A 71,127-nucleotide genomic window follows, 5' to 3' on the forward strand; every position below is an offset into this window, starting at 1 on the left:
GAAAGTGGAACTAGCTAGGTGAGAATAAGACTGGAATGAGGAGCCAGAGTGTGGAAGTAACAGGACTGCGACAGGAATGGGGCAGAAGGGGTCAAGCTTGGGGTAAATGCGTGGAAGAGCCTATGCCCACTAGACATACACCTGTCCAGAACCTGGAATGGAACCTGAGAGTCTTGAGTCTCACCATCGCTCTGCTATTAGCAAAGATCTTTAATGTGCCTTTAATATTGTCTCCTTGAGAAACTGAACTCCTTCATCCTCAGATTCTCTTCCCATGGGACCTTACCTCCCAGTTCTTTGGGTTTGTTAAAGTCTGCTTTCTTGAAGTCCATTGTCCTTATTCTGATGCTTTTACGCCTTCCTTTCCTTAGACTTATGAAATCTATCATTTCATAATCACTTTCATCCAAATTGCCTTCCACCTTCAGATTCGCTACCAATTCCTCCCTGCTGGTCAGAATCTAAAATGGCTGCCCCTTGGTTACTTCCTTCATGATCTGAAACAAAAAGTTGTCCCTGACACATTCCAAGGACTTACTGGACTTTTTGTTTTGACATATTATTTTTCCAACAGATGTCAGGGTATTTGTTCTAGAAATGCTTCATCCACCTCCTCTCCCTGATTTGGTGGTCTAGAGTAGACCCCTACCATCATATCACTCCTATTTTCCCCCCTTTTATATTTACCCAGAGACTTTCAACTGGTCTAACTTTCACCTCCTTCTGGCCCTCAGAACAAGTGTCAATATTCTTGATGTAGAGTGCAACACCTCTCTTTTTTATCCTTCCTGAGCAAGCTATACCCCTCTATCCCAGTATTCCAGTCATGACACTTATCCCACCAAGTTCTGTGATGCCAACTGAGTCATAATTTAGTTTATGGACTAGTACTTCCAGTTCTTCCTGTTTATTTTCCATACTCCTTGCATCTACGTATAGACATCTAAAATGGTGAACAGATTCCCCCACTGATTTCTGTCTTGTTCCTCCTATGTCCAGTTTATGAACACATCCCCTTCACATCCATCTGTTCAGAAATCTGGTATGCTGCTAGGATTAAGATAGGCCTCTTTGTGTGTTGTTTTTGTTTGTTTGTTTTTTGTTTTACTCTTTGTTTCTTATCCTCTTCTACTGTTGGTCCACAAAGAGGATGACAACCTACTACTGCTATCACTTACTCCATTAGCTCAAGTGACAGAGGTCTGTGTAGTGGCTCTAAAGGTTCTAACTCTGATGTGACCTATGTGGGTGTCCATATTATGTCCCATGATGGAATTTGTTTTTTCAGTTTGCTTTTTTTAAAACCTAGGATATTACACAGAAAACCTACAATAAAAGAATATTATTGTGGTTGCAAAGTCAGACACTCATAATTTCAGTTCACTTTGCAATTTTAATTCAACCCACTGGTATGAATACATTATATTACAGTCTTCAGTGACATGATCACAGGCTGTTGTTTCCACAGTATTCCTGCCTCATTGAGTGCACAGGATGAACCTGCCATGGGGATTGACCAGTCAGGGTAATGTAGTGAAGAAGGCCTTGTCTTGACTGCAGAGTTAACTCAAATTACAATTTGAGTGTTGCCCATAACCCAAGTTTTGGCCACACACAAAACCCCTTAACTTGACTAAGATGCTGCTTTCAATTCAAGCTGGCGGGCATGTCAAAGGGTACAGGCTAGTGAGTGAACACAACTCATCAGCTGCTAACATGACCACTCCGTGCAGCTCCAGTGTTATTTCACAGTGTGGTCACCCTCACTCAAACTAGTTTAACTCAAGAAGGGTCACTCGAGCGCAGATAACTCAAGTTAACTCTGCAGTGAAGATGGACCCAGAGACTGTTGTCTGTACAACCCTTGTCTCATTGTTGCAGAAGTTGGAAGGTCGCTTCTCGGCTCTTTGAGCTAAGATCAAGTATCCGTAGTCTCTTGGTCTATCCAAGGCTGTGATCAAGTGTCTTGATGTTTTTGGTCTTTTGGCCTTGAGAGGAAAGCCTTGTCTGTGTTTCTGGGACCTTGAAAAAATTCTCTAAATGAGGAAAATCATAGGCGCTGACTCCGTGGGGGCTCTGGGGCTGGAGCATCCACGGGAAAAAAACAGCGGGTGCTTAGCACCCACCGGCAGCCAGCTTCTCCCTCCCCCCCAGTGCCTCCCACCCACCGGCAGCCCTGCCGATCAACTCCTACCCCTCCCTCCCAGTGCCTCCCGCCTGCCACCGTCAGCTGTTCCGCAGCATGCCGGAGGCGCTGGGGGGGGGGCGAGTGGAGACGGGGTGTGCTCAGGGGAGGGGCGGAACTGGGCGGGAAGAAGCGGGTCAGGGTGGGAAGAGGCAGGGTGGGGTGGGGCTTTGGGGCAAGGGATGGAGTAGGGGTGTGGCCTGGGCAGAGCAAGGGCGGGAAGAGACAGGGCAGGGACTTGGGGAAGAGGTGGAGTGGGGGCGGGGCCTGGGGCAAGGAGGAAGCTGGCACCTGTGAGGCAAATGATTAGAGGCAGAGAAAGGAAGGGCTCATGGTTGAGGAAGTTGAATGCTGCCCAGGGGACTGGATTGAATACTCAAAAATTAGGAAATGCCAGATTTATAGTTGCCTAGCAACATTAAATCTGCCCCCTTTTGCATCCATCCTATGCACTGAATGAGGCAAGGGTCCTGTCACTAAAGACTGTGTCATAATACATATGCACAAGGAGGCAGAATTAAAGTTACAGAGGCAACCTTTAACCACTCCCCCATCCTGGGTCATCAGCAGAGTTTGAGTCCTCAATGCTCATCATAGCCTTACACCACTTGAGCTCCAGGACTGACTATGCTGTCTGGTAGCTGGAGAAGGTTGTTATCCCAGTCGAAGCAATGGGCCACTGGCACCTGTGCTGAGTCCAAGCTCTCATCTTCACTAGGAGGAAAAGGTGTGTGCTGAACTCATTAGCTACCTTGAGAGAAAATCCTAGTGAACACAAGGCAGTTTGTAACTTTCACATACATTTCCAGATCAAAGTAAAGACTAGGCTTCCCCCAGTTAAGAATAGCACCTCCTCATGCACACTCTGGGATTAGCGGCTCCAAGACACAGTTGTTAGCAGTGTTGAGAAATTGCTTCTACGTAGGGATAAAAGGATAAATGGACACAAATCAGATATTAGGAATGGCAATATACAAAAACCTGTAGGAGAACTTCAACCTCCCTGGACACACAATAGCAGATGTAAAGGTAGCCATCCTGCAGCAAATAAACTTCAGGACCAGACTCCAAAGAGAAACTGGTGAGCTTCAGTTCATTTGTAAATTTGACACCATCAGATCAGGATTAAACAAAGACTGTGAATGGCTATCCAACTACAGAAACAGTTTCTCCTCCCTTAGTGTTCACACCTCAACTGCTAGCAGAGCACCTCACCCTCCCTGATTGAACTAACCTCGTTATCTCCACACTGATTTATACCTGCCTCTGGAGATTTCCATTACTTGCATCTGAAGAAGTGAGGTTCTTACCCACGAAAGCTTATGCTCCCAGTACTTCTGTTAGTCTCAAAGGTGCCACAGGACCCTCTGTTGCTTTTTCCAATGATACAGTCATTCACTGCCTCCTGTGATGTTTGTGCCCATGCCACAAGCCCTGAGGTCTCCTCCGGCCCTGGGACACTTGGGCAGCAATTGCCATAGTCTTTATTGTAGAATTACCAAAGTCCAACAAATTTACAACAGTTTTGATGGTAATGCACCACTTTACGGAATGGCCTCTTCATCCCTTGCATGGGCCTCCCCTCCACTGAACAGACAGCCCAGGTGTGGATCCGTCATGTAGTCCACCTCCATGACCTTCCAGAACACATCACCTCTGATCAGGCTCTCAGTTCATGGCCTGGTTCTGGCACGAAACTCTGTGCTTGCTGGGGGTCTGCACATGTCTTTCCTTTGCTTACCATCCCTGGTCCAATGGCCAAACGGCAAGGGACAACCAAATATTCCAGCAGTATTTGCAATTCTACATCAATCATCACCAGGATGCTTGGTCTTCATTTCTCACATACATGGCGTTTGCATACAACAATGCAGACCATGTGTCTACAAGTCAAAGCCCCTTTTTACCCTCTTTGGGTAGCACCCCCAATTCAACCCGCAATTACCCACATCCTCTCCCCACCCAGCTGCCTCAGACCTAGCACAGCAGATTCATTATGCCCAGGAAGAAGTGAAGGAGCACCTGGAAGAAGCAAGAGCAGCCTATAAACAGCATGTGGATCAGCGTCGAGCAAGGCCCCCTACACCGTTGGACAAAGAGTATGGCTCTGCATGGAACATCTCTGCACAGACAGACCTGCTTGCAAGCTGGACTTTCCATTCTTTGGCCCTTTTTAGATCCTGTGGCAGGTTAATCCAGTCACTTTTGAACTATAACTACCCCACTCTTTGAAGATTCACCCAGTGTTTCATGTATCCATTTTGAAACCCTACACAGAAAACCCTTTTCCTCACAGAACCAGCCACCTCCTCCACCAGTACAGGTACAGGGCCACGAGGAATACGTGGGTCACGAAATCCTGGACTCTACATGTAAATGTGGCAGGCTCTGGTATCTTATTGACTGGGAGGGGTGTGATGCTGAGGAGCGCCTCTGGGAACCTGTACGCGCCCCTGCACTTGTACAAGCATTCCAGAGGAATCATCTCAAAAAGCCTCGTCCCACATCACTCTGAGGGTGCCCCTTGGAGAGGAAATGATGTTAGGAACCACAGGTTATGAACTCTCACCCACAGGGCTCTTGGGAGCTAGCGAGTTCCCACCTGCCACCCAGTGACTTGCTACAAGCTACTAGAGTAGAAGCTGAACTTTGACAGAGGACAGCAGTCCTGGGATCTAGGGTGACCAGATGTCCCGATTTTATAGGGACAGTCCCGATTTTTGGGTCTCTCTCTTATATAGGCTCCTATTACCCCCCACTCCCTGTCCCGATTTTTCACACTTGCTGTCTGGTCACCCTACTGGGATCTGATTGGAGGAATGCTGGGGGTGGGGGGTCTTAACTGGTTCCCAGCTTTTATTTAAATCAAACACAGGAACAGGAAGTTGTCCTTGCAACTGGGTCCCCCTGCTTAGAGCTGCGTTCCCTATTATACCTGCTCCTACTGCCTGACTCCAATCTCCTGGTAACCTGACACTGCCTGCTTCTTGACACCTGACTCTCGGTTTTGCCCTCTGGCCTGTCTCGGACTCTGACTTCCTGGCATCTGACCCAGCCTGACTCCTGCTCTGACCACTAGGGCAGACCACCCATGTCCAGGGCGTGACAATAGGGGAATGAATCTGCTCCAGCCCTTTTCCTGGTTCACCTTACTGCCAGTGCAAGCTGGCTCCAGCCCCTCCCAACCCTGCCTAACCTTTCCCTGCCCACCTGTGCCGATTGGGGAGCAGCAGCATGGGGTGTCAGTTCTCCCTCTCTGCAGAGTTTGGGGACGTGGACAGCCAGCCAGGCTGCTCACCAAGCCCTTTACATGTAGGCGTGTTACTTTAAAGTACTCTAATAGTCCCCGCAAAACGTGTTGGTTCCAAGTGTTATTTGGTCAACACAAGTAAGGGACGAGCATCTCTAGTATCTTGTGTCTAGAAGTAAAACCAAGCATTGCTTTTCTTTGAGAGGAGCAGTAGAAATGGGGCATCCATCTTTAACCCTTTCCCATCCACACTGTGATGGGGATCAGTGAGAACATATATTCCTAGCCCTTTAAAAGCCCTGCTGTCCTGCATTAAGGGAAGAGTTTTTCTTTTACAGGCACTCAGTGTTACTAAATGGAATTAACCTGTAGGGCAGGAGGAATTTCAAAGGGTCAGGACTACCATACCCATACATTACCCAGACCCGTTTACCTTTAGTATGATAAGGAGCGGCCATGGTTTAAGATGACTGCGTATTTCCTAATGGACTTGGTGAATTCCAAACTAGACAGGATTTCTGATTCCTAGATTCCTGGTCAAGTCTCCAAGGTCTACAGAATAGACAACAAGGAGTTGTGGTATCTGGATCCTCCTCACAGACTCCAGTCACACCAATGGGCAAGCGTGCACCCGCAGGAGGAAGTGCGGAGGAGACACGCTGTGACGGGAGGCCCCAGGAAGAATTCTGCCTGTGTGGGCCCAGGTGGTAGCTCTGCCACCTTGCTCCCTGCTCTGTGTCCGCCAGCTGTTGTGAAGGGGGTGGAGTTTAAAGTTTCAGATTGCCCCTTCCCCACCTTCCTTCAGACAGTTAGCGCTCAAGGGCCATTGCAATGGGGGTTCTGGCTGCCTTTATGCTGAGGCACAAGTGAAGAGAGGAGGTGGGAGCTCTTCGAGCCCTCTCCACCTCACCAGCCAAAATCTGGCAGTTGTAGAGAAGACACCCAGAGAATGCAGAGCCTGGCTTTATAGAGGGACAGAGCTGAGGGAAGAAAAGAGGCCAGGACTGTCCTTTCCCAGACTTTCAGATGCTGGGGTTCGTCTAATGTTTGCATTTTACAAATACAGGTGTCTTGTGCATTTGTTTCTTTCAATGTCACTGACGCACCCTCACTCTCTTCCTCAATACCCCACCTCCTGTTTGCCCTTCTGATAACCCCTGTGCAGCGACCTTCTGCTTCAGCGCAGAGACTCACAAGGATGCCGACTGTTCTCGCAAAGTTCTTGGAGTCAATTTAGAGCCTATCGGTGTCTGACTGGCTCAGACTGTCCCTTCCAGTGTGCATTACTTCATACCTGTGCAGTGAGGTGAGAGCTGAGAGCTGGAAAACTTACCAGGGTGTCCTTGAGGAAGACGGGGGAGTGGGGGGTCAAAGGTGCAGTTAATTCTGGAACTGTGACAGCGCCAAGATGCCTAACCCCGGCTTCATGGATCTCAGTATGTTCCTGTGATTTTCTAGGCGCCTAACAGTTAGGTGTTGCAACGCTCAGCGTCACAGCGCCCACGTCCCTTGGTGAACCCAGGCCTGACGGGATTAAAACATTCCTTCACTCTGAGATGTGCCCAAGTCCCTCCTGAATCAGAACCTCACAGTGGTGAGCCCAGCTCATGCTCTTAAAGGAAGTTGTGTGTGATGCCTGTAGGAATATTTCATAACTTGACAAAATGGTGCCATAAATGTGTCGTGGGTTTTGTGTGTGTGTGGGTAGAGTCGCACTAACACTGTGTGGCATGTGTTAATTTTGGGGGGGTACTGCACTGATTATATGTGGGGGTGGGGATAGCATTAATTGTAAGGGTGAATTGTACGGCTGTCTGTATGAATTGTATGGGGGGACTTCATGAATTAAATTTGGGGACAGCCTGAGCCAGAGACCAGCCCTCTCCTAAACCCTTCTCCAGGCAGCCTTGCAAAGGGACCTCCCTCACTGACAGCTGGGCCCCACCCCTGTACCGAGCAGCTTGTGAAGGGACCCCCCCTAACTGCCAACTGGGCCCTAAGGAGGCAGAATGTGGAACATCTGGGGTTTGCTGTACTTTGTGCCCTGAGCAATACATTATCTTGGGTTTTTCAAGGACGTTTCCTCACTGGATGAGTTAAACAAAGCAGCCTTGCAAGCTATTCCAGGTTGCCATATCCCTGACACACACAGAGCCCTGAAGCATCTCACCACACAGTGCCATGTAGCTGAGAGGAAGGTGCACCAAACTAGAGGGCCTAACTTCTCATCCCAGCTTCTCCAATGCCTGTTAATATTTCTGTGTCCTTCACGGCCCTTATTATGAGCCAAAGTCTCACACTACCAAGTGGGGAATAACTGTCATCCGCCCATTTCACAGCTAAGGTCATTGAGAGCTCACTGCAGGCAGCGCTAGGACTGGAGCTCTGGTCTCTGAGGTAACAGCCATTTTACCAGAGAGCTGTCCGAAGGATTGTGCCAAATTAGGTGTCCATGTAATGCACAGTGACAATGCGGCTTTGTGTTACCCTCCTGCAGCCAGACCACATTCAGAGGTGAATGGACTCTGACCAGGTTCCTTAGCTCCCGTGCTGGAGGCTCAGGCTTTTTCATCCAGAGGTCCCTGGTTCTGTCACCTCAGATGACCCAGCCAGGGACACTGTTGTACTTGGCTGTGCTGGCTCTAACCACAGAGCTGGGAAGAGAAACCCAGACTCCTGATGCTCAGTGTCCCATTGCATAAGTACTTGTGTAACCCACTGGCACTGTGTGTGGTGCCTCCCTGAATGGGCTGCTCCACCAGCAGGATCCTCACGCGCCCCCCAGCCCAAAATTATCCCTGGAGCAGAGGTCTGTGCAGCAGAGCTGAAGATTGTTGGTTGATGGCCCATGGTGTCGGTGGTGGTGGGGATGACAAGAATACATCTATGGGTAAAGTTAGTGTAAGGACCCTGGAGGGAGTGTACCTTGCAAACCATTGTATTTAGAAATGAATGTGGCTGGTGTGTTGATGTTTAGGTTACTGCTGCATTTTAGTATTTGGCTAATGGGCGCTGTCCCTTGAAGAGCCCAGGGGGGCAGATGAAGAGCGTGTTTGAGACAGAGCGCAGTGGGTGGGAGATGCTGCCTGTGGCCGGGGAGGGAGAACTGGGCCCGTGACAGCACCACAAAGGGCAGAGTGTGATTCCATAAACATAACATTGCAGAAAGCAGCCTCACTCTCACAGGTGTAACATTAGTGCTCCAGGGCACTGCTCATCAGCTACAGAGCCTCTCACCTGTAGGTCACACCTGTGAATCCTGCCCAGTTCAGCAAGGGTTAAAAGCTGTTCCCATCTAACGGATGTTTGGAGTGGCACAGCACCCTCTAGTGCTGCGGGGTCAGCACTGTCAGAGATGAGAGCACCTCCTACTGATAAACCACACTGCTCCCTACAGAAGAGCACCTCCTAGTACCACTGACTGCAAGGAGACAGGGCCCCCTACTGAGCCCCTCACCTCGCTCCCTGCAGCACCTACACTTCCCATCTTTATACTTTCCCAAGGAGCTCAGGAGAGCAGCGAGGAACACGGCCCAGGTCAGAGCCGCAGGCCACGCACAGTACAAAATTATCCTCAGAAATATTCTGAATGAGGCCTAAAGCATTTTCTGAGATGCAGCTGTACCACTTTCAGTGGCTTTATTTTACCCTGATAAGGCTGGATAAAATCCATATCCTTCCAATCCTTCCCTTCCACACTGTACAGCCGCTCTTAGAAAAGCCTCAGACAAGAGCAACAGTAATAAATGCAGATCCCACTGTCTGGCTTGTGCCCAGCATTGCCACCCATCTCAGTGCTAATCCCAGCTTGGAGTACGACATATATCCAGACAGAAAGGAGTGATACTGAGCAAAGAATAACCCCTCTGATTCCCCACTGTCCCATGGCGCGTGCTCATTCCCAGCTGTGCAGTGAGAGTAGAAATTCTACTCTGGGTGTGAGTGAACAATTCTGGTTGGCTAACATTTCATACCCACGCTGCACTCACTTTCCTGTGTGCGAACGGCAAGATGTGAGGCAATGGCAAACCAGCCCCAGGGCTAGCATCAGCTAGGTCAGGGGCAGAGGGAGTCCCCACGGAGGAGCTGTAGCATCAGGCTGTGGCACAGGGAGGACGTGTTCATCCACAGAGATACCCTGCACCCAGACCACTGCTCAGGCTAGATGCTGGCATACGTGTCCAATCACGAGTGATCATGTCTCCCTCTAGTGGCTGGTCCTAGCAACTGTACAGCCTACTGCCTGAATCAAGAGTTAAAGAAATTCTCCTTTTGCTTAAGTGATAGAGACTTGTGGGTTTGGGCTCTGAATGTCTTGTTCAGTCCTATTAGTGTGATAGAGGAGGTGTTACACTGGCTCCCTAGTGTTGACCATTAGAATCCAGTCCTGCTATCTCCGAACTTCAACAGAAGCAGGATCCCCTGGCTAGCAAAGGCACTGGCCCTCAACGTGGATTATGGCCATTCTGAGTTACATCCTTTGTTGCTGCGTCTGTGTAAGAAGTATGGGGCTTTTCCATAAGCATTCCAAAATGCATTTTTCCCACTTTCCCATAACTCAAAAATGGATGAAGGGATTTTCCAGAAGGTCACCATGTGGCCATGCCTGAGCTTGAGAAATATCAGCCCAAAAGGCAAAAGGTTTTACTTTTCCCCCAGAAAATTATGAACCTGGAAAACAGAGGATTAAACTCAGAATGGAAACTGTTTTGCCATTTTAAGTAAAACAGTCACTACTGCCCACTGCTAGCTTATAGCAATTGCCAGGGGGACAAAACTTAGTTAAGAGAGAGTTACAATTGTAAATAGTTATTAATAACTTGAGAAAACACCTTTAAATTTCCCTCGCTCCCCACCTCCATGTGTGTTCTCCATTTCTCAAACATCACAGCTAGTTGTCATGGTGAGCCCCAGATACCTTGCCATTTCACCTGCAGATATTCACATCTGAATCCACACTCGCTGTGATTTACTCATAAGGTGGCTAAGCCAACAGAGGGTACCTAGATATATGGGGCTTAAGGTGACTAGGGTGGGATAATAATGGGTTGAAATGGTTGTAAAATTTCCAGTGGCCAGCATGAGGGAAGTGTATTAGGAAGGTGGGATGGGAGGGTGAACTAGAACCTGGTTTCTGGTGGAGTAGTGGGTCAGTGGTGCCTGCCTTTAGTCCAGTACAGTCCTGTTGGGTATGACATGATGCTTTTTCTCCACATGTACATACACTGCCTATGTGTTCAGTGCATGACATTAAAGCAACCTAGTATTTTGTATCACTATTAATTTATACCTTTTAAATGAAGGCTTGGTTGTTATATATTTTCTCCTTTTCTTATCATACGTATAGGACAGAGTTAAGGTTGTTTGTATGTTGCATTTCTGTTTAAATATGTTTATCTCATATGAGTTGTATGATTTGGCTAAAGAGTGTGTGCTCTATAAATTGCTGTGGGTTGCTTGCTTTGTGTGTGCTCAATGGGGCTTAACTGTTAATTTCCTAGATATTTAATGTTTGTTGTGCTGGTTGTTTATCTTGACAACCTTAACTGTTACCCAGTGCAGCATTTTTGTGCATGAATATATATTGGAGCAGAGTGCAATTTAGTCACAGGAAGAATATTCAAAAGATTAACAACCATCCAATCTTAATATCAAAACTTTGTTTCATACAGCAGACACAATATGAATCAGTGTGGCACAGTCACCCTGACATGACAGTGTAAGGACATCCACCATTCAGATTCTGAAATAGCAGGATAGGAAGTTCCATGTGTGTTTGTGTTAATGAGCAAATGCAGATAACAGGTGTACAACAGGGTGCAACAGACGTTCTTAAAGAATCTGATGAGGTGTTGAACAGACTGGGATGGATTAAGGATATTAAACATCGCACTGATATATATCCTAGTGTGCTACCAAAAATGTGTGCACTATGTAAAGTCTCATTAGCCCTGAGAGATAAAATATGACCAGAACTTGATCAGATGATAAAATTAGCTGTTATTTAGCTAATTAAGACAGCTGTCGACTGAGTCAACAATATGGACACAATAATAAAACTAAGAAAGTTAAAGATTTGCTGACATCCAAAAGATCTGAATAAGACAAGCACTAGCCCGAGAACAGTTGAGGAGGTTGCATCTGGCCTTCAAAATTCAAGAGCATTTTCAAATTTGGATGTTTTCTGTTCCCATGGAAAATTTTGACAAATATGAAAAAGATTTTGGTTTTGTTACAAATTTTCTCCAAACATTTTCAAGTTTTCATCAAAAAACTGGAACCCCCAAAACAAAAACAATAAAAATAAAAATAAAACTGTTTTTGATAACCAAAAACTGAATCAAAAATGGACATTTCCCACAAAAAATATCCATATTGACTTTTTTTAATAAAAAATTGAGGGAAAATTTTTGAGCAGCTCTAGTTTTGGCTGGTCTGATTCAATACAGGAAGAGCAACACTCTGGACCTACATCCCCTCCTTAACTAGCAACTTCCCTTTGTCATTGTCTCTGCACCTGACATGCACCAAGGCATCACATCCTGGATCTTTCAGAACAGGGATGGGACAGATGTAACAGTTGGTGACCACGAGTGGAACCCCTACTGCCTCCCTTCCCAAGGTACTTCTATGGTTCCCAGCTAGAGGAAGGATGCTACATCTTCCCTCAGTAATTTCTAGTGCGAGGTATGAGGCACGGCTTGGAACTGCCTGTACAGCCTCATCTGAATGTTCCTGGGTCCATTGCTCTCAGGTGATTCCACTATGTGCTGGGAAAGATAAGCTGCCGGATGGGACTAAAACAGAGTACAGATAGGAAGGTTGTATCTGGGGCTCTCCACCAGACCCCAGACTTGCTGCTCGTCTCCACATGCACCAGGAGATACATGTACTACTGAGCTAGAGGATACTGAAGAAATCCTCTTTGGGAAGAAACGAGGCTTTTCCTTGAGAGACTCAGGTGGTCTGTGGTGTGGCCTCTGGGCTGGTTTCTGCCAGGAGGGTCCCGGCACTCGAAGGAGGACGTTACCCTTCTGTGGGAGTGTACAGATGCAGAGAGCTGAGAATGGCCCTAGAATCATACCCATTACCAAGGGGAGGCAATAGAAAGTGTCACTGCCCTACACCTGCCCTGCAGCCCCCAGCACTCAGCAGCCCTGGGAGTAAAAGTGCAGCTCTGTCCGTCTGTCCTGCTGCAGTTGCGCAGCCCCCCCTGCTGTATGAACAGAGGGGGAAATAGGAGCTCTGGAGTGAGCAGAATAGGTGCTTCCCTGGCCTTGCCTGATCCCTGGGGAGAGTGCATAGCACCGGATGGCTCCCTCCCCAACACAGGCACCCACGACAGCATGGGAGAGGGGCACAGTGGTGCTGCCAGTACTAATGACCCCACCAGAGGTTCTTTGTAAGTTAATTGGGGGGCTGAGAATCAATTGTCTGGGAGGGGAATGGGGTGGGAGAGGCGGGGGGAGGAACTGAGAATCAGTTTTAACAAGGGTTTCCTCAAAACTGTCCTGCCACTATTGGTGATACGACCGCCGTTCCCTGGGTAATACGCTCTCCGCACGCAACCCCCCCTCCCCATTCCAAACTCCTCCAGCCCCTCAAAAGTGCTTCAGCCAGGCACACTGAGAGCTTTCCCTGCCGCCCACCCAGACCCCGGCTTGCAAATCTAGACAGAGCAAGAAGTCGATGCCCTTGGCAGGTCTGAAAAATGTAGCGGGACTGTTGGCCCCTTACTGAAACAGAGTGGGGTTTGGTTGGCCCTCCCCCAGTACCAAAAGAAAGGGGAAGGGCCAACGAGAAATCAGAACCCTGAGACTGACAGGGTCTCCCCCATCCCCAGAGCCAATGGGAAGAGGCTAATGCCACAGGTCAGCCTGATGACAGGGCAGGCAGGCCAATGAGGGAGCCAGGAGGCTGGGGGGGGCCCGTCCTCCATGTGAGCTGGATCTGCCTGGGCCAGAGCGGGGCCGAGCTAAGGAGAGAGCAGGGCCCGAGCTGAGCTGGGGGCAGAGCTGCACTGGCCAGGGCCGGAGGGGCCAGACAAGAGCCCAGGGAGCCGGAGGCAGAGCAGCAGCAGCAGCCGGGCTGAGGCAGAGCGGGGCTGGGGCTGGGGCTGGGGCTGGGGCTGGGGCTGGGGCTGGGGCTGGGGCTGGAGCTGGAGCTGGAGCCGGAGCTGGGGCTGGAGCTGGGGCTGGAGCCGGAGCTGGGGCTGGGGCTAGAGCCGTCCGGAGCCGGGTGCGGTGAGCAGCTGGGGAGAGTGAGGGGGACCCTGGGCAGTGGGCCCAGCACAGGGAGACGCCCCCAGCCAAGAGGCTCTGCAGGCCAGACTTGGAGGGGGATCGTAACCCCGACGGGGCGGGGGCGACGCTGGGAAGAAGGGACCTGCCACCTAGAGCCTGAGAGCGCATGGCCACCGCCAGAGAAAGTGTCCGACCCGCAGCGTCTCTGCAGCACGGCCAGGGCCTGAGAAGGAGGCCTGCGACGTGCGAGGAACAGACTGAACTTCCCTGACATGCCAGAGATGCTGGTTGTGACGTCCCCGTGCCACAGAGCGAGATTGTGTCTTTTCCTTTGACTTTTCCCATTTTTCCTTATTTTTTTAAATTTTTGGTGTTTAATAAATTTCATTTGCTTTGAACTGTATGCCATTATCGGGGGTCAGGGAAGTGTCCAGAGTGGAGACAGCATCCCGGAGCGGGGACAACCTAGCCCCTGTGCTAAGTGCCCACGACAAGGTTGGGGGTCGAGTCCCTCAGAAATCCTGGGCCCAGCCTTGTCGGGGTTACGAGGACTCTGCCACCCAGGAGAGTGGTAGGGGAGTCCTCAAGGTCAGGCAGCCTCTGGGCAAAGGGAGTGGGAGCGAGGCCTAAGTTCCTTTTGCTGTCCAATTCCACCAGGGTCGTGTATAAGCCAGGAAAGTTCCCCACAATAGCGGGACCATTCCTCCCCTACATATAGCAAGGAGTTGATCCCTTGGTAGATATGAAAAGTAAGGAGTATCCTCAGCAAATTTACATCACTGACTCTAAGGGCAGAGATTCAGCTTTCTGATAAATTACAAGTAAATCTGTTAAATGCGTTAGACGTTAGGGGTGATGCAAATTGCTCCTTTCTGAAATGGAAACTTGCAAGGTGGCATGCTCGGCTTCTAACAAAATCTCCCATGGAAGATAGTTTGGTTTTTCATCTTTGATTAAAATTCAGAAAGCATTGTCCACCTTACCGGTTTTATTTATTTTTAATGCATCTGATGTCAAAGCAGCTGGTGGTTTTAAGCACAGCCTGGAGTCATATTGGACAGGCACATTCTGGTACAAACCTTTCTCTCCCTCATCTCTTCACCCCATAATACAGCCCCCATCTGACCTGTTCAGTCATCAGGGTAAACATTTAGGCCGGGATTTTCACAAGTGACTAGTGATTTTGCGTGTCCAACTTGAGACACCATGATTTTCGGAGGATGGGTGCTCAGCGCTGCCTGGAAATCAGGACCCTCTGTGGTTTATCAAGTTGGGCACTGAAAATTACTAGTCATTTCTGAAAATCTTGGCCTCAGAATTTACATGTGTAAAACGTAGGCGCTTACAGTTCATGGTCAGCAGGCTGGGCTAGATTTGGGAACAAGAAATGTCTCTGGGCAAGAGAATCAAAACTGACCAGAGTTCAGCCCTGCTAAAAATCCACTTGTTCCAACCTCCTAACATTAACTAATACAACTTTCCCACTCTCCTTCCTTTCCACTTGTCCAGCTGCTGCTCCTGCTTAGCTCTCGCTAGTCCAGGGAGAAAGTTAATTCTGTGGCTTGGCCTGTCCATTGATTCAAATCTTTACTATATGTGGGCCTTTGCAATCTGGTTTGTTTTGGCTTGTCACACTAGCACTCTTTTTTGGATTCAGGTGAGACCTGGTTTTTGAATATTTGAGATCAGGAAGCAGAAGGCCCTGTAACCTGGGAGCCACCTGAATAAAGTGGGGGTCTTTTGGGGGGGTGGGGGGGGAAAGCAGGTAAGTGAATTAATGTCTTTGTTAGCTTAAAACCCTTCTACTTTGTCATGTCTGCCAGGCGGCTCAAATACATGTGTGTTTGATGGGTCAGCAGCCTGTGATTCCTGTGAAGTGCCTGTCTTGTCATGTGTGTCTGGGCTTTGGTGCATGCCTGTCAGATGATTCAGGTGCTTCTGGTGTTAGTGCATTTCTGTTAAACAACCCAAGAGCACCATGTTTTCATGTATGCCTGGTTGGAATCAGGTCCTTGACCCTTGGCCACCTGGCCCTGGTGGAAGTTAGAGTATAGGTAGGCTACTCTGACATAGCAGTGGAGGGTCAGGTATAGTGCACCTCCTCTCTCCCACCCACAATACCCCATTCATGCCCCCTCCCTGCCCACGCAATGGGAGCTTGGGGCAGCTTATGTAGGCATGGGGAATTTGCTACGATCTCTGGCACAAAGTGGCCTTCGCAGACAGAAGACCGGTTGTATTTTTCCATGTACATTTGGTGGCTTTATCTCCCAGAGGCTTCAGAAAGCTTCATTAGACAGATGCATAGATCTCTCCTTTGACAATGATTTCTTTCTGCAGCAGGTTTCTCAAGCTTTCCTATTAAGTGTATTTATTTAGCCAGGTACTAAACCCTAAGCAGGTCACAGGGTCCCTTCAGTTTTGCTTGAATCTATTATTTCATTTTCCTAAAAACCCTGGTTTGTACAAATATTTTAATAAAAGTCTAGATTTCTGTATGGCTTCTCTCCCAGAGAATAATTCCCCCAAATCCTCCAAGACACTAGAGAAAAATGCAATTGCTTCACTATGCTATAAAAATATACGTTGTTCTCCTGCTGTGTCACTAGATCTCCTATTTGTCTTTGCCTCTGAATCTTTCAGTTGTCTTTTGACCACCATGTTCATGTACAAATGGTCTCCACACTTGATTTGCATCATCGCTTGTCTATTTTCCTGTTCTGTTGTTTTAAGTGGTAATTTCTAAAAATTAAATACAGAGTTTAAACACTCAAAATCTGGTATGATAAAAAAGATTCATGTTCTAATTTGAAAATGAAGTTAGAGGTAAAAAAATCTCTACTGTGACATTCATTGTTCGTGTGTTTATGAAGAAGCAACAGATTGCATATGAGATCAGATCGGTTAACATGCTTTAAGATCTCCATTTTGCTGATTTCTGATAGGTAGGTAAATGGTAGGAACTGTCTGATGCATCACATGAATGTTTTCAGCCAGTTGTGAGCCAGAACTACTTTTCTTGACTGTACCAGTATTGGTTGTATTTTTTGTTTGGCACAATTATGTGACCAGAGTCCTTTCTACAAGGAAAGAGCATGTCTCCCTGCCACCTTCCAAAGGTCAGACCTGCACACTTCTTCTCAGTCGGAGCTAGATGTCCCACTCACAGCATTGCAAGGCCTTTGCCCAAAAGGCTGAAGAGAAGACAGCTAGCACTTTGCTCCGAGGAGCCAGTTATCTAGTCTTCCTCAATGTCACTCTGAGAGGCTCTGTAAATCCAAAGGAATGACTCAGACACTTAGGAGAGCTGTGTATATCGCCTGAAGAATAGCAACGCTTAGCTCTCAGACAACAGTTTTTGCCTCCATAGATCTCAGAGCGCTTTGCAAAGGAAGGTCAGGATCATCCTCCCCTTTTAAAGATGGGAAACAGACACACAAAAGAAGGGATTTGTGCAACATCCCAGAGCTACTCAGGATTAGAACTCAAGACTCATTGGCCAATGCCTCATCCACAGGCCCAGGCTGCCAGTCCTGGGAAGAAGCCAGGCACCTGGCCTCAGTGCCCTGGAGAAGACTTTCAGCATGAGTTATCAGTGGTTCTTGCTGGCTTAGTTTACAATATTTTCTTTACAGCTGTTAGTCAATCCCACAGTTTTCTTAAGACTTTCACCTTTCCCCCCTCCAGTCCTGGGGGTTGGCATCCTCAGACAAATAGATCACAGAGTTTCTTCTGTAAAACACCCCTCAAAGGGGGCTACATTTATTGTGCTTCTAGTGACTCAAAATGTCCTGAGTCAATGAGCCCTTCCTCCTCAGACAGGGCTCCATCCTGTGCTCGTTGCCATCAGTGGCAGAACTCGCATTGACTGCAGGTGTAGGATCAGGCCTAAAGGGTCTGAACCTGCAAGGTGCTGAGTGCAGTCAATGGCAGTCAAAGGTGCTGATCACAGCTCAGGGGTCACTCAGTTTCCTGCAGGATTGGGCCCATGGCTAGAAAGTACATGCCGAAAACAGACAAAAGATTAAATTGTTTAAACAGAAAACAAGGGCGGACTATGTGATAAATGTAAAGTGAGAGGAGTTGGTCCTCATATAGCTGTTTCATTACAATTTATGACCGGTTGTTCAACATCTGAGTACATATTAGCTCAAAAGACTTACTACATGTTTATTTAGTTCAGACAGTACTTTGGTGAGTCGTATAAGCCCATTGTGATACCCCATCTTGGAGGCTGGAACCATGATTCAGTCCCAGAATCATAGAAGTCGCATCTTCATACAGTACCATTCAGAATACACAATTCATTTTCATTTCTATGAAATGGAATAAGTTTGTCCAATATCCAATTTGGCCATTTTCTCCTCCTTTGTACAATGTGACAAAGTTCACCAAAGAGCTCCGATTGCTGAGAAGGGATCTTTAGTTCCTCCACACTTAATGCTTGCAAATCTGTGGTATACACTGAAATTCTGTCATGCTAAGCCACCTGCTATCGGGTCAGAGGCAATGTCTGGAAAAAGAAGAGATCTCAAAGCATCAGCAACATTACTTTTTCCTTTGATGTGCTTCCTAGTAAACTCATATGGTTGAATTTTCCATCTTAGGTGTTGGATTTTAGCTGATAGGTGGTAGCATGATAGATTAGCTACGATTTAATATTTGAATTAAGGGTTTATGATGAGTCATGTAAACAAATGTACATCCCCAAACACACACATGAAAGTGTCCTATGACCTACACAAAGCCAGGGGGCTTCCTGTTCAGTCTGAAAAATAGCCTCTTCACATTTATAGTAAATGACTGGAGTAGGCCACAGCTTTCCTGGAATCATCATTTTGCACTTGGAACACACCTACGTCAATTGGGCTAACGTCACTTACAGCAAATATTGATTTCATTTGGTTTATAATGTACCGGACACAGTTTATTTGTTAAAGCATTTTGAATCTTTGCGAAGCTGTTGCTGTATGTGAATTCCACTGTCATTCAGCACCTTTGCTGACTGGTCATCAGAGTGGCTCTAAAATGTTTGGATAGTTTGAAATAAATTTCATAAGAAAACCACAGGTTTCTATAAAGGAGTGCAATTGTCCTGGCCTCAAGGCTTTAAGAACAGCTTCCCCTTTCTCTGGGACAGACTTAATACCATCTGCTGTGATGAAACTTTCTAATGTTTGTGTTTCATTCAGTTTAAAACAACATTTATTTCCACTTTCAATCTTCTTTCTTGAAATTGGTCAAAAAGATCTCAACCTTCCCTCCAGCTGTTACTCTCTGTCACAAAGATGACCCCATCATCCATATAACAAACAACTCCAGGTAAACTACATAGCATTGAATCCATAGCCATCTGATAAGCCTTAGGGGCACTGGGAAGTCCACAAGAAATGTTAGAGAACCTGTAAGAGCCACAGCAAGTAATAAACGTTGTCAGATTCCAGGAATCAAGCGATGTCAGAAACTTGTTCTTAGCATCAAGTTTATTGAAAACTTTTGAGCATTGTGAAGTGTGGAGAATATTATCACTTGTATCTAGAAGGTGATGTTCTCTAACTACAGCTTTATCTACTTCTCTTAGTCACCTTTTTATATTCATTTTGTCCTCTCGTGCTCTTCAATAATTCTGTCACCTAACATGTTATCCACTTGCTGGTTCACAGCTTCTGTCCTGGAGTGTGGAACACATCAGTCATTGAGCTACTAGTGCAACTTTGTCATCTCCTGTGTCATTGTCCTTGAATTTCTACAAAGCCTTTGAATAATGAATCCCATACCTGGACAGGCTTATCAAACTGCTCTCTGGGATTTACTGTTTCATTCTCCCGCTCCCTGCTGGAGAATTTATACATCAAATCTGGTTTTTCTGACCCAAAAGGCCTTTGATGTTCCCTTCAGTGATATACACGTCATCTCTCACACTGATGCACTGATTCAGCAAAGTTTTATGTCAATGGAGCGACTGGTGTGGGTATGGTTATTATTAATGATGTTTATTACATGAATACCTAGGTCAGGAGCATGGTCTAGTGGCCTGAGCAGTAAACTACCACTCTAAAGACCTATGTTCTCGTCCCGGCTCTAGAAAAATCATGTCACAGCCCAGTACCTCAATTTCCCCATTGGTAAAATGGGAGTAACAATAGTGACCTCCTTTGTGAAGTGCTTTAAGATGTGTGGTCACGAAGCGCTATGAAATGCCTCTGTACAATCATTTATTATACAGGCCAGCCCGGAATGGGCTTTGTGCTGCACAGTCCGTGTTTCAAAGCATTTACAGTCTAAATAATATTAATACAATTAAGCACAAGCTGAAATGTTTGCTGCATCAGAGCCTATATGGTTTCCAACTGATCTGCACTTTGAAATATTCCATACAGTGAACTGGTATTGTCCAAATACAGATAAAACATTGTTTCTTACTGGATAATAATGTACCAACGTACAACCTGGGTTCTTTAAAGAGACAAAGCTATGAAAGATTCACTCCCCAGATCAATGACCATTTCCAGCTTTTGTCTGTTAACGGTTATAGTTTCTCATACTGCCGAGTTTGTAAAATAAACAAACTCTTCTGCCTCTGAGTCAGTGTGGTTATCTCCTCAGACAGCTCCCGCTCTCCTATTTCCTTCAGGGACGGCTTTCGTTCAGAACTTCTGTGCCCAACCTTTTCGCTATTCACTTCCTTTCGGCAATCTATAGCCTAGTGCCCCAGCAGCCCTACTTTCTTCTAGCACAGACAGTTGGCATTACTAGCCCCACCTATATCTTGTGACTATGCAGACAGTCCCCAACACCAGCAAATGCTGTGATCATTTATAGTAGTAAAACCCATATGCTGTGCAGATGCTGAAACATCTTTTTGATGGAAACAATTGGTAGCTATACAGTGAGACTGCACAAATGCTCATGGCTGCAGGCACAGCGCAGAGGAAGCTAGATTCGGCCCCTGCTAAGCCACAGAGTCACAGATGGGAAATTCAACCAGGGATTTCACTATTAGAATGGCTACCCTTCCCCATTCCCTTCCCAGTCCTTCAACATGTGAAACAGGAGGAGCTCCTACCATCTACCTCCAGTTGGACAAAGGCCTAGGAGCCGGCGGAGGAGTGTGGATTGCAGTAGCAAGGCTGGTCACACAAGTCAGCAGGGCCCAGTTCAGGGGAGTTTGGAGGGCTAGGAGGGGGGGTTAACAAAACTTTATTTACAACAACAAAAGATGCCTTTGCATATCATAGCATCAGCCCATTTACCCATCCAAATCACTCCATACGTGTTACAACAGACCCGGAGTTCTCTGTGGGATCTTTCTGCACTGGCCCTACAACTCTGACTCCCTAGCTTAAATGGACTCAGAAACCAGGAGTTTTACAGAGGGATTCCCTGCCCAGAGCCCTTTACTGAGAAGGGAAGCCCTGCCTCAGACTCTCTGGATGATTGACAGTTTGTCTAGCCAACCTGCTCTCTTTCCCTCACTCCTAGTTCTACAAGGCCTTCGCCCCATCACAAAGTGCCACTGAATATAGCAGGTGGAAGTTACAGACTCAGCAGGTCAGTCTGCTTCACTCTAAAGCATAAGCAGCAGCAGCACCACTGAAGCGTTTGGCCATTTGATCTTAAAACCAGCAGGGGAACAACGGCTCTGATAGCATTACTGCTCCTCACCCCTCACCAATTGGGGAAGATGAGGAGGGTGAAGATTTTGGTACTGACTTTCACCCACAACCTGGGAGAGTGAAGGGTGAAGATCCCAGATTTCCTCTCCTGCTGCTCAGGGGAGAAAGATGCTGCATTGTAGGTTCCAGGTCTGTTTCACCTTGCTGTACCTGGGAGCAGCAGCCCTACCCAGGAACGGGGGAGAAACCAGGACCAACCCTGCCCCACTCAAGCCAGCAGGCCTCCCAGGCTAAGGGAAAGGGAGTTGGGGCAGAATGAAATACTGCGGGAGGAAGACGAAGGGAAGGGGGAGGCAGGAAGTGGTTGTAAGGAAGAATGGGATGCGGAGAGAGCATCCCATTGCTTGTTTCAGGCAAGCCACTGGCAGCCTCCCTGGAGGAGACCCGCTGCACCTTCTATTCTGCTTAGAGGTTGGTTGTATTTAAGCTGGAAGGCAGAGCAGTGACACAGGGGGACCTGCCGTCTTTCTCAAACTTCTTCACCAAACCACTGCTCATTGCCAAACTGCAGTATCAGCGATGATGCAGGGAGTCTCAGGACTCAACACAACGCCTCTGTCTAACTATCACGTCAGCACTGTGATGGATATAGGGTGACCAGATGTCCTGATTTTTTGGTCTTTTTCTTATATAGGCTCCTATTACCCCCCACCCCCGTCCCGATTTTTCACATTTGCTGTCCGGTCACCCTAGATGGATAAAACCAGATTCAGAGTTGTACTCCGAGACTCCCTAAACTCCGGAGGTTTACACTCCAAGTCTCTCCCCTCTACTTCCTCTGGCCTCTGCACTTCCTGACAAATGCAGGCAGTGGCCACAAGATGGCACTGTGCAACATGCTCAGGGAACCCACTGGTCTTCCCATGCAACACCCCTGGGTGTGAGGGGCGATCAGCCATTATCTCCCAGGGCCCAGGTGGCATCCATGAGGCACAGTGGGCAGCTAAGGCGGAAGGAAAACAGCTGGGACTGCTAGGCCAGCTCCCAGTGGTCTGTACCCAGCCCTGCACCTCCTGTAGAGCCATTGGGTTTTCCCTTACGATAGGGACTGTGTGGGTTTGGTTTGGTGGACCCCATGAATCCCACAGCCATTCGTGTAGCTCCAGCCTCTTCCTTCCCTTTAGCCTTTAAAATAGGTCTCACCTTCACAATGATGCTACTCAACGCTGAAAAGCAGTCACAAGCTGTAGTAACCCTATATTTCTCGAATGAAGAGACGGATTAAGCTGCTCTGATTGCACCAGGCAGGGAACTATATCGCTCGGGCACATAGCTACAAAATGTCCTACCTCCCATTGACTCACAATTATTAGCAGAGCAAACCAGATAAGCTGCTAGTTCAGATCCAGGAATATAAAGACAGAAAGTGGCTGGGCAGAATCAGGTACAGCCATTCAGGATCTTGAATATAAATCACAGAGTCATAGAAGATTAGGGTTGGAAGAGACCTCAGGAGAATTTTGAACCTCTTTGAAAATCAACCAATTTTGAACTCAAATACTTGATTTGACAGGGAATTAATTCAAAGGCTTTAAAATAGGAGTAATATGCTCTGACAAACATGTGCCTAGAAGGATGCGAGTTGCTGTATTTTGAATAAGTGCATCCTACTGCTATACTGCAAGCAGGCGCTCCTGAAAATAGAGTTGGAAAGACAAAAGAGGGTGTTTTCCCCTCCAATAGCTCCACACCAGCTTGGCAAGGTTTTCTCAGTGGTAAAAGGAGGTTTCAGTAATGGACCTAAGTAATGTGTTCTCTTTGAATGCTCTTGTCGTGCCAGATGATATTGGCTGCTCTGGGTCTTGGATTTCATGTCAAGCAGACACCTTGCTTTGTGGTGATCTAACATCCCTACCACCACCTCCAATAACAGGCCACTTATATCTGTGCTGTAAGTAAGTGATGTGGGAGGACATTATGAATGGGCAGGGGGCTTCTGCAGATGAGACCCAGTCAAACCAGGTTGTTGGGGGTTCCTGGCTGGATTTTGAACCATTCACTTCCCCAGACAAGTTCAGACTCAGATTTAATTCTTGATACCTGGTTGACAGTCATCTTCCTAATCTCCCTGGGAGCAGCACTCCCTGTACAAATGAGACAACTCAAAACCTAACAGAGCATTCTAACACAAGGAATTTAACTGGTTGTTGGACACCGTGATAATTCTACAGAAACACCCGGGTCATTGGTGGTACTGTGCAAACAGCCAGCTTGTATAGTTCTTCCCTGCTGATAAAAACACCAGAGAGTTAGCTAATTTTTCCCAACTTCATTTGGTTGTGAACTTCTAAGCCTATTAAAATACTGAAGATGAAAACCAGACATTTGATTGGCGGCTGTAACTAGATGTGAATTGCCCACAAATGTCCCAGGGGCTGCCATTAATTTGTCCCCTCTACTTTAATGAGAATGAAAACTTTCTATACTCAAATATTCTAAGCACAAGTTCCACCTTCCTGTTCTCATAATCTCACACTATTCTCCCCCTCCTTTCTTCCAGGATCTGCCTTTAACATTAGTTGAGAGGCAGTCTTGTTGTCATGCTATACTTAAGATTTAGTCCCTGGACGCAACATAAACCCCTGTTATTGGAAGCTTAGAATCTAGCTATAAAACTGTCAAAAAGAGGAGAGTCTTATCCTTGAACAACTGTCAGCTGTATTGCTAACAATCTTTAGCTACTGGCACTTGGCAATTTGCAAACCATACAAACGTAAAAAGCACAAGTTGGGAGTTCTAGACGTAGTTTTGGAAATTTCTGAAAACAGTGGGGTTAAACTGCTTTAAGGCCTCTTCATAACAGTCCTTGGAAACAAAAAGGGAATTATTAGACTAAAAACCAAGCATTACAATTTTTCACAGATACATAAGAATTATTTTTACATCCTGAAATATGGCTATTCTATGTCTCCCTTCCCTTAAGAATTCTCTGCACTTATTCTCCCTACATTCAAGGTCTGTCTAAAGCCCATTCAAGTCAGTGGAAAGTCTCCCATTGATTTTCATAGCCCCCCAAAGCCCAGAATATTCCCACATTTTCTTCACTTTCAGGGGTAAACAGAGATCCTAAACCCCCTAACACCAGAAATCATCGGCGCAGCAGAACAAAGCAGTCATGATCTGGGGGTTGAATTGGAGAAGAAGGTAATGGTGCTTTCCAGGGTCCACCCACAACATATGCTCCGCCCACTTGACACGAAAAGTGGTAGCATGTGCGAGTGTTCAAAGCTGATCATAGGGGATCTCTGGATTCCTTGATTTTAGCTCTCCCGCATTCAAGTGTGAATATACCTTGGCTGAGCTTCTGGACAGGCAGGGGGCAAGAGGGTCAGAAAGAGAAAAATAAAGGGCCATATCTCCCAAGCTCACCCACTCAGGGTGCCAAAGGGAACTGTCACCATAGAACATGTAGCTCTGGAAGAAATGGGGTCTAGTGGTTAAGAAACTGGATTGAGGGATCGTCTACACAGGGAAATTTACTGGCATTATTCTGGGTAAACTCTCCCTGTGGTCACACTTATTCCAGAATAAGAGTGTGCATACAGGGAAGGTTTCAGAGTAGCAGCCGTGTTAGTCTGTATCCGCAAAAAGAAGAACAGGAGGACTTGTGGCACCTTAGAGACTAACAAATTTATTAGAGCATAAGCTTTCGTGGACTACAGCCCACTTCTGCATCCGAAGAAGTGGGCTGTAGTCCACGAAAGCTTATGCTCTAATAAATTTGTTAGTCTCTAAGGTGCCACAAGTCCTCCTGTTCTTCTTTTTGCATACAGGGAGTTATACTGGTATAACTATAGCAGTATAATTATGCTGGTAAATTTCCCTCACAATCCTGGGAGTGAGAAGACCTGGGTTGTAATTTTGTCTCTGCCACTGACCTGCTGGGTGACCCTAGGCAAATCCCTTCATCTCTGTGCCCCAGTTTGCTCCCATCCTCTGTCTGTCTTGTCTATTTAGCTTGTTGTCTCCTTGGGGCAGGGTCTGTCCCTGACTAGGTGCCTGCAGCGCCCAGCACAAAACGGTACTGATTGCACTTAGTGCCAATAGGTGCTACTGGAATCTAAATAATACTGCACAAGATCCTCATGGTGTGATTGTCCATTTTCTCACCTGCTTTGAGCAGTGACAGTGTTACAAGGGTGGCATGTGAAGGCTCCTCACTGGTGTCTCAGTCAATCTCCCTATTGAAATGACGGGGGCTACTCAGAGCTGCTGTTTCAGGCTCTCTGCAAACTCAGGCAGACATCTCCCCTTCAGCCGCACTCAGCTCACATTTTCAACATTTGCAGCTAGCCAGTGACTTTGAATGCAGCAGAGATGCGAGAGCAAGAAGCCAGCTTAGGAGAGGTCCCGGAACAAGGTACGGGGGGGGGGGCTCACTGGCCCAGTTCGAGCCCCACCAAGAACCATGGGGCGCTAACCCTCCTCCCAGCCTTCCCGCTGGCAGGGCTCTGCTCTCTCACGCCCCGCACGATGAGGACTGGGGCTCTGGCCTGAACCCCAAAAGGGTGAGCTGGCCCAGCGGCAGGCTGTGGAGAGCCCCACCGAGGAGCAGGCGCAGCCGATGCGCCGGCCCAGGGCGTCCGGTCCGGCTGGCTGTGCCGCCCGCAGCGCTTCTCCGGAGCCGTCCCTGTCCCGCCCTGGGGGTGTCCCCGGCCTGCGGACCCGCCCAGGTAGCCGCATCCTGGGGCCGCCCCCGCTCCTCCCCCCGCCCCCGGCCCGCCCCCCGCTCGCTCTCCCCGCGGCTCCATCCCGGGATCGGCCGGCCGAGCTGACAGTCTGGCTCAGCGGTAGCCGCGGGCGCATCAGCCGGGCAGCGCCCCCGCTCTGCGCCGCACCTGCCCTGCCAGCTCCGGGGCGCCCAGGATCGGCTGCCCGGCGGGGCGCCCGGCAGCCCGGAGCAGGGGGTCCCCCAGCCGCCGCCGCCGGGGCTCCTGGCTCGGGCAGGGCAGCTGCCCCGCCGGCTCCCTGCCCGGCTGCCCTCCAGGATGAGCCCGCAGTACTCCCTGCGCTCCCTGCTGCTGGTCATCCTCGCCGCCTTCTCAGCCAACGCCAGCAACTGGCTGTAAGTGCGGGGCCGGGGAGCGGGCTGGGGGCGGACCCGCCGCGGAGCAGGTGCCTCCGGCTCCCTGCCCGGCGCCCCCGCGCTGGGCTCCGCGGGGGCACTTCGCTGGCGGGCGCCGAGCCGGCCGCTGCCGGGCAGGGGGGTGTCACCGCGGGCGGCACTTGCTCCGAGCCCTGCGGAGCCGAGTCCGCCTGGGAGCTCGCTGCCTTCAAGGTGCGGTGCCGCAAGGGGAACATGCGCCAGCCTGGCCCCACGCTTGGGGGGCGGGGGGTCCCTCTCGCCCTTTTGTTCCCTCCGCCAAGCCAGCCGCCCCTCGCCTTCCCCACGGAGGAAATCCGAGGGGGCAACCGAGTAACCCGCCGGGGAGCGGGGCTGGCCGGGCTCAAGAAGTGACCCCCAGTGGCGGTGCGCGGTGCTTCTTTCTCTCGCTCCGTGCTCGGCAGCGGGGCTCTACCTGACCAGCAGCGGCAGGCGCTGACATCGGCCGCCCGCTGCACTCAGCTTTGCTCCAGGAAACGTCCCGGGGCCGAGCTGAGCCCCCTTGCTTGCTGATCTGTCCCTGTCCCAGTCCCAGCATGACCCGTGTCTCCTGCCGCCGCCTCAGGCAGCCCTGCTCGCAGCCCTCCTGAGCTGGGACCCCCCTTTCCTCGGAGTGTACTGGGGTCCTAACCAGTTAAAGAGCAGTACTGGTTAGTCTGGGTTTCCATGGAGATCAGGGGGTGCTGGACGGTTTCTCCATGTGGGGAGGAAAGAGCAAATGCCCCCTGTGAAATTGCCCTACCTGTCCACCCTGCTGTTGCTCTGAGGTCATGACCCGCTTCCCGAGAGACTCCTTTTGGGTCATGGTGTCGCTAACTGGGGTGAACTCCGGCACTCAGGCGCCCAGCAGAGGTGAGGCAGAACTCTTCCCCTGACGAATTATTATTTATTATTTAGGCTAGTTATAGTATAACTTTGTGGAAGCAGAAGCTACATCTGCATTTGTTCTTAAGTTACTAATCTGTGTAGCACCAAGGCCCTGAGGTCAGAGCTCAGGTCAAAATGCAGCCTGGGTTTTGCTGCGGTTATGATAAGCGAGTGAATGATCGGGGACGGGATTTGGTGAAGTGGGGAGAGAGAAAATGGCAAAGTTACAAACCTACAGCCCAGTTTAGCAGAAGTCTTTTCTCTTCCCCACCCCTCAGGGCCTGTCTGTGCTGATGGACACTGGATCTCTCCTGGCCCTAGTTAGAAGAGTAGGGGTTTGCTTCCCCTCCGCCTAGCGTTCTCCATCTGGCTGGCACACTGTGTCCCAGAGCTCTGGAGATCAGTGGTGCTGTGGGGCTCTCTGGGATGAGGAGCTCTAGAAATGCAAATTCTGAGGGTGATGTGGCGGAGCCCAGTTAGATTAGGAAGACCTGGAACAAACACTGAGATAACTTGTAAGGTAAACACTGAGGGAAACTGCTGCATGTTCTAGAAAATTTCTCCAGAGCTTTGCCAAGGCTGAGGGAAGTGCTCCCTGACACCGGCTATTGGGGGGGCTCTGCTGGGGGGAGGGGCAGAATCTTTCTCCATAACTTTGAATTAAGTATCAGTTTGACTAATTCATATCTTCTGGTGGGTGAGGAGGCTGCTGCTGCTCCCAGTTTTTATCAGCCCCCGAGGCTGTGATTGAATTCTAGTTAGAGCCCAGTTCAAGGGTTTAACTAATCTAGTCTCTGCTCAGAGTGACTGTTGCACTATCCATGGCTTGGGTCACAGCAGTAGCACAAGCCACCATGGCTACATTTATCACTTATAGAATATGAAGGGCCGGTTTGCCTCTTCCTCTGCACCTCAATCTCCCATGGGCATGAACAGGAGTGATGAATGTTTCATGAAAGGAGATTAATCTCCAGAGACATTACATTTCAGCTATCACAATGAATAAGGTAGGACCTTGTCATTTCTGCCTCAACTCAATGCTGTGTGTCTAGCTTATGCCCCCCTGCAGACATTTCCATTGTCCCGTCAGCCACAGCAAGTCCATGCTCCCTATTCCACTCTGTATCCACAGGTGCCAATGCTTTATCCCTTGTTTAAGCCAGTGGTGGCTGAGTGGTTTTAGAGGATGCTACTCGGCCCAAGGAGACCAAGGGGCTGACCAATCTGTGCCTGGAGTGGCCACTGTCATCCTTCAAATAGCCAGCTGGAGAGAAGGGTGCTATAAGGAGCCTGTTTGGGTCACATAAATTGCCCCATGCTCTGTTACTGGGCTCCCCTTTTTTTCCCTTGTCAGGTGGAAAGAGTTTTGTGGCGTGGGTCTCTTGCAAACGCTGGGTGGGTTAAAGCAGACAACAAGGCGGCTTCTAAGCTGCCTCACATTTGGTGAAGACGTGTCATGGATCTATGGTGGTGGTTTCGGCAGTGGGCAGGACTGAAAGGGGAAGTACTGGCTGAGGATAATGGCCCTACCAGGAACTCTGCAGAGGAGTTGGCACAGATGCTTGCCAGGCTGACTTTTGGGAAAAGGGGAAAATTCTGTAGGTGAAATCATCTTAATATTTGGGGATTTTTACAGGGACTCTGAGCTCTCCAGCACGTCCAGGCTTCTCCCTGCGCTCTGTTTTGATGCAGTACCAACAGAGCCGGGTTTCCCACATCCACCCAGCCATTTGGCCCATCACACAAGGTTACCAAAAATTGAAGGGGCCAGGGAATGTGTAGCTGTTCATCTGCCAGTGGGTGGGGTTTGTGTGTAACAGGAAGGTTGTCATTGTGTAGTAAAAGTAGATGTGTGTAAGAGGACGGCAGCGTGGAGATGCAGTGGTGGGCGTGGAGGCTGCTTTCCCCAGGACTGTCCTCTGGACAAAGAGGGTTTGACTCACAGGAGTAGCGGGCAGGAGAAGCTGTGTTGTAACCAATGAAAATGGCCTTCAGCGAAACCACCCTGGGGAGTAAGATTTTTTTTTTTTTTTTAAATAAGGGTTGGCTGTACTGAGAGGGATTTCCACTGGTTGGGTGGGATTATGCATTAACTTGTGTATTTGTATTACAGCAAGGCTGAAAAATGCCTTATTATGATATGTAGTCCTGGTACCTAGGCCTCTGCAGCATTGCAGCCCACTTGGTTCTTGTTCTAGAAAACCGAGCATAGGCGGCTTTAGCTGCCAGCGACTGGGGGCTTGTGTGCAACAGTTTGTACTTTCTAGGTTCTAGTGGATCTCTCTAAGAAGATGGACATGTGGGGATGAAGCTCTGTGGGAGTGGAGGGCTCATTCCAAGCACTTACTTCCAGGCACCAATTCCTGCCAGCAGTGTGGAAGGAAAGCAGAGATTCATTTCACTGCTTTTGGAAGAAAAGAATGGAGTCTGGCATAACACATGTAGCTAGTCCAATAAAAAGACAATCTACAACTTATTCTTTGCCTATTGGACTCAGGCAAGTCCCGCTCCTGACATGAAAAAGAAAGGGCTGCCCTCAGGCAGTAAACACAGAAAGAAAGACCCGGGAGCGATCAGATAGTCTGAAAAGGAGTATACCCTGCATGTTTCCCACATACCATGTGTATTCTGTGTAGAGTGTTGTGTCTTGCTTTAGGCCTGTGTATACTGCATGTATGTGTGTGTACAGCACACGTGGCCCATGGCCATTGCATTCAGCCTGGGCAGGCAGCGTGTGGCTCTTTTTGATATGTTACCTTATGCCCAGATATGTAGTATTTGTGTGCATGTTTCTTTAGGCTTGTGTGTAGGTGTGTATGTTCAGTGGCACAGCTCTGTAGAGAGTTTGCTTTTCCAGAAACCTGCTGGATTAGTGATTAAGCTCAGTGAGCATTTCACAAGACAAGAGTTTTTCTAAAGCTTCTTTTAACCTGTTGGAACTCGCATTCCCCAAACGCTTCAGAGACAGACAGCTTGTAACAGTTGAATTGGACATTTTCACAAACTCCTTGCTTTGCATGGAAGAGCTCTAACGAAGTAGCTGGGGAAAGGCTGTTTAGATTGGTTCGTATGCCAGTGTTTATGCGTTTTATAATCTGTAAAGGAGAAGCATCTTGGGATCTTCTGGAATGACTGACCTGCAGTCCCTCAGAGGGATCACTCTGCTACAGAGATTTTCAGAGTTGGAAGGGAGTTTGCAAAATCTGATCACTAAACAAACCAAGATACTTTATATCTGGCTAGAAAGTAAACCTCAGGCATATTTTGTCAGTCTCTGGATGTTGGGAGTTGCTGCATGTCCAGGAAATCTCTGCCCTTAAGCCATTTCCAGATTTGGAACTAGAAACTTTCTCCTGTTTGATGACACCTGTAGCCTTGCTTTTCCTCCTACATTTCCAGGCTCAGTGGAAGCCTCATACCAAACACTATACTGAAGTGAAAGGTCAGTGCCCAGTAGATCTGAGCCCCAGAGTGAGGGTATGTGCTAGGGGAAGGGAACATCTCCTTTGGTGTCTGCATGCCTCTCACAGTTGGCCAAACATTATCTCCAGCAGTGCTTAATTTGTGCCAGGGCTTGCCAGGGATGAGCCCTGGTATCTCTAGGCTTGGCAGTTCATAGCCCAGGCACCTCTAGGCTTGGCAGTTCATAGCCCAGGCACCTCTAGGCCCAGCACCTCTGGACTTGCTGCATCAGTTATGAAAGTAAAAAAAGTTTGCTTGAGCCCATGTAATTTCATTACAAATTAAGCCCTGATCTCCAGAGGAGCAGAGAAGCTTGCTGCACGCATAGGAGTTTCACTCCTGGATAGTCCATGGCTTGTGTTACTTTCCGACGCATTACATTGCAGGTGTTACTGTGACTGGCTTATAGGACTGAATTAAATTCTTGATTCGTTGCTATTTTTGCGCTAAAATATTCCAAACCCTGCACCCAGTGCATGCACTCAAAAACATGGCTTGTATGTGCCAGGCCGTTTTCTAGGTGGTGCAAATGGGATGCATGTGGCATTTTTCCAAAGGGGCACTGACCCAAGCACTTAGCAGTGTACTAGCTGAGTACCTCACCGAAGTGGGAGAGGACGGTCAGAGTTCTGACTCTAGGTGCGCAAATGAAATCATCACCGAACAACTTTGTTGGCAAGTTCCAATCTAACTGGGTAACTGTAGCCAGTAAACTAACAGACACTACAAAGCTTGGTTTCTCCTGACTCTGTATTTGACACTACTGGCTTTTAAGATGTGACTGGTTGTTTGGATTATTAGGATGACTTTCTCGAAGCTCTAGAAAAAAGATCCCTTGTGTGTGGAGAACCCTGGGCACCCGCTCATCCAGAAACCATTAGCGACTGCCTTCATTTTCATGCTGTTATCCGGCTAAAACTGTGTTGGTCTCTGGGAGCTTTGCAGGAGGCTCTCCATGTGCTGTAAATATTCTGAGATGTGGTTATGCTGCTGTATAGCAGGGTGTGCTGCCAACAGCTCTTTAACCCCTGTAAATAGGGGGTAGAGATGTGGCAGTAACATTTCCCTCTGGGCTGAGATTTGGCTTAAAGGGCCAGGAGCACAGTTGTTGGGTTTTTTGTTTGTTTTGAGGGGGGAGGAAGTGGGGAGGTGTTTAAATTTTAAGGAAGTGGATTTGACTGTTCTATGAATACCTACAAATCTGTGACTTACAAAGCGAGGCCGGCTGGAAAGTTGGTCTCTGTGGTCTCATTCTGTTTGCGTTAGAGGGCCAGAGAGGAAGGAATAATGCTTTGCATTTCTACAGCCCCTTTCATCCGGAGATCTCCCTTTGCTTTGCAGACACAGGGCCTGATTCTCCTCTGCCTGGCACCTCGTCTCATGGACACCTTTGAAAGTTGGTGTTGTGAGTGCACAATTCTAATTTGGTAGCGCTTACTCTGCTGGTGCTGGTGCAAATGGCTATCCATGGTGCAGGGCGATGGGGAACTGGGCCCTGGGTTGATCATTCTCCCTCACTTGACTGTCTGGTTGGCTCTGCTCTTACAACTACCTTGATGTGGATGACAGAGTTCTCTTCAGCTAGAGGTTTCCCAGCTTCCACCAGAGCAGCAAGAGGTCCTGATTCTCAGGTCTGGCTAAAATCCACCCATTGTGGTTTTTACCTTTACATCATCCTTGTAGCTCTAGGTTTTCAGCCCAGCTGTGGCCTGGTCCAGCCCAAAACTGCTGTCTGGCTGCCGAGAGCCCCAAGGTGCTGATCTGGTGCCGGTGGGAATGGCTGGAACATAGAGGCACTCTTGCCATGTCCCCTTTCCCCTGGTCACTCTCCCTGTTCCAGACCTTACATAGTGGACACTCCCAGGTAGCCAGCCTATGGCAGCACAAAACAGACAGACCAACACTGCAAGCTAGAACCACAGTCTCTTTACACACTGACCATCTTGTTGTGAGCGTGGTCCTGGAGGCAGAGTGAATGGCTGACTAGGAGTATTCCAGGAGAGGAGAGATTTGAGGACCCAGATTTGGGAACAGATTCTGTGAGCGGGGTGGGGAGCTCCTTTGTGTTGCCCCAGGGTTCCTTTGGAGACCCGCCATCAATGTTTTGTCACTTCATATTTTGCTCTCTAATCCTGAGGGAGGCATCGGGTTGTCCATGCAGCAAGCTCTCCCCAGAGTCTCACGCAGCAGGGGACACCCTTCCATGGAGGGCAAAAGGAAGAAGAGCTAAAAGCTGCAAATTATTCTGTAGGACATTTGTATTTCAAAATAGAATAAAAAATCTTGCAACAGTTTACGACAAGCCCAGCCAGCTTTAGTTTTCCCCAAAAAAACAGCGAGTGGCTTAAAGGTTTGTATCTTGGTGGCAGAAAAAACCGTTTGAAATCTCCCAGACCTTGAGATTAGCTGGGATGGGCAGGGCCCTGATCTCGGGCTCCTTTTAGAAGCTAGTAATGCCATCAATGACCAGGTCCTAGCTGGCAGGGAATCTCCAGGACTAAGTTTGTCAGGACATAGAAGGTAACTTGATCAGCAATATTCAAATAGCTAGTGATGGGGAACATCCTTATTTGGGGCACTTGAGCAGGTGGTAAATTGATCACTTGGTTCATGGCAGGCAGGAACCACCCTGAATCGGGTGTGAAGGAGGGCATCTGAGAAGTGAAACTGAAATTAAAAGGGCTGCCTCCCAGGCTGAGAAGGGGAAGGTTCCTGCGAGCTCCAAGGCCAAAACAATGGCAAGGAAAATGGACTTCTGTCTGCCTCGTTCCTGGTACTGCCTGTCATGCTAGTTTCTGAACCTATATGGACCCTGCAGTTATCTGAGCCTGCGATGACTGTTACAGTTGCTGCTATTTGTGTCACTCAGCTATAAGATTGTCACGTGGGGGCTGGAACAATTTTTATAGTGACGGTGCTGGGAGCCATTGAACCAAACTGTAAACCCTGTATATGAAGGAAACCACTTCAAGCCCAGGGGGTGCTGCAGCGCCCCTTCCCACCCCACCCCCACTTCTAATTCCAGCATCTCTGGTTCATTGTCCTCCCCTTCACTCACTTGTCTTGGATGGCGTACCTGGAAGCAGTCTATTGACTTTCTTAAAAGTGATAAAAGTGCCAAACAAACTCAGGAATCTGTTTCCGACGTGTTTTCGTACGTCTGTACCAAGGCAGGTTCACTAATTTTCCTGGTATTTTGTGGATATTTTTAAGCCTTGGATCCTGGAGTCATGTGAATACAGGAGAATCTCAGCTTTCGCTTAAAAAGTTTCTAGCCCTCTTAGTTGCAGACGGAAGCTTGAAAACATGACCCAAGTGTTCCCTAAAGGCTCAAGCCAGAAGGCAAATAAACCCCCAAATGTGCTAGTTTTGATAAAAATCCGATGACCTGGGGGGCCCTGACTCAGGATTTTTAGACACTCGGGCTGGCAATATTTAAGGCTGTAAGAAAACTGTGGGCAGCGGTTTTGTGGTGGCAACTGCAACTTTTAGCAGACACAGCAACTTCTTAGAGTTGCTGCAGATTTCAGCACTGCCAGCACTTGGATGCTGCAGCCAGCGGAGGAGCCGTTTCTCTTCACGTATGGAGTGAAGAGTTAATCTTGCGAGTTTGTGCATTTCTATTCAGTTAAACCAGTTCATGAACTCCTGTAAGTTGTATGCAAGTTAGCGCTGCCCCTGGGGTCCTGTCAGCCGGCCAGTGTGCACATTGGGGTAATGGCGTTGTAAAGTTGGACTCTGCTGCAATATGTTTCCTGATCTGAAGGTTGAGCAACAAGATCGAGTCCGTGCCAATGGCACTTTTCTCCTTTAGAATAATAGCAATTGGACCGTATTCAGCACTGCATGACAGGCTTGTGACAGTGTCAGCAGCACAGAGAGAGTCAGCAGTGACAGCGTTTCTCAGACTCTGTGACTGTTGTGGCAAAGAAACCTTGGCACAGAGCAGTAATGTGTGGCAGAGCACGTCAGGGTGTGCCAGCGTGCAGCAATGGGTTTGCAAGGTGTGCAACATGCGGCAGTGCCATAGTACAGAGCAGTGTTTCCCAGCCTGGTGCCTCCCCCAGTGGGTCTGGCGAAGGCTCTAGGTGGGTCATGGGCCTGCTGGTGGGAGAGTGAGCTTGCGCTGAACTCACCCTGCAACAGTGGCTCCTATCCCACGGGGCTGGGCCTGGCTCCCTGCTCCACGCGTTGTGACAGGTTTGGTCTGGCTGATCCCCCATTGTGATGGGGAGTGGGACGGTCAGCGAGGCCAGATTTGAGGAGCGGCGCTGCAACTGGCATGCGGGGGCAAGTGGTGAGTGCGAAGCCTAGTGCGGCAGAAGCTGTAATCATGTGGAAGTGTCACACTGAGAGACTGACTTAGTCACTTTAACTAGAGGTGGAAATTGGGAGCTGCCAAGCCAAGAGAAGAACAAATGTGGGGCCGATGTGACAGGAAGATTGAGAGAGAGACGCATCCTAGTCCAATGCCTGAAACAGAATCAATTCAGGGACGACGCTTTCATTAAAAAACAGTTACGGAAAACAGTGTCTGACTAATGGGAGATGGCAAAGGGCCTGTCTCGGTAGGATGCTGCATAGTGAGATGTTGCCACAGAGCCATGAATGACAAATGGCCCTGGGTGAAAGCTCCCAGACTTACCTGCCCAGCCTTAGGGCGGATGCTTGATGTATAGTATCCACCTCTGACAGATCCCTGGGTTTTGTACTCCGTTCTCTGGCAGCACACACAGCTGATTGTGCTAATCTAGGATTGCTGAATTGTGTTAGTGCATGACATGGTATGTCTGTGTAGTAGCACAGAGGTATTGCAACATGCCCCATATTGTGCAATGCACTGACTGCTACATCACAGCAGAGTTCGTGTGTGGGCTGACAGATGCTGGAGGTGTGCGGCATGACAGGCTGGGGCAGTGACAGTAGTGCGGTGTGTGGCAGTACAGAAGCACATGAATGTACCTAAGGAGTGTGCAGAATACAAATGGGGGCTCTCCAGCTGTTCACAAGGACACTCTCCACTGTCAGATAGAGGCCAACAGGAAACCACAGGAAGTGGATTCCCTTCTCCCTGGCCTGTAATTCGCTCCTGAAAGAGTCATGGGCGGGGGGAGTTGCTCCAGCCCCTTCTCCCTGGGTGGGAATGAGAGAATCCTCAAAGTGCCCCTCTTCCTTCCAGGTGCATCCAGTCAGGACCTTTCTCTCCCTCTGGCAGCAATGCCCTGAGCTCCTTTCCCCTTCCTGGGGAGCCTCCCCTTTCTCCGGGGAAACCGCTCTGCTTGTGGCAGGCCCTGGGGAAGGGGGGTAAACCCCTGTGTCCTAGAAGACCCAGAGGCCAATGTAAGGAGATGTCTCTCTCTGCTGAGGAGGGAGCTCTTTTTGCTCTGTGCAGACGCTGGGGCGGGGGCTAAAGTTAACTCCCCCCTCGCCAGCTCAGACAGCCTCTGGGGCTGCTCCAGCCATGCTCCTTTGATTCCAGAGGCCAAAGTCTCGGTCTCTCCCCTGCATTCCATGGGGCATCATCCCTGAGGCACAAACACCTCCCTGCTTCCCGGTGCTGCTGCTGCTTCTCCCCACAGCGACCGTCTGCTATGGAGCCCTCAGGCTCCAGCGGCCCGTCCGACGCGTCTCAGTTACAGCAAGAGCCTAAAGAAGCTCCACCGATGGAGTTTAGCCAAGAGAAAGGTCAGAGGTGACCTGAGCAGGCTGTAGGTACATGGGGAGAAGATTTCTGATGGCAAAAGCCACTTGAATCTAGCAAACAAAGGCAGAACAAGATCCAGTGGCTGGAAGCTGAAGCTAGACGTGTTCAGACTGGCGATAGGGGCAGATCTTTAACTGGGAGGGCAATTAACCATTGGAACAGCTTAGCCAGCAATGTGGTGGAGTCTCCATCGCTTTAAGTCAAGATTGGACATCACTTTCTCAAATATCTAATTGAGCTAGAGCAGAAGTTGCTAAGTGAGAAATTCTCTGGCCTGCACTATGCAGGAAGCCAGACTAGATGATCACAATGGCCCCTTGTGCCTTAAAAGCTGTAACTTGCCCTTTTTAAACTCTCACAAATAAATGTAAGACAGACTGCTTGAAACAGTCACTTTTAGAGGGCCTCAGCCTTTTATAGCAGTGCGACTGTGTGTCCTCGTGTGCTGTAGTTAGGGTGACCAGACGTCCCGATTTTATCGGGACCGTCCCGATATTTCCTTGTTTGTCCCGCGTCCCGACCGACATGCGGTCGGGACAACCGGACAAACAAGGAAATGCCCCGAGCCTCGAGCCCGGAAGTGCTCGCGCCCCCCCCCCCCCTGCCCCGACTCCGCCCCCTCCTCCCCCGATTGGCTCCCTCCCCGAATCCCCGCCTCTTCCCCGGGCTCACCATTCCCCCTCCCTCCACAAGCGCTGGAGGGAGGCCCGGGAGACGCAGGGGAAGCGCGGGGCCGGGGTGAGTAACAGTCCGGCCTGGCCCAGTGCAGGCAGGACTCAGTTGGGTGGTTGGGAGAGGAGGGGGGCGACCCGCGGGGCCAGGCGACGGGGGAGGAAGCGGCCATGGCGCTCGGCGGCTCTGGCGCCCCCGAACCCCCCGAGCCGGGGCCTGCAGCAGCGCGTACGCTGGGCCCAGCCCCTGGCTAGGCATGTCTGGGCTGCCCAGCTGGTGCTATCCCGCGGCGGCCCCGGGGCAGAGGCATCGGCAGCCCAGCCCCGTTCGTTCCCCTGCGGGACGGGGGGGCTGGGGCCTGCTGCCCCCACTCCGGGGCCGCCGCGGGATAGCACCAGCTGGGCAGCAGCCCAGACGCGACTGGCCAGGGGCTGGGCTGGGCGCAGCGTGCACGCTGCTGGGTCCCCACAGCAGGCCCCGGCTCGGGAGGTTCGGGGGCGCCAGAGCCGCAGCCGCGGAGCGCCATGGCCGCTTCCTCCCCCGCGGCAGTGGGAGCTGCAGCAGCGGCTGCTCCCGAGTCCCGCTGGCCGGGGGTGAGAACAGCCACCGCCTGGCCCCGAGGGCCACCCCCCTCCTCGCCCTACCACCCAACTGAGTCCTGCCTGCAAGGGACCAGGCCGGACTCTCACTACCCCGGCCCCGCGCTTCCCCTGAGTCTCCCGGGCCTCCCTCCAGCGCTTGCGGAGGAAGGTTTTTTTTTTTTTTGGCCCCGCCCCCCGCCACGCCTCCCCCCCCACGTCACCCCCCCCCCCCCCGCGTCCCGATATTTGTCTTTGGTGATCTGGTCACCCTAGCTGTAGTCCACGAGGATGAGAGAGCGGTTGTGTAGATGAGGCTATATCAGGCAGATGGAGCCATAGTCTGTGATACACAGGCCATTGGCTAAACAGAGGGCAGCTTTTGTGCTATGGCCAGAGTGAAAACCAACCTGGCACTGGTGCAGGTTGTTGTGTGCGAGGTCATGTGGGAGATTAGAAAAGACAACTTTCTCCAGCATTTTGCAGAGTGGGGAGGATGGAGATAGGGCAGTGACTAGAGAAGGTGTCCGAGTCAAGGAAAGCAGAACAATTAAACCAAAAACAATCCTAGGTCCCATCTAATCCCAGCCAATGCTTTCCATTGTACGCTTACTAGTGTTTGGCCCAGTCTTTTTAAAAGTTCTGGCAGCCTGGTTTGCTTCCCCTGCCCTAGGCGAACTGTTCCACAGCCTAACTAAGCTCACTGTCGGGGTGTCTTTCAGACTGAGTTTTCTGTTTAATTCTAAGCCAAATTACTCTTAATCGTTCCTCGAGCCATCCACCCTTCTGCTAATTTTCGTGACTCTTTGGAGCTCCCTCCAGTTTGTTGGCATGTTTCTGGCAATAAGGTCTGGTGGCACTAGAGTCACAGAAATGGCCCCGTGCTCACTACAATAGTCACAAAACAAGAACATCAGAGGCACCAACACACCCAGAGTAGATTTGTTTAAAAATCCAAATGGCTTCTTCTCTGCAAGACACTTGCTATGTCTTTGTCTTTATTGAACATCTCAATGACTCGGATTCTCTGTAGTGGGAAATGCAGAAGTTTATCTCCCCTAATTTCTGTTTTATCTGCCAACCTGCATGGGCTGTCTTGTTCTTGCTCCAGGAAGCTTTCCTCCCTGAAGTTGCTATTATCCTTGGGTATATTTTAAATAAAAACAAGATTAATTTTTAAGACCCCTGGGGTTAGGAGGGATCTTGCAGTGTTGCAGACAAAACAATTGCAGAGGGGATGAGTCGCAGACGTTTTTAAATTGAGATTTGGCCTAGTCTAAACACAAAGTTGTACTGATATAACTAAGGTGGGTCTTTATACTGCCTTAGTTAAACCAGTGCAATTTTTGTGTAGAAGAGCCCTTTTGGGTTTTTAAACAGGAACTAGAGTTGTGGACAAACTCCTGAGACATAAAGGCTAAAAGAAAGAGGAGTAACAGGCACTACACTGCAAGCGACAGTGTCACTAAAAGAAAGCCAGCCCACTACAAATGAGCCATGGGACTAATTGGCTCCTTTGCTATGTTCTAGGCCCAATATGAGAGAGGAAGGAAAATACCTATTTAAAGTCGGATCTAATGCCTTCTCTGTGGTTCCTTGTTGTTTGCTTATTGTGCTGAGGGACTTTGTAGAGGAATAGTTCCAATGGAAACAGTCAATATGTAGGTGTGGAGAACTTCAAGGAAAGTTTGAGAGACTCTGGTTCTGATTCTGTACAGCCCTTGAAGGGCTTCCAGCTAGTTACTTAGGGAAACAGTTTGAAGCAGAAGTGACTTAGAGAGTCCCTTACTTCGGGAGCCAAATGATGCTTGGGTTATGCATATTCTTCTTTCCACAAAGGCCCAGCACCTGTACTCCGGTGGGTCAGTTTACCCATGAGAATCTGACTTCCTGATCTTCATAGGATCCATTTGCTAGCTGGATCCCTAGACACATCTTATTGGAAAGGAAATTCATAGATTCTAAGGCCAGAAGGGACAATTATGATCATCTGGCTTGGCCTCCTGTATAACCCAGGCCAGAGGCCTGCCCCAAAATAATTCCGAGAGCAGAGCTTTTAGAAAGAGATCCAGTCTTGATTTCAGAATTGTCAGTAATGGAGAATCCACGACAAAACTTAATAAATTGTTACAATGGTTAATTATTCTCACAGTTAAAAATTTACACCTTATTTCTAGTCTGAATTTGTCTAGCTTCAACTTCCAGCCATTGGATCGTGTTAGACTTTTCTCTGCTAGACTGAAGAGCCCATTATTAAATATTTATTCCCCATGTAGGTACTTATAGACTGTTATCAAGTCACCCCTTAACGTTCTCTTTGTTAAGCTAAAGAGAGTGAGCTCTTGGAGTCTATCACTGTCAGGCAGGTTTTCTAATCACTCTCACGGGTCTTCTCTGAGTCCTCTCCAGTTTATAAACATCCTTCTTGAATTGGGGGCACAAGAACTGGACACAGTATTCCAGCAGCAGTCTCACCAGTACCAAATCCAGAGGTAAAATAATCTCTACCTACTCAAGATTCCCCTGTTTATGCATCCCTGAATCCCACTGGCTGCAGCGTCACACTGGGAGCTGAGGTTCAGCTAACTATCCGCCATGACCCACAAATGTTTATCAGAGTCATTGCCTCTCAAGATAGAGTCCACCACCCTGTAAGTATGGCCTGCATTCTTTATTCCTAGATGTATACATTTACATTTTGCTGTATTAAAATGCATATTGTTTGCTTGCACCTAGTTTACCAAACAATCCGGATCGCTCTGAATCAGTGACCTGGCATCTTCAGTATTTACCAGTTCCCCAGTTTCTGTGTCATCTGCAAACTTTATCATTGACAGTTTTATGTTTTCTTGCAAGACATTGATACAAATATGAAATAGCATAGGGCCAAGAACTGATCCCTGTGGGACCCCACTGGAAATGCACCCACTCAGTGACAATTCCACATTTACAATTACATACTGAGACCTGTCAGTTAGCCAGTTTTTAATCCATTTAATGTGTGCCATCTTAATTTCATATTCTAGTTTTTTTTAATCAAAATGTTGTGAAGTCTAAGTATATTACATCAACACTATTACCTTTATCAGTCAAACTTGTAATCTTATAAAAAAAAGAGATTTTTGGCAGGTTCTATTTCACATAAATCCATTACCCTCCTTTAATTCTTTATAAGTCAAGTCCAATATCAGCCACTCCGCACTCTTGTCTGGGACCAACGTCAGGCCGACAGGCCTATAACTACCCAGGTCCTTCCATCTTGACTGTGTTGCTTAGTTGTGGGTTTGCTGTCTGGCGTTGCCCAGTGGGACTGGCCTTGTACATAGAGGGGTTCTCTGAAGACTTTAGTTGTTTGCCTCAATTTGTCACACGTCGAAGGGATGAGGCAGCCATCGGTCAGCGTGCTGGCTCTTGCCCTCTGAAGATATGCTTCTCATTCCAGGCCCAGCAGTTTCCAATACAATTGCATGTCAGGTTTAGGAGCCCAGGGTCTTGAAACTATCCCTATAGACTTGAGAATTGGCAGGCTAGTGAAACTGGAGTTGAGCTGGAAGACAGCAGGAGAAGGAGCAATGGCCTACAGCAAAGGAAGGGAAATTCTGGGGTGTCTCGAAGACAGCCACTAGCAGCAAAAGCAATTGTGCGGTAGAACAGACTGCAAGGCAGGCTGTCCGGACATGCTCACTGCAGTAGAGCTTGTTAGATATGGTACTGGTGGAAAGTGGTCCTGCAGAATGCAGGCACTGGAGTGATTTGCTCCTGCAGCCTTAGCTTGCGTGTGTGCAAAGGGGAAATGACTGTCTAATTCCAGAGAAAAAAATGCTATGACAGTGTCCCTTTTAAGGGCAAGATGGAATGGTGGAGCCCGAAGTTTCCATGGTCACAGTGAAGGGAAGCTGGCAAGATGATTATGCCTCAGTCTGGGGCCTAAGGCAGCTTGGTCCCCACCTCAAAATGGTTTAGAAATACTCCGTAGCCTCCCCTGGGACAAGAGGGCTGATGCACCACAAAATGTAGGCATGAAACCTGGGGCCCTCTGATCATGGAAATGTGCGGTGGGAACAGCCCCAGGGATGGCGGATGGGGGACTGCCCTCTTCTCCTAGAGACAGGGAGGAAGAGTGGATATTTACCTACTTCCCCTCCTAACCTGTGTCTGCCTAGGATCAGGAGAAGAGCAATGTGAGATGCACCTGTTTTTCTTCTACCCCGCCCCACCTCGGGGGAGAGAGGAGCCCGCGCCAGGGCCAACATCTCTCATTCAGCTTTGTCTATGTGGAGCCATAGAAGTTTCCCGATGCTTTGGGGTGCTGGGCTGCTGACAGCACCCATGTCTGACACATGCCATGCTTCGCTGGCCATGTAACGTCTCCTCCCACTGACTGTGGTAATCGCCCATCAGCAGTCACAGGTCTCTGCAGTTCCTCTCCAGTAGGGTGACGCAAAATGGCCCCTTGGCCTCGCTGCCAGGCTCCAGAAAGCAGCATTCAGCCTGCTCCCAAGTGGCTGCTGAAGCCTGGCTTTCTCTGTAAGGGCAATACCCAGAATGCTTTGTATGCAAAAGACAGGACAGGAGTGGAGTGGGATGGAATACAAGGAGACCACCCTCAAGTGCTAAAAGGCAGAGTAGGGCTGCTCTCCGGTGCCTGAGCACAGAGGGAGAAGGGGAGTGAGAGCTGGAGGGTATAACTGGATTTACGGTGGAGAGGGAGGCTGGAGAGCGTGTCAGGCCGGAGTCAAAGCAGGGGAGACTAGAAAGATCAGAGCAGCCTGCAGAGGCAGCGACATGAGCTGAGCAGGCAAAGGTCTCCCCAGTTCAACCAACTTAGCTCGCATAACCCACCCCCTCTCGTAGCTGTGATGCGATGGCGACTTTCCTGGCACCCTGCTCTGCCAGGACCCCCCCAGAGCCCAGCCCTGACAGGAACCAAGTGTTTCCAGAAACTTCTTACTGAAATGTGTGTGTTTGGTTTTGCTCTCAAGAGGGGAGGCTGTTTCCCCTGGGAAGAGGCCCCGAGGGTATCTGGAAAAGTGACTGGGCTGTACACATCCACAACTCAGGCCGTGGTTACGTGCCATAGGCCCACATGACTTGTGGCTGCCGGGGTTGTGTGGTGTGATTCAGGACACGGGTTTGAAGTTATAGAAAGAAGTGCACTGTTGTCTCCTGCCGGCAGACCTTCTCCTTGGCTTCCAAGAGGCCCCCTAGTGGACTGTCTGTGGTAGTAGCTCAAAGCACCACACTTCTCGACTCCCCTCCTTCCAAAGAGAGCAAGATGTTCTTTTCATGTTCATCTCTTCAGTTTCTCTGGCTGGCTTCTTGGGGGCTGTCTTGCGCTTTGGCAAGGATTTTTTGTTGCCAGTGACCTGGCTGGACTCCTTCAGCAACAGATCTGGTGCTACAGTGAGGTCTCCTGAAAGAGCTTCGGGAGGAGATGCGTTTGGAAAGCAGGTTCTGCGTAACAGTAGGTGAGGCCATCCTTGAATAGATCAGGCCCATGTTACGTTGGCAGTCGGACTGTGCTGTCGCCGGCAGCGGGGGTGCTTGCTTGTGTTTGTGTGTTGTGCATGGAGCAGTGCTGAACAGCATTGAGGGGTGGGTGCATAGACGTGGTGAGTGGAGATGGAGGCATGTGGCTAGCCCCCATGGGGGAGGGAGTAGTTATGAGCATTCTGGATAGCTTCATCCAGCCTGTGTCTCTTGTGCATCCAGTTAACAGCCCCTCTCTCAGTGACAGATGCAGTTCTCTGAAACATCTTTTGTCTTTGTTTTATCTTCTTAAACAGTACAGTAATAAGTATTTGTTTGGGAAGCCTCTTATCTGGAGCATCTGCTTGGAAAGGTTTGAAAGGGCCCTGTCACGCTTCTCTTCCTACGCTGCTTTGAATTTCTGACTCCCCATCGCCTGGAGAATTCTGCCGAGCTAGAAAGAACAGTGGGTCTCTGAAGCAATTTTCTCCTCTCCCATTTGCCAAATAGAGTTTCTCCATGTGCCGAACAGAGCTGACACTAACGTGGCTGCCTCCAGCAGCTGCTTCACCTGTGGCATCACTTCCTCCTGCCAACTTGTTTGTGTTCAGACCAGTTGCTGAATCGTCGGTGGTGCTGGCTGCACAGCTGTGGAAAGTGTCAATTGGGGGGGTTCTCTGAGCACTAGGAGATACTGCATTTGTGGGCATGATCCAAGAACGGGAAAAAGGAGAACATTCTCCTGGAATGGGTTAGGAGCCAGGAGTTCCGTACCCCACTCTATGGCCCTGGTCTGTACTTTTATGGCACTCTCCCCAAGGGGATAGCAAATACCCTTTCACAGTGGAGAAAGCCCAAGGCACAGACATACTGCATGGAATTGGTGCTGCAGTTAGAACCCAATTTTCCTAACTCCTACTCACATGACTAATCCACCAATCTGCAAGGTCATTGTGCAAGTCTCTTAACTCTTCTGTGCCTCTCCTTCCATATCTGTAAAACAAGGTTAATAGTTACTGAACTCAGGGGAAGGTGGGGGTTTCAAGGTAGGTTAATGTCTCTTCAGAAGCAAAGTTGTGATGTATTATCTGCCCCTGTCATCTTGGAGGAGCAGAGAGCAGCTTTGCATGGAAACAGCAGACATCCCTCCCAGTATCCTAGCCTGCCACAGATATCTCAGGACCCTGGCTTGATGGGAGGAAGTGAGGCTCTGACAGAAAGATGTCAAACCTAGGTTTGGCCACAGTCGAATTTCCAAGCCAATAATGTACATTAAGGAGTCACTGAGCTGCTTTTACATAAGCAAGTAATTGTCTTAAAAGAACATAAATTCTTGGACAAGTAGATTTAACTGGGGTTAAGGTTGTAAAAGAGTCTCACTCTAAAAATATGGCAGCAAGACACTCCATGTTTGTCTGCGTCTCATTAGCTCCCTATCAAATGTGCTCAATTTACAAGTGAAAATTGCATGCTTTTTCTGACTGCCAGCACTCCCCTGGGACCTGAGAGTCAAGCTGGGTTCCACAGTGACACCTGTGCAGCCCAGACACCAGAGGTGATTTTGTACAAGTATAACCAATTGGAATTTAGTGAGCAATTCTCTTGATGCGCAGGAGGGAACAGACTCCAGCCCCCTCCTGCTGAGTTGGCTCCACAGAGCTAACCCACTGAAAACTTACGTACTGCTGAAGTCAGCAGATTTGACACTTGAGACCCAAGGGGAGCAAACCGTGCAATACGGAGTCACTCTTGTGTAGTCCCTTCTCAGAACAGAGCTTCACTTTGTAAGGGAAGGATCCTTAACAGAACGTTGTAAGACACAAACTCCTGAAAATCAGGAAATTCAAAGACCAGATTCTACTTTCAAAAACAAATTGACCTGAGGTGCTTCAAACAAACTTAACTCTGCCCTTGCTGCTTCATCTTGCTGTGCCAGGGTAGCTAAATGTAACTTCGAATTTTTCTGGCTGTCAGCTCTTTCGGGGGTGACTTTAAACTGTCTGTCCAAGCACTGAATGGTGGTAAGGATTCCCCCCGGGTTATTGATACATATTTAGTCCTGACTCCAGTTTCAGAGAGTAACTTGTCTGGACTCTGCCCTAAGCTGTAGGAGCTCCCTACCCCTAAAGGCAGCAGAGCACTTTACTGGCAGTGCCCTCTCCAGCACGTCAGCGGGAGCCAGCGGCTGCGGACAAGAGAGTGCTGTGTGAGGGCAGAGTTTGCCAGGGGGTCCCTGGCTGAGTCTGCTCTGGCAGGCACACGGGTGCAGAGGGTCTGGGATTATCCAGGGACCTGTAGGAATAACGTACCAATGTCCCGAGCTACTCAGAAATAGTGACCGAGGGGATCAAAATGCCAGGGCAAGAGGTTGAGCCTTGGGAAGAAGATCAAATAATGGTCCTCCAAGAAACCTAATGAACCTCCCCTCACTGGACCGAGCTGGGGTGGGATCGCCAGCCCCTCCCTTCCAGAGTCCGTGAGCAGGCGCTCACACTTCTCTCCTGAGCGTGGGGGAGCCCAGGCAGTGGGGTAATCCTCTGGAAGCCCATGAAGTCTTGTGGGAGAGTGATTCCAGTAACGGCCAGGAAGTGGAGTGGGCCTGGAGAGTGGCAAGGGGACAAATTACTGGAAATCCAGGTAGTGGGGGGGTTATACCCCCACATGCACCTCTTCCCCAGAACACTGTCACTAAGTACCCCTAGCCTCAGGCTGGCGCAGTAGCCTCAGCGTGTCCTCAGTCCTGGAGGGCAATGTGCAAGGCAGCAGGAGAGTGCAGCCTGGGTGCGCAGGGAAGCAAAGGCAGCGTATTTCGGGTTGGTGAGCCCTCACGCCCATGTTTGTGAGCGGGGACCTGGAAGGTGCCCCACTTCAAGCCCCACTAGAATTCCAAGTGGTGAAGGCCCCAGCAGTCTCCTCCCCCAACCACCCGCCAGGGCTGGACGCCCACGAGAAGATGGACCAGGCAGCCTCCACCACCCACCAGGGCTGGCTCCCCACGCGAAGGTGGCTGGGGAAGCTGAAAGCAGGACTAAGAAGGGAAGTGGTTTGAGGGAGATGTTTGTCATGAGTAGAACACAGCCGGCGCTGAGGGAGCAGTGTGGCAGCTGCAGCTGGCAGTCGAGCCACTGCACTGCTTGCTTTGGCTGACTTGAGAGACCTCTGGCTTTTCCTAGTAGCACTTGGATATGCTGGTACTCGGGAGGCTTGACAGGGCATATTCAGAACATGCCGAGAATCTCCCCCTCCGTGCTAGGCAGACAGAGTGGAGCTGTTGAACAGCCTCCCTGCTGAGAGAGGGAGTGAATGTACTCCATGCTGTAGCTGGGCAGGAGGGCCGTACTCTCCCCCAGTGTTGCTGTCGGGACCCTTGCTCTGCTCGGAGGCAGAAAGGCCATTTTGCAGAACTCTCACAGCCAGCCTGGCGAGGCAGAGGGACCCAGTCAGGCACTAGCCTCCAGCTCCAGTGAGGAAGGAAGGAGAGGAGAGCAGCTTGTGTCTTTATCCAGGCTACTGGAAGGGACCACGTGGGTGGAGATCTCACCAGCTCTGGAGGTTGTCAGTGCAATGGCAAGGGGTCTTCCCAACCTCGGGAGTGCAGGGGTCTGTGCCCAAGGCAGTCCCTGATATCCAAACAGCTGCCTGGGGAGGGAAATGAAGGGGCAGCGTTTCCCAGGGAGAGGCTGGGACAGTTCTTTCTCCTGCGCTACAAACCTTTCTAACAGATGTTGCTGGGTGTGCTGACAGGTACCTGGCAAAGCTGTCCTCCGTGGGGAGTATTTCCGAGGAAGAGACCTGTGAGAAGCTGAAAGGGTTAATCCAGCGCCAAGTGCAGATGTGCAAGAGGAACTTGGAGGTGATGGACTCGGTGCGCCGGGGAGCCCAGCTGGCCATCGAGGAGTGCCAGTACCAATTCCGTAACCGTCGCTGGAACTGCTCCACACTGGACACCCTGCCGGTCTTTGGCAAGGTAGTGACACAAGGTGAGCGAACTGGCCAGGGGCGTGTGCTCTTCTGGGCAAGGGAGTGAACTGAACTGAGGCATGAGCCTCCAGGTGGGAGATAACGAGCATCCAGCTAGGGCCACAGCTGTGACGCAGACAGAGGCAGAACTTGGGGGAAACGGCTGCATCTTGTAGACCAGGGGGTCTCAAACTGGGGATTGGGACCCCTCAGGGGGTCATGAGGTCATTACATGGGGGGTGGCGAGCTGTCAGCCTCCACCCCAAACCCCACTTTGCCTCCAGCATTTATAATGGTGTTAAATGTATAAAAAAGTGTTTTTAATTGGGGGGGGGTGTCACAATCAGAGGCTTGCTATGCAAAAGGAGTCACAGTACAAAAGTTTGAGAACCACCGTTGTAGACCCATGCAGCGTGTGCACACCAGTACTCCAGCGTGGAGTCCGATTTATTTGGCAGCATCAGAGCTACCACGTGGTGAAGGGCAGGAGACGGCCTGATGCTATCGTTTCGCTTCAGCCAGAAATGCCACACACCCGTTTATAGAACGGTAATGTGCTGCTCTCCCAACAGACAGGCTCAGCTCTGTTTTGCTGGGGGTTGGTGGCGAGCAGTTGGGGGTTGGAGATGGCAAGTAGCCATCACCGGGACTACCAAGGAGTGCAGCCATGGGATTCTGGCACGGTCGCTGTTTGCGGCTCCTGGACTGGCTCAGTGGGCTGTGGAGGGTCATGGGAAGCTGTGGAGGATGTAGACAGAGTGGTAGTAAAGCATGTGGTACCTCCTGGTCCTGTGACTCCCAGGCACGCTGTACAGGAAGGTTCGTTGGGGCTATTTTTAACCTGGCCCAGTTCCTTAGCTGCTGTCTGCATTTCTGCTGCGAACCCCAATTTCCGTGCCCGTGCTGCAGAGCCGCCCTCTGCCAGTCTCTTCTCTGGTCAGCGAACAAGCCGTGAGCTAGGCCTGTCAGCGAGCACGGCTGGACCGTTCCTTACTCCTGGGTGAAGCAGGCTGGGGGTGAGACCTGGGGACGATGCCCTCTGCTGCCCAAAAGCCGTAAAACACTCATCGCTCTCTGCACGCTGCTATGCTGGCTCTGGCTCTCACCCTTCCAACTACAGAGACTCCTGTTCTTCTATAGACTCAGAACCATCCATCTGAATGAAATGATCTCTGGCATGGACTACCCCAGCCTCCTACATTGTAACCGTCTGCGAGCCCTCTGCTAACTTCCTGACAGCGCTGTGACCAAAGGGAACGAGCCCCAGGCGGGTTGTAGAGCAGGGAGGGCGCAGGGGCGGGTGGGGCAGAGCGCCGGGTCAGGACTCAGATGTATTTGTAGAGCTGAGGGGGACTAGAATAGCGTGGAGGCGCGTCAGTATGGAGATGCATTGGCAGAGCTGGGGGTGGCCAGGACCATAAGCGCTGACTTTTATTTCCCCCGGGGTGCTCTGCCCCTTCCCCCAAGGTCCTGCCTTCCCTCCGACTCTTTCTCATCCTTGCTCCGCCCCCTTCTCCAAGACCCCACCTTCGCTCCACCTCTTCCCGTCCCCTCCCCGAGGCCCCTGCCTGCTCGCTGCTCTCCGCCCTCCCCCAAGCCGCCAAACAGCTGTTTGGTGGTGCTCCCAATTAGCTGAGCACCCATTCGTTTTTTTCCATGGGTGCTCGAGCCCCAGAGCACCCGCAGAGGCGGCGCCTATGACCAGGACTAGAACAGCAGGAGGGTACAGGGCAGAGCAGATGCGCTTTGGAAGAGCTCGGGAGGAGTGATGAGTTTTCTCCGTGGCTGGCTGCATGAGGCCTGTTTCTGGAGCCCCGTTGTTCTTTCCTGAAGGCAGCACTAATTTCTATGGCAGAGGGAGCTGCAGTGACTTCCCCTTGCTCAGATCTCCCTCTCTCCTGGCAAACTAGTGACCAGAGGCATCTCCACTCTGACCCCCTTTCCTCTGTCTAATTGCTCTGTGGGTTAGATTAGCTCCTGGGTGTCCCCTTCTCTGGTGTGACTCCAGCTGTTCCCTCTTCTCTGAAGCTCTGGGCACTCTCTGCTCTGACCTACCAGGACCTGCAGGCCCCAGCCTCCCCCAGTCCAGCCTCAACTCCTTATTTAACTTTCCTTCCCTCGGCCTGGGGGTGAAGATTTGTGCTTGTGAAGGTTCAGGACTGGAAATACCAGAAATACCAGAAACTGAAGTCGTCTCTTTTTAGGCAGCCACAGCACAAACCGACCAACATGATCCTACTATTAACCTCGATTAACTTGGAGGTGATTCAGTCCCATGCTGGCTGGGTCCTAACCAGCCACTGCCGCCCAGGCCAGATTACAGCCTTGGCCACCAGTCTGAGCTGCGACCACCAAAGTTGCTCCCCTTTGTCTGACCAGTCAGTTGTGAGCAAGGGCCCAAGAGGTGAAGGGCAGATCTCTGTTCACAATGGTATGCTTCAGCTGCCATTGAAGTGACTCTGGGGCCTCTTGCCCTGAGCTTCCAAGTAGCACAGCCTGGACTTTAAATGCTGATCCCTTCAGTCTACAGCACATGTTCTGAGACAGAAGGGCCTGTGGCGTCCCAGCCGCGTTGGCTTCAGAGCGTGACAGGAGCCAGGGAATTGGGTGTTGCAAGATTTAATTGATGACCACTAAACCCACAATCCTCACACACATGCAGAGAGACACTATCAGTGAGAGAGAAACACACACACAGACATGGGCACACCCTTTATATGCACCTTTGCAAAGCTCTCTCTTCTTTTGTAGCTTTACTGTAGCTCTGCTTTCACGCAGGCCAATCTCTGCTGGCACAGCCGGCCGGCCGGCCGAAATCTGGCCATGTGTCCTGCATGTTTGCTCTCTCCCTCGTAGAGGTTTGAAGTTCCCAACAACTGCTTCCTCAATGTGCAGTAACCGCTCTGGTAACCATAACAAGCAGCGTGAAAGGGGCTCTGTCCCCAGCTGACGGAGGGGTAGGATTCCGAGAGTGGGGCAGGGTTCTGGAGCAGAGCAACATGAGAAGGATTTTGCAGGTTGGTTTTGGGGATGGGGTGCGCAGGCTAATATAGGATTCTGCTTAGAGCTGTTAAGGCAGAGGGAAGCTTCTTAGGCTCCAGGGGCAGCTCCATGTGGGGTTTCCTGGGTGTGGGATTCAATCTGGGAGGAAATGGTTTGGGTGTGAGGGCTCTAGGTGAGGATGGAGGCTGGATTCTGGCTGAGATGCACTCAGTGCAGGGGTGGGTGGAGGGTAGGCAGCGGTGGGCCTGGTGTTCTAGGCCTGTCTGGGGGCTTGGCTAGACCTTGCAAAGCTAGAGCACCCTCAGGGTTGCTTTAACTTCCCCATGAGCTTCCTGTGTCATGTTAGCTGGACCATAGCAGTGCTTCAAAAAGCCCTGGCTGGGATGATTGAGTTGGGGTTGGTCCTGCTTTGAGCTGGGGGTTGGACTAGATGACCTCCTGAGGTCTCTTCCAACCCTAATCTTCTATGATTCAACTCAGCTCCCAGAACTTCCTTTACAGCGTGGACTGGAAGGGGATTTTACCAGAGCCATTCGGGCAAAGAGCCCCGCTATGCACGTCTTCATTCCATGGGGAAGAGAGCCGCTGCCTGATTATTATTTATTTGCCCTGTCATAGCACCGAAGTGCCTCCATCACGGACCAAGACTCCTTGTGCTAGGCACTGTACTACGGCCCCTTTCTCACTGCTTCTTAGTTCAGTGGAGAACCGGGCCCTGGAGGTTCTGCGGGACTGTTCAGGGTGTGGGGCTGCTCTCAAAGGGCTGTTGGGGACAGGTTGCAGGGGTGGGGTGGTTCTGTTTGATCTCCTCTGGGAGGCTGGGTACAAAGGGCTGGGGAGAGCTCTCACCATTTTAATGATATGCCCCTTCGCTTTGATTCTCACGGTCAACTTAAGCTGGTTTAATTGTTTGTTTCTGGGCCCCAAACAGCAGGTTCCAAATGATTAATAATAAAAATTAGTTGTAGGATGAAGTAGAATTTCTTGGGACTGCATCAGGGTCTCCAGCTATAGGGTTTTCTGTGCAGGGTTTGGACTGCAGGAAAGTTCTGTGCTGGGTTGCTGTGTGAGGGGCTCTGAGGGGGGGGTTCTCTGCCCCAGACTTGGGGTGAGAGGGAAGGGGTCTGCATACAACGTCTGCATTTGTGGTTTTGTCCAGAAAAGTCTCTCTGCGGGTTTCTGGAAAGCGTTCTTTGGAAGGGGTTTCTGTGCTGGGTCTCAGGCTGTGGGGTGGTGTGCTTGGGCGGGGATGAGGTGTGAGACTCCCTGTGCCGTGTTCTGCATGAGGATGGGGGGACTCGGGATCCATGGCTCTCAGTGCTGGGTTCTGCATAGTGTGTGTATTGGGTACGTGCAGAAATTTCTGCCCGTAGGATCAGGGTATTGTGTGGCCTTGTGAGATAGGAGATCTGTAGGTAGGTTCTAGGTACATGTGTTCTGGATGGGGCATGTGATGATAGGAGGTTCTGAGTGCCAGGCTTTCGATTGGGAGGAGCTGATTGCCAGGATCTCTGTGTCAGGTGGGTAGCATGCAGGACTCCTCTGTGCCACACAACTGCACGTGGGGGGGTGGGTCTGGATCAGGCAGTGGCATCCGTCTGACACACACATGCGAGTGTGTGGGCCTGGGCACCTCTGCCCTCGGCTGTGCGTGTGAATTTGAAACGATTCCCCACTGCAACTTCTGTCATTCCAGGGACACGGGAAGCAGCTTTTGTGTATGCCATCTCCTCCGCGGGGGTGGCCTTTGCAGTGACTCGAGCCTGCAGTAGTGGAGAGCTGGAGAAGTGTGGCTGTGATCGGACTGTGCATGGTGTCAGTCCTCAGGGTAAGTCCTTACAGGAGTACGATACGGGAGGGCAAGAGTGGAGGTGCCAGATGGCTGCTAGAGTCTTCTCTAGGCTAAGCACAGGATTGCACAAGATCCGCTGGGCTTGTGCCTGCCAACTAGAGAAGAGAGAGGAAGAATAAGGACAAAGGAACAGAAAGGATCCCTTCCCCAATCACTCCCTGCATGTCTCTTTCAGACGGGACAGGTGGGCAGGTCACCCATTTGTCCAGCTGTTCAGGCACACAAAGGCTCCGAGGCAGCTTCCACGTTGGATGGTTTTCTCTGGAGAGTGCCGCCGCCCCACGGCCCAGGGTCCCAGGTGTGCCTGGGTAAAGCGCTCCTGCTGCATTGCCGATCTTTCCAGGTGTGTCTGAGTGTGTGCCTACCACACTGCCATTGTTAGCTCTGACTGGGCACAGCCTGGTGCACCCTGGGAGAATCCCTACATACTGCTGAACACACTACCAAGCCCTGCAGGCGCCTTTCGGCTGAGTGACTCCTCCGCCCTGCAGGGCAGTCAGCGTCTGTAGGCTCGCCGCTGTGCGAGTCTAGCCGGAGTGCTCACCGCGCAGCCGGCAGAATCCAGGGACCAGTGGGACTTAGGGGAAGGCTGCAGTCCAGCAGGCAGCATGGCAGACCAGCCCCACAGGAGGTCAAAATCAGAGATTAGCTTCGTGTCACAGGTTACGGCTTCACAATTTGCCTCTGAGCAATTTTTTCCCTTTGTTTCCAAAGAGCCCCAGCCATTCTGGGGAGGGGGGTGGCTTATTTCCCTTCCCTAGAAGGTCCTAGATGGCAGAGTCCTAGTTCTGGAGCTGCCCTTGACGGTAGCAGCTCTGGCTCATGAAGTCCTTTCACTAGACACGAGGCAGGAGGTGACAGCAGCTGTCCAGTGTGAACTCAAAGGAAACACGTTTAGAGGGAGAAACAGGAAGTGGCCAGCTCCTCTGTAGCTAGACTGTGGGGAACGGAGAGGGAGAGGACAGGCCGAGGAGCCGACTGGTTGTCCTGTCCTCCAGCTCTGCCTCGCCTTCATTTCTGCTGCAAATCACTCTCTCCAATCCCCGCTGTACTTTAGGCTTCCAGTGGTCTGGCTGTTCCGATAACATCGCCTACGGAGTGGCCTTCTCACAGTCTTTCGTTGATGTCCGGGAGAGAAGTAAAGGCGCCTCCTCCAGCAGGGCGCTCATGAACCTCCATAATAACGAGGCTGGAAGGAAGGTAATAGCTCCTCAGAACACCAGGGCAGCTGCCAGACTTGGGCCAGTGGCCACTGCCCAAGCTCCATTTCCCTTCTTCTGACAATCCTCCTGGCTCCTGCACTTCACTGCTCACTGTTGTCTCTTCACCTGCAGCAGGCCCCTCCATTCACTGTTGCGCTAGGTCACACTTCCTGGTCTTCCTGCCGTGCTGCATGGGGTGTACTAATGGGTCTGGGTGCGGGTGCCTCCTGCAGGCAGCTGACAGCTCTCTTCTTTGTGTGCTCTTTCAGGCTATCCTGAACAACATGCGGGTAGAGTGCAAATGCCATGGTGTGTCAGGCTCGTGCGAGGTGAAGACCTGTTGGAAAGCAATGCCTCCCTTCCGCAAAGTGGGCAACATGTTAAAGGAGAAATTTGATGGGGCCACAGAAGTTGAGCAGAGAAAGATCGGCTCCACCAAAGTCCTGGTGCCAAAAAACTCCCAGTTCAAACCACACACGGATGAGGACCTGGTCTACCTGGACTCCAGCCCGGACTTCTGTGACCATGACCTAAAGAATGGGGTCCTGGGGACCAGCGGCCGGCAATGCAACAAGACTTCCAAAGCTATTGATGGCTGTGAGCTTATGTGCTGTGGGAGGGGCTTTCACACAGACGAAGTGGAGGTGGTGGAAAGGTGCAGTTGCAAGTTCCACTGGTGCTGCTTTGTCAAATGTAAACAGTGCCACCGAGTGGTAGAAATGCATACGTGCCGGTGATGCCGGGATGTCCGTCCCCTCTATAACTGACCCTTCCTCTCCCCTGCCTGTTGCCCCAGGACTGGAGGAGGTGATCCGGACACCTCAAGGAGAGGGTTGTGTAAAGAGACACCGAGTGCAAGAGAAAGATATTTAAAGTTCCAAAAGTGATTGTTGTATTTTTGCCTTTATTTATTGCCGAAGCCAGAGCCCTCCTGATCTGCATGTGCTGGAAGGGTCGCACATGCGCTCGATGCTGCTGCTGGGCTGGGGCCAGGCAAGGGGGCTTTGTGGCGCCCGCCCCCAAGAACCTGCCCCCGTCAGACGAACTCCCACTGACTGACCAATGGAGCATTTCGGTCCGCGTAGATTTTAAACTGAAACAAAACCTAGCGTTAGGCACTTTTATATTGGTCTTTTATATTACAGCTACTTCAGACTCACAACAAACCGCAGGCCTGGCCTGAGGCTCCCGGAGTCTGTTCTCATATTGGCTGGTTCCGTACCACGTGGCAGGAGAAGAGAGAGGGCAGAAGCCAGGGGAGCATCCCAAGCTGCCCTGGGGATTGTGCTGTTGCCAGGAACTGAGCTGCTGGGACCAGCTGATTCCGCAGACCAGAGATCTTTGTGCAGAAGTTAAAATGTGGGGAAGGACAAAACTAGTGGTCTGGTTCCAAGCCCCAGGCTCTTTCTTCGTGTTGTTATGCGGTAGGGTTCTCCCTTTGGGTCCAAGCCACTGGAAGCGGTGAGGGACGCTGTCCACCACGGAAGCAGGAGTCAGGAGAACAGAGACCCAACTGCACAGAAACTCTTTCATCGAAGGTGGAATCTGCTTCACCAACAGCCCCTGGTGCCATGAGCCCATATCCACTCGTGCTGTTCAGCTCCAACCGCCCTGGGAGGCTGACGGCCTGTCCTCTCTTCCCATTCCCAGCTGATGCCTGTTGTGGTAGCAGCCTCTTACTTAGAAATAAAAGAAAAAATAATCGGGCTGATGAGTAAGTCCCTGAGCGCTTCCCAGGCTCCCCACCCCCTCCGTAGCCTTCACCACAGCAAAGCCCTGAGCCCGGCCTCTCCAACCCTGGTGCAAGCTTCACCCCAGGCCTTGCACGTTTCCTGCTGCCGAGCCCCCGCCTAGTCCACTGCAACCGTGGTGCCTCCTGGGCTCCCGACCTCAGCTGTCAGAGCTCCTCTGGCTGCCAGGCCAACCTACAGCCCCCACCCCACATGTACCTGGGCTGCCTAGAGGAATGGTCCCTTTCCTCTTACCGCCTTTGCCTCACTGTGGGCTCCTGCCCAGCCTATTAACCACCCTGGGCTCCTCTCCCCACACCCCTTCCCAGCAAAGCTGGGTCCTGAGCCCGGCCACGTCCACCCCTCCCCACGCCCTCTGCTTCACACCGGCCTCTGCTCCTCCTCCACAGCCTGGAAACCACAGAGGGCTCCTAGCCCCACCCCCACCCATTACCCCACAGATCAGGCCTGACCCCAGCAGGAGCAGCCCCTCCCCCCAACCTTTGCCATGGGGCTCCAGCCCCTCCCCCCAACCTTTGCCGTGGGGCCCTGACCTGACCCAAGCAGCGCTGGCCTCTTCCCCCCCAAAAACACATTGCCTCTCAGGGGTCCCTGGCCTGACCCCAGCAGTGTTGGCCTCCCCTCTGCTGCTCCTTCCAGGGCAGTTTCCCCCCACACCCCTGAGATGCCCCCAGACAGCTGATCCTGAAGCCCATGTGTATCTGCTGGGGTCACTAGGCGCTGCAGCACAGAAACTGTGGCCTGGACCAATTGTCTGCAAAGGGACCTTTATGCCTCCCAGGTTCTGGGTGCTGCGGGAGCCAGGTTGGAGCTGCTCCAGGGGCTGCTTTGCTGCCAGCCTAGCTGGAGGCAGCTGCTGCTACGCTCTCATACCCCCAGTAACCATCCTCCTGGGGCGGTTCCCCAGCGCTGTGCACTGAGGGCTGTGCTGGGGGAAGGATACGGCCCAGCTACGCTGGAGCTATTCCCTGGGGGCCGTTTCTATCCCTTTCCAACACCAGAGCAGCATAATGGGGCCTTATAGGGGTCAGCATCTGCCCCAGCCTTTTAGCAGGAAGTCACTTGAGATTTCTTCAGTTTTTCCAAATGCTGCATCTGCATCCCCGGTCCCGGTCTGCAGGGTCTCAGAGACCTGGCCTCCCCCGTCACTCTCTCTGTCTCTGCTCCCCGAGGGGCCCATTCTCCCCGGCCTCTCTCATGCAGACTCTGTGGAAAGAGGAATCTGGATGTGTTTGATGTGGCCAGAACCATATCCATTCTCAGCCTTTGGTTCGTAGGGGGGTGGAGTGATTTCCAAGGAGGGGGAAACGGTGCTGGAGTACTACATGCATATTGGCCTTTGCCTACTGCTGCTGTCCAGCCCTAAACGCAGGCGCTGCAGAGGGGACGAGGGGCACTGGGCTAGCCTTACTGGCCACCATTTGCTTTACAAACAACATCCGGAAATGAACACACCAGAGGCTCAGCTTTTCTTAAGGCAGAGACCTGAACGCTCCTCCTCCCCTCAGCCTTCACCTTGCAGCCGGGCTGGCTAGTGCCCTGTTCAGCTACGCTCTCTCCCCTTCCTCCCAGGATGAGGGTCGTACAGAGCCCTTGCTGCTGCTCGACAGAGTGAAATATTTGGAGAATTAATAAGCCGTGGGGCACTGAGGGGAGGTGGCACATGAAACACTCTCCCTCTCACCTCGTGATGTGCAGAAGGAAAAGGTGGAAAAGGCAGGTTCATCTCCAAAATCACGCCTCCAGGTGAGAGAGGAATCTGCTGTTGGCAGAGACCAAAGCAGGACCCTGTCACTTGCTAACAGCTCCTCTCCTGCTAGCTGAGTGGAAAACTCTGTGTGCTGATGGTGCCAACTCTCCATCTCGACTGTCATTCCCAATCCCGAAAAGCCCAGACTCTTCTGCTTGCCCGTGATCCATTCTCTTTAAGACCGAGACAGAGGTTTACGAGCTGAATCCATGCAGACCTTAGGCCTATATTTTTTCCCTCTTCTTCCCCTTAAAGAAGAGGCGAGGGGAAAGGTTAGAGGGAAAGGCAGACACACAAGAAATCCCGTCTGTGCTGTGGCAGTGATGGGACGGGGGAGCGGCTGTGGTCGTTGGAAGGACTCCAGACACCGTCCGGCTGGAACTTTTCTGACAACTGACTCGGCGCAGCAGCAGATGCTCCTCCGGAGGCTGAACCGTGTGCCCAGAACGGGCCCCTGCTCGTTCGGCACGCTACACTTCCGCTTTCTGTGCAATGTGGGACAAGAAAGGATCCCACGGAGTGAAGCCACCAGTGGGGCAGAAGATCGCTTCTCCCTTCAGCCAACCCCACTGGAACTTCTTGGTTTGTCTTGTAACCGCAAATTGCTTCAGTGCCCTGCGGAAGGGCTAAGCAGCAGACTGCAGCTCCATTGCCATCCCCCAGTAAGTGCAGGCCTCCTAAAGGCCAAGAAGAAACTTCACCTGGTGGACTCAAGCCCCTTCCAACCTGGAATGCAGCACTTCTTGCACCAGTTCATTCACTCTGATCGAAACAGGAGCTATTAACTTGAGCAACACCAGCTCCGTCCTGCGCTGCGGGAGTGATTTCTGTTCTGCACCGCGTTGGTTTACATATACTATGATATTAAATCACCTTTTGCAGGTATCTGGGCTTTAACTCCCATGTCAAGCTGCTGCCTCAATTCTCTGGGCTCCAGTGTGTTAAGACTGTGAGTTTTCAAGTGCCTTGAAGATTCTTTATACTATTTCCCAGCTAATGCAGTGGGGGCCGCTGACCTCAGGACGTTGGCCAACTTTTCTGCTCGTTGTCCAGCTAGGCCGAGGGCCAAAGCTGAACGAGACAATCCAGATCAGTGTGGAGATAATCTCTCTGCACGGGGTTTTTTCAAACTGCGATGAAAGCTGATCCCTGGAAATGTCACCCCCGAGGTCCCCTGGCTCTGCAGCTCTCTGGCGCGTCTCACAATTGTACGTTTCAGCACCAGCACAGCAACGTTGCCTTTTTCTGATTTACTTTGTCTATTAAAGAATGATTTTGTGCTAAATTAGCATCGGGTGTCCGCCCCCCGCCCCCAGTAATGGAGCTGCCCTGTGCTATGTAAAACCAGTGCTCTCTGCAAACAGCTCTTCCTGGCTGTTCTGATGTGCTGGGACTCCTGCAGTTAGAAGGGGAAGAACCTGTGTGGGTGAGGTCTCGGTGCCCATCTCATTGCAATGCCTGGGAGGAGAGGCCTTCAGCTGTCACTTGACGAGCATCCCAGGGGAGGAGCTGCCCACGTCTCACCACATGAATATTCTGGAGGTTTGGGAGGATCCTGCTTTTCAGGCTAGTGACTGTCTCCTCTTGATATTCCCATCATGGATGTTCGGTCTGGGCCCCTCCTCAGTGCTAATTCGGTGTCTGCGATCACAAGTGCATTCACATCCTTCCTGTTACCAGAGCGCGCTTCCCCCCACCCCCCAGTGCTTTACAAAGGCGGGTGGGTATTATCTCTGCTTTACAGGGGAAGAAACTGAGGCACAGGGTGGCAGTGACTTGCCCAGAGAGTCATTGCTGCACCTGGGAACAGAACCAGTTATCCTGACCGTTAATCTCCTGCCTTAATCACTAGATAGGCTGCCTGCTGCACCCAGGGTTGTGAGTTCAATTCTCGAGGGGGCCACTTAAGGATCTGGGGCAAAATCCTGCTAGTGAAGGCAGGGGGCTGGACTCGATGACCATTCAGGGTCCCTTCCAGCTCTATGAGATAGAGCTCAAAGCAGCACGTAGCTTAAATCTCGGTAACACTGCAATGTCATGTTGTCAAGAGCCTGGGGATAATCAGTTTAAAACAGTCCAACATCCTCAGCCTGCAGGCAGGGGTCACAGCCGATGCTTTGCAGATTCTCTGCCCTACTCCCCGCCCTTTGTGCTACCCAGGCTGGCAAGGGAACCAGAAACCCCACACCTGCCTCCTGTTAGGGATTCCCTGAGTATGGAAGAGTCCCCAGCTGTGAGCGTAGAGCCAGTGCATTTAGCTCTGACATCTCCAGCCCTTGGTATAGGCGGCATTGGGCTTTAGAGGTGGGGTGGGGGTGGCTGGAGTGCACGGCACTCTACCCATCTCCATCTAATGCTGCTCTTGTTTGTGCTGGGGCAGAGATCCAGGGTCCAGAGCTAGTTCTCGACTTCTCCTTTTCTCTCACCTGGGGTGACCTGGATGGCTGTTGGGGAGGAAAGCCATCCTATGCTAGTGGCTTCCCTACGCTCACCGGAGCCAGTCAAGCTCCGTTCCGGCCCTCCTTGAAGCTCCTACAGCCTGGCAGCAAAGCAGCCAGAGCCGTGCTCCTCCTTCCCCTGCGGTGCAGATGGAGGTCAGGGAGGCAGTACTGAGCAGTTGTAGCAGGGAAGGGGGAACAGTTGTTCTGCGCACTCCTGGGATGCAGGGGAGGTCGTTTTGGAGGTGGTGCCCCCCAGTTTCTTCCTGCATCAACGGGGCTGATTCCCCGCGGCTCAGGGCTTTGCTGTCAGCTCAGAATCAAATACATATTCTCTCTCTAGCACGGTTGTCCGGGGGGCCATGAGTTGGAACCCCCCGGGTTTGAAGTGAGCACTAAGGCCAGAATTTTCAAAAGGGCTCAGTACCGGCAATCGGGTCCAGATTTTTAAAGGCACATTGGGTGCAGAGGGCTTGAAAATGGCTTCCTTCGGTGGGCCCTGGCGTCTGTCATCTCCCAGGATAACGATCTACCCAGCTCCCCTAAAGCCTGAGAGTTGGTAATTCCTGTGCTCAGGGGGATGTGAGGCGGCGTGTTCCCATAAACCAGAGACCCGGCCCAAGGTGTTACTGCTCCCTCGGCTCCTTCCCTTGCATGAGTGTCTTTGGGCCTCTTTTCAGGAGACATTGGGCACGAAATCCTTGGCTGTTTACCGAGGCCGAGCCCTAGGCAATCGGAAGCTGTCGTTACATGGGGTCCTTACACATAAAGAACTAGCCCCAGCGCAGTGTTCTTGTTCTACCTCTCTTCATACGAATGCCTGGGCAAAAGCACCGATGAACCCCCCCGAAACCATGGCATTTCTTGAGCCTCAGGCATCTGGGAACAACAGGCTCTGATATCTACACACGCATGCGGAGCTGTCTGTCAGGGCTCAGAACGACACTGTCAAATACGTCCATAACCCTGGAAAGCTGTCAACCTGTGCTGCCCCAGGCCAAGGTCTCTGTGTGTCATGGAAATGTAGCTAGAAACCACTTCCCGTGTGTGTTTCCCCCGTGCCCTTGCTGTCTGGCACGGAAGCTGGGTTGCTGTAGGATATTGGATGCTGCTATCCCAAACTGTGTGGTACTCTGACTATTATTTTTGAATTTTAGTGTCCTATTTTTATACTATGTAATTGGCTGTAATGTTTCCATCACATAGTTTGACTCACATTTTGGTGGCATTCACTATAAAAATGATTACTTCTTGCATTCTGGCATCTGTGTGTGGTTTGGTTTTTTTTTAAGCGCGACCATTGTTGCAGAAATAGAACATCCAACAAATGCAGATTCTGCAGGAAATGGCCTGAGTCCCCTCCTCCTTCACGTCTTTCCAAGCAGCGTTCTTTCTCCTCCTGGAGACTGGCTGACTTCTCTCTCCTCCTGGAACCCCTCAGTCTGTCCCACTGGACTCTGTCCTTGCCCACTTCCTGCGCACCTTCCCTGATTCTCCTCATTCCTACTTTCTCTTCCTCATCTGCTTCCTTTCTATCAGCCTTCAAACACGCCACTGCCAACTGCCTGAAATCCTCCCTTGACTCCTATTACCGTAATGCCTTGGACAGGAGGAGGTCCAGAGAGGCGAAGGCCATGCTGCACAAAAGGAGTCAAGCACCTGGAAATTCCCTGCAATTCACACAGCCTGAGTGTGGTGCCCAGGCTCCCTAGCCCACGAGTGGGGAGAGAGGCGCCCTGGACTGTGATCCACCATGCAGCCCGCTGGGTAGGGAGCCATCGAAGTTAGCCAATCAGAGAGGCTGATGAAAGGGGTGTGTGCTAAGCCCTGCCCCTCTCAGAGGACTATGCACCTGTCTCTGCTAGTGAGTCACAGCTGGGCACGCTGGTGCTAGGTGCTGGTGCAGGTTTTGCTGGGAAGGCAGAGGCTCCCTCCTAACTTGTAGCCTAGTGGTCGGGCTACTCACCGAGGCTCTGAGCGACCCCGCCCCAGTTCAAAGTCCCCCTCCCCCTGAGGGGGAGACGGGATTTGAACAGGTGTATCCTACGGCTTCGGAATGTGCTCTAATCACGGGGCTCTGGGGCCTCCCTCAGTCTCTCCTGTTGAAACGGTTACACTGGATGAACAAGGAGAGAGTCATTTGGGCCAGAGACAGAGCACACATGGGATAGAATGCTATAGCCTAGTGGTTAGAGCGCTCATCCAGGGTCCGGCCCCCTGCTCCAATGAGTCTTTAATTATTGATGCAGCGTGCAATCAATGGGAAAGACTGCGGAAGGTTGCCTTCAGAATATCCCATAGCTCAGGGGTTAGGGCAGAGAGGGGAGTTGAACTGGGGGTCACCCACATCCCAGGTGAATACTGGGCTAAAAATTATGTGGGCGGGCCCCTCCCCTTCTGGCTGCTTTGTGTGAACTCGCCTGAGAGGCCTGAGCAGGTAGGTGTGCTCCGAGGGCATCTCCTGGATCTGGCCCTGCATGTGACCGAGGCAGCTGTATACCTATTTTCCCTGGTTCGCGAATTGCTCTGGGGCTTAGACGCCTAGAGGGAGGCAGCCGTGTGCGTGACCGCAGGCAGAAACATACTTGCCGAGGGAAATTTTACTGCAAAAAAATGTAGGTGCCAAGTGAGTTTAGGGCCTACAGGGCTCAGAAGGAGTTTTGTGCATCTCAGTGGAGCTTAAAACTGGGACGTAGGCACCTAAGTACTTTTGTGAACCTGAGCCGAAGTGAGTTGCCCCCCGTCACACAGGAAGCCCATTGGAGAGCAGGGAACTGCGTCAGCTGAGGCAGTGGGCTTTTATTTTATGACACTTATTTAATATATTTTTAAAAACACCCCCAAAAATTGCAATCATGCTGTGGGGGTCTCCTTAGTAACCATGTCAGCATGCGGCTGTGGCCACTGGCTGGTTGTCCCCCAAGAGCCACTATCCCATTGTCTTGTTGAAAACTATTGAGGCAGGAGCCCTGTGTGATTAAATTGGACCACGAGGTGCTATGCAGACTTTTAGGTGCTGTAGAATAATAAGTAAAATAAGATGATGGAAAAAAGGTGAAACCTTCAGCGCCAGAAAAGCGATGAGAGGCCTGACCGTTCTCCCCCGCTGTGGGGAGCAGTGGGGTGACATTGTGCTCACCAGGTGCTCACACTAAACTCACTACTTCCAGCACCATGCAAAACTGCTGACTTTCCCCATCCTCTCTGTGACATTTCCCAGGGCACAATCTGGCCTGTTGAACAGCTGGGTCCCCTCAGTTCTCCAGCCTGGGGTGCCTTTTACACTGCTTCACTGTGAGAGCAACCACTCCTGGTCTGCTCCCGCACAGACTGCAGCATGTAAATTACACTCCGCTGTAGTGCAAGAGTGATTCAGCCAGCCACCCTTGAATTACATTGACACCAGCAAATTCCCAGTCCTAGACATTCCCCCAGAAATGTGCATCTTGTACTGCCCACGCCTCCTGGGCGACACAAGCTCATGTAAAGATTATCATGTCATTAATAGAAAATGATAGGCACACATCTTGTTATCTCAAATGAAGTTTCCCAAACACTTCAATTCAAACATGCACTGATTTAGATAAAACAATAAAACATGGTTATTAACTACAGAAAGATAGATTTTAAGTGATTACAAGTAATGGGACATAAAAGGCAGAATTGGTTACAAAGAAATAAAAGGTAAAACACAAACTAATTCCTAACTTATCAAGCTAAGTGAATTCAACTCAGAAGGGTCTCTCTCTCTCTCTCTCTTTCTCTCACCACATGCTCTTTTGCAGTCTTACTGGCTGGCTGGGTGCCTTTCTGCCAGGACTCCTCCTCCAGTTCAGTGATGCTTTCTTTGTCTTTCAAACATTGTTGATGCCATGAGTAGAGATGAGGGGAGAGAGGTAATTTGAGGCCTCTGCTCCTCATTTTTATATCTTTTCCTCCTCTTTGAGAATTATCTCCAGCTAGGGTTCAGGCAACAGCCAGTCTGTTTACATGGGAACCTCCAGTTGTTCCATTGCCAAGATGTAAATGTCTCACTCAAACGCTTCTTCCTGCCAAAGAATGGCTGCTTAACCAGATGATGGCTCATTTGATTTTGCTGACACCTGGCTGAGGCATCCGTTTGCCTTTTATCTCTGAGGAACTGGTTTGTGCTGCATTGCTACACTTGGAGCATGTCTCAATAAAATCACACAGTAGAATTTTATAACTTTACTTGCAATGTTGCCACACATATTTTACCAGGACAATAATGACCAGCAAATTATGAGTTTTCAAATGATACCTCACAAGGCACTGTGTACAAAATTGACCATAGTCTTGCAAAAAGAGTGACCATAAGGGGACAGACTGTCACACTCTCCTTTTACCCAATGGGCTCTGGACCCCAACATTTTCCTTCACATATCTCCTGGCAAAGTCCTAGGCCCTTCCAGCATCTTCAGAGAGGCCAGCTGACCTGCTTCTCCCAGCTTGGAGCACACTGGCTGCCCCCAGTCACTCTAGCTCTTCAGGGGAGTGGCTGCCTTCTTGTTCGACCATTCAACAGGACCAGAAACAGCTCCACCTGCTCAGATATTACCTCTCCAAAAAGCTGTAGGGCTTGAGACATCCCAGGTGGTGACGGAGAGATGGGAAACCTTTCCCTGTTACCCAGGTTCTTGGATACCCTGGGCTCCAACCTGAGCTATGCGCATCTCACTCGCTCATTACATGGTGGGACTGCAGAACTCTGGGGCACAGAACTACAGGCAGGGCAGTCCTGTCTCCTCATGGTGTACATTGATTTTGTTAATAAGAATGTAAAGAGAGAATCCCTGCTTATCACATACAGTCTAGGGCACCCCATCTCCCGAAGGGTGGCATAGCCCCTAATTCCTCCAGCATCGGGGGCTTGGTGACCCACATTCGGGCCAGAAGGCTCTTCTTTGCACGGAGTTCCTCCAGCTAATGGCTGGGTGCGTGAGCTAACAGTCCCTAGGGCCTCTAGGACATTACAGTTTATAAAGACGGGAAGGCGAGGGTCTGCAGACAAAGAGGAAAGCTAGGGGTAAACAGAGGGGGAAGGGCAGAAAGCAGGGTAACATGTAAATGAGTGGCTAACCAATTGCACAGCAACAATTAAACACAACCACCGTCAAAGGCCCAGCAAGTGAAAGGAACAGAAATGCCCCATCGCCCGAGGGTGCCCACAGGTGTAGCTGGCTGGTGGAGGTGGAACTCAATGAGAGGGGCTGGAGTCCCTTGCTGGGAAGCCGACAGTTCTCCCTTTGCGAGGGAATGGGTCCATGGAACCCACACGTCCTGGCCGGCCCTTGGCTTTCAGTGCAGGGGGCCCAGCCGGCAGTCTGTCCTCACGGGTGCAGCGGAGCCCTTGGGCTCAGGCTCTTTGTTGTGGAGCTGGGAGCTCCGGGTCAGTCTGAGAGAGACAAAATGGCACCTCCTCATCTGCTGCAGGGACCATCTCCAGGGCTGCCTCCCCTCCGGCTGCTGGCACCCAGAGCCCTGGTGCCAGCTCTCTCCACAAGCACAGCCAGGCTCAGGACGAATGCTGGGAAGGTCCCAACCAGATGCAGGCCTTGCAGTGGGTCACCCAGGCATGTCCATCAGGCTCTGGCCCGGTAACGCCTCCTCCCAAACCAGGTGTCTGAGGTGGGTGCCCCCCACCATGTGCAGGCAGTTTCTGGGACCTGCAGTGGGTGACCTGCTTGTCAGTCCGGCTCCTGGTCTGGTCTCCACAGACAGCTGCCATTTCATTCCAGTGTCTGATTGTGTGCTGCTCTTGGGGGAGCTGCTTCTCTCACGCCCCCAGACTGGGGAGGGATCACTGGTTTGGATAAGGGAGAATGACGTAGTTGTCATATTTCAATGGAAGTCCCTCTTCCTGGTGAAACAGCCTGTGTATAACAGGTTTGACAGACGGCGCTACTTATATTTTCCTTTCAGAGCACAATGCTTTCGATGGAATGTCACAAACAGGTGATCTCATGTACTAGGAACATTGCTTCATTAACAATGAGCCAGGCTTACATGCTAGCTGGCTCACTTTATCTTGCTGCTGAACATGTAGTTCTGTTCCAAGTAGTAACATTGTGTTTTCACGTCTGAATAGCTCTGCAGTAACGTAGACAAGTGGGGAATAAATAGGAAAGAATGGGCACGCACAGCAACGGGGCTGTGTTCGGTGCACAAGGAAAGTTCTGCATTGCTGCTGAGGTTTTTCAACTCCAGCAGCAGAGTAGAACAGATGGAAGAAAAGGACCCAAAATCTGGGGGCTCAGTGGACTGCAGAGAGCGTGAGAGACCTGGATGTGCTCCATTGGAGCTTATGTCTGATGAAATGGGCTGGGTAGGGAGACAATCCACCACCATGAAGATTAATAAAGAGCAAGGACTGTACAGAAGCATTCGCTTTACATACACAGTATGTCAAGGGATAGGGTGGGTGCTCGTGGTGGCTTCTCCACCACTGACCATTTTCAAACCAGGATTGAATGTGTTTCTAGGAATTATTTGCGGGAAGCTCTATACGATAGTCCCTTCTGGCCTTGGAATCTATGACTCTATAAGGCCACCATGCCTAGAATATTGTGTCCCTTTCTGGGCAACTTTGTACCAGAAAGATCTTGACAAACGGAGGATTTCAAAAAAGAGCACACAAATGGCTGGAAGGGCTTGACCTACAAAACGTGTGTCTCGCTTGGCCAAATGACTGTGTAAGTGCTGGAAGAAAGAGATGACCACCACCTCTGAATATTGAAAGGTTTCAAACCCCAAGAGGGATTGTTATTTAGCACAAGAAAGGGGATAATAATAGGAAGCATAGGATGCAATTCTGAAAGGTGAGATTTAGGTTGAAGATCAGGAAGAGTTTCCTGACAATGTGAAGTGTTTGGCTGTAGAACAGTGGAAGTGGTGGAAACTCCATTGCCTAGACATCTAATACTAGCCTGGCTGGTTCCGTACAATGTGCAAGAGCCAAGACTCCACAATACGATGGAACTCAGTTCTATAGGGAAGCCCTCAAGCTTTCTGTGATAGGCTGGAAATTCTTCAACAGTTTGATTTCCATTAAAAATGGGAGGTGACAGATCTTCGGGGTCTGAACCAAACATGAAAATGAAAACTACAATCAGCCAGCACCACCTTATGTTATTTTTTATATTCAATTCAGTTTGTTTCACACTATCCCATATTTCCAGTTTTGAACGTGCTGTAGATTTTTGCACTGATAGGGCAGAATTGCCTGGTAGAATTTGTCAAAGGAGAGAAGCTGCAGGGTTTGGCAGTTTGGGATTGTGGGATAAGCACCTTAGCTGGATGTTTCTACTAGAAAGATCAGCAGTGAAATAGTAAAACAGTCACACTGAGATAACTCTTGTTTCAGGCTGCCTGCAGACTCAGGCCTGCCAAGCATCAGTTACACTCAAGTCTTGTTTCTGAAGTTTTCTTAGTAGCCAAAAAGGATGGAAACATTCTTTAAAGCAATAACACTTGGATTTTGAAACACAATCCTGTGGCAAGGAGTGGATTGCCTGGCCAGTGCTGCAGCCATAGAATCCCAGAATATATTGGCCCTTGACAAGATGGAGTAATCCTGCACTGGCAGAGGAACCATCCAGAGTCCTGGGAGATGGGGAGGAGCTGGGAACTACTAAAGACTTCAGAAGGGAAAGAGGGGTTGGCTGCCATCATGCCTACCAGAGAGATCTAAATATTTAGTTGGGGGATGGTAGAAGAAAATGGAAGATTCAGAAGCGTAAAAAGCCTGGAAGCTGCAAAAACTATTTTAAAACACTGTACAAGAGGCACAAAGTAAATGTGTACCCCAAATAAAAAAATACACTAAGAGGACCAAAAAATGTCATCATGGCTAAACAGCAGAGGGAAAAGAGCAGTTGGGGCAAAAAGGCATCCTTTAAAAACGGGAAGTCAAATCCTACTGAGGAAAATAGAAAGGAGCATAAACTCTGGCAAGTGTAAAAGTATAATTAGGCAGGCCAAAAAAAATTGAAGAGCAACTAGCAAAAGTCACAACAACTAACAGCAAATAAAAAAAAGAGTACATCAGAAGCAGGAAGCCTGCCAAACAGTCGGTGGGGCCCCTGGACAATCCAGGTACTAAAGGAGCACTCAAGGAAGACAAGGCCATTGTGGAGAAGCTAAATTAGTTATTTGCTTTGGTCTTCACAGTAGAGGATGTGAGGAAGATTCCCACACCTGAGCCATTCTTTTTAGGTGACAGATCTGAGGAGCCGTCCCAGATTGAGGTGTCATTAGAAGAGATTTAGAACAAATTGATAAACAGTAATAAGTCACCAGGACCAGATGGTATTCACCCAAGAGTTCTGAAGGAACTCAAATGTGAAATTGCAAAACTGTGATATGCAACTTATCACTTAAATCACCACCTGCACCAGATGACTGGAGAATAGCTAATGTAATGCTGATCTTTTAAAAAGGCTCCAGAGGTGATCCTGGCAATTACAGGCCAGTAAGCCTAACTTCAGTACAAGGCAATTTGGTTGACACTGTTGTAAAGAACAGACTTATCAGGCACATAGATGAACACGATATGTTGGGGAAGAGTCAACATGGCTTTTGTAGAGGGAAATCATGCCTCACCAATCTACTAGAATTCTCTGAGGGTGTCAATAAGCCATGTGGACAAGGGTGATACAATTGATATAGTGTACTTGCCTTTGACAAGTTCCCACACCAAAGGCTCTCAAGCAAAGTAAGCTGTCATGGGATAAGGGGGAAGTTCCTCTCACAGATCAATAACTGGTTAAAAGACCCAAAACAAGGGGTAGGAATAAATGATCAGTTTTCACAATGGAAAAAGGTAAATAGTGAGGTCCCCCATGGATCTATACTTGGACCTGTGCTGTTCAATATATTCATAATTCCCTGAACCAGGGAATAAAGAGTGAAGTGACAAAAAAGTTTGCAGACGATTCTAAATTACTCAAGATTTTAAGTTCAAAGCTGACAGTGAAAGGTTACAAAGGGATCTCGCTAAACTGGGTGACAAAATTGTACATGAAATTCAGTGCTGATAAATGCAAAGTAATGCACATTGGAAAACATAATCCCAATTATATGTAACCCTTCTGCCAGGTGGAGGTGGCAGCAACAAGGGGTGGGTGCAATATCATGAGGTTCCTTTATAACAATACAACACAGAACGGTCTTGATCCCCTGCCCAGTAACCCCTGGGTACCTCTAATAATACTTCCCCTCTTGCAAGCACTGAGTCTGTGTGTAGACAAGAAACTTTTAATAAAAAGGGGAAAATAACCCAGAATTAACTTGTGAAAACACTACAAGCAAAATTCATAAGCACAAGACCACGAGCAAAACACCCACCCCGGAATAGGTTGGACGTGTCTTTCTGCCTCAGGTTCTCACTTTGCAGTGAGAAAGTCCAACAAACAAAAGTTCCTTTAACATGCCCCTCTGCCTCCACCATACCCCACTCACAGTAGTTGTCCTTGGCAGCAAAGATGCAGAGTTCAGAGTTGCATTCTCATGAGTTCACCTCCCACTCATCGGGGGAAGGCACCTTCCTCACTCCACCAGCCAGTGACTAGCACCACGAGCTGCTCACTCCACTGCAATATCGGGGATATCTTGAAGTCCCACCACTTAACACAGCTCTCTGTGATTTCAGCTGTTAGCAGGGGACCCTCACTGCTACTGCAGAGTAGGCAGTCTCTTGCATTAGACACACTGCCCCAAAACAGATTTAATGCTTAGACCTGGTTATCAGTGACTTCAGCTCTATTGATCTGCAACAAGACTCTCAATTTAGTCTTAATCAGCTCTATCATTACAGAGTGGCAAAGAAGAGCTCTAGAAACCTTAGGTACAGGCCACACCACCACATCCACATACACCACCCCCATCTTCTCTGGGCTTTGGCACCCCTGCCCTCTGCCTAGCAAGTGCAGTTAAGTTGAGGGTGAGTCCCCCAACAAGGCATGCCAAGAACAATTCTGCCCTTTATTCACACAAGGGTAATACTTTATTACCCCTGCCTCCCAATAACAAAGTGACTTGTGATCCAACACCAGCCAAAAGTGATCAATTGGGCAAAGCAGCTCCATCACGCTGCGCACCTAGGCAGAGTGGGCGTGTCTATGCAAACAAGGTCAGTTCCTGAAGTCTTCTCCCCCAGCTCATCACTAGATGTCAGGGGGGAGCTCATTCAGACTCTACTTACATAGACATACAAAACGATGGGGTCTAAATTAGCTGTTACCACTCCAGAAAGAGATCTTGGCGTCATTGTGGAGAGTTCTCTGAAAACATCCACTCATTGTCCAGCTGCAGTCAAAAAAGTGAACTGAATGTTAGGAACCATTAGGAAAGTGATAGATAATAAGACAGAAAATATCATAATGATGTTTAATCCATGGTACACCCACACATTGAATTCTGCATGCAGTTCTGGTCGCCCCATCTCAAAAAAGATATAGTTGAAGTGGAAAAGGTACAAAGAAGGGCAACAAAAATGACGAGGGGGACAAGAGGGGATGGATCACTCAAAAATTGCCCTGTTCTGTTCATTCCCTTTGAAGCATCTGGCATTGACTGCTCTCAGAAGAGAAGATACTGGGCTAGATGGACCTTTGGGCTGACCCAGTATGGCCATTCTTATGTTCTTATAAGCTTTTGGGGAGGAAGGAAGTTCTACTGAGTAGAGGGGAGATCTAAACCAAAGGCATGTTTGTGAAGGAGATTGTATGACGGAGGAGGATCCCTACCCAGGTCCTCTCCAAGGTTCACTTGAATCTGGATCAGATCGCACAATTCACCATGTCTTGAATTCTGCTGCACTTGGCTGCAATGGGACAGGATGATGGAAGATAGAAATCTGTGTTGGGCATGGGCTTGTGACAGCTCTTGCAATGTCTAGAGGGCATCTGCCAGGATAGTTTTACAGGGCTTTATTACAGGAGGATTGGTGAGGAAGTCAGGAGTCTCACCTATTGTGAGGATTAGTCCCAATTTCAGCAGTCAGTGGCCATTAAGCTTCCAAGCATGGGGGAGTTCCACCATTGCAAATTAAGGCTGTCCTTGTCTGCATTCGGGGTTAGCACCAGGACAGCTACTCCAGTTGCTTGTTGCCAGTGGCTGAAATCAAGGCAAAGCCCACAGACAGACAAGGGCAAGACACCAAGAGAATTAAGTGCTAGCCTTCTCCGACCCTGTAATGTGATTCTGAACTAGAGGAGCAAGGACTACTGGCCAGAAAGCAGATGAATCTTGGTTCATAATAGATAGCTCATAAAGAGAGTGAGGACAGTGGGGTCGAGGGCAATGTCTGTCAGCTCTATAAAAATCATCTTGCATGGAGCATAGACTGCGCTTTGCCTTTAGAGCCAGCCAGATTATGTCTGGGGTGCCCGTCAAAGCGTTTTGCAGGGGCTGAAGAGGGTGAGTACCAGCCTCAGGGCAGACTGTTAAGAAGCAGGACACACAACCTACATTGGCGGTGAGTTCTGTACTTAGATTTTACCGACCAAGTGTAAACGCCTCAGGCACAACAACACCTAAACATGGAGTCACAGACAGTCCCCTTGGGTACTCCAATCTAGCTTGTCACCTAGGCAAGCTTGCTGTTGTGACAGATGGTTTCTTACACCAATAATCACGACCATATTCAGGTTACTCCCAGTCTCAAAGGACCAGTCACTTATCCCAAGTCAATTGCACCTTAGATCTCACACCAGAGACAATGCTTGTAGCCAATCCTATAATAAGCTAGCTAAAGATTTATTAACTAGGAAAAAGAAATAAGGAAGTTATTTACAAGGTTAAAGCAGGTAAACACACACACATGAGTTACAGTGTTAAGTTTCAAGAGATAATAGAAGCTTGTATAATAAGCAAACACTATATGTCCCTTAGGGCTAACCCAGGCTAAGCAGCTGGGAATCCCTTGCTTATGCCTAGAAA

General features: G+C 50.2%; 1 protein-coding gene across 1 annotated transcript; it reads left to right on the forward strand.

Annotated features, from left to right (window-relative positions):
- The first annotated feature begins 26,131 nt into the window (after positions 1–26,131).
- Positions 26,132–54,932, forward strand: WNT4 (Wnt family member 4). Its single transcript, XM_005281747.4, has 5 exons — positions 26,132–26,419; positions 46,955–47,190; positions 51,870–52,001; positions 53,083–53,225; positions 53,497–54,932. Exons 1-5 carry the CDS (start codon positions 26,343–26,345, stop codon positions 53,962–53,964), a joined length of 1,056 nt encoding a protein of 351 aa, XP_005281804.1. The 5' UTR covers positions 26,132–26,342; the 3' UTR covers positions 53,965–54,932.
- The last annotated feature ends 16,195 nt before the right edge of the window (positions 54,933–71,127 follow it).

Source organism: Chrysemys picta, chromosome 21 (genome assembly GCF_011386835.1).
Source record: "Chrysemys picta bellii isolate R12L10 chromosome 21, ASM1138683v2, whole genome shotgun sequence".
Classification (NCBI taxonomy): domain Eukaryota; kingdom Metazoa; phylum Chordata; order Testudines; family Emydidae; genus Chrysemys; species Chrysemys picta.

Coding starts and splice junctions, on each gene's coding strand:
- WNT4 (XM_005281747.4), top strand. CDS start 26,343: ATGAGCCCGCAGTACTCCCTGCGCTCCCTGCTGCTGGTCATCCTCGCC. Junction 26,420..46,954: donor GCCAACGCCAGCAACTGGCT/GTAAGTGCGGGG, acceptor GTGTGCTGACAG/GTACCTGGCAAAGCTGTCCT. Junction 53,226..53,496: donor ATAACGAGGCTGGAAGGAAG/GTAATAGCTCCT, acceptor GTGCTCTTTCAG/GCTATCCTGAACAACATGCG.